This window comes from Cornus florida, unplaced genomic scaffold (genome assembly GCF_030987335.1).
Source record: "Cornus florida cultivar Cherokee Brave unplaced genomic scaffold, ASM3098733v1 CherokeeBrave_3.0.0_Hap2_Chr10, whole genome shotgun sequence".
NCBI lineage: Eukaryota > Viridiplantae > Streptophyta > Magnoliopsida > Cornales > Cornaceae > Cornus > Cornus florida.
This window is the reverse complement of record NW_026775580.1, coordinates 6,504,441-6,576,529: the sequence shown is the minus strand read 5'-3', so window position 1 is coordinate 6,576,529 and position 72,089 is coordinate 6,504,441.

Here is a 72,089-nt window from a genome sequence, read left to right as displayed (position 1 = left end):
AATGCGCACCTAGATTGAGGTATTTTCATTGAAAGATGTAATATTTTACTCATTAAAACACTCATCGTGACGTCAAAGGGAACTCGAATAGGTTTAACTCAAAACTTTCATTTTCTTTGAAAAATTTAATCTGTATACATTAAAATGGTCTAGTGACATAATAGGTACCTTTATTAAGTTAATTTCATTCAAAGATTCGATCTTACTCATTAGCATACTCTTCGAGACGTCAAAGGGAACTCGAATAAGTTGAACTCAAAACTCTTATTTTCTTTCAAAGATTTAATCTTTATACCTTAAAAAGGCCAACTGACACAATCGGTACCTTTATTGAGGAGATTTCACTCGAAGATTGTATCGTTACAACTTAAAACACTCTTCGTGATGTCAAAGATAACTCGAATTAGTTTAACTTAAAACTCTCATTTTATTTGAAAGTTTAATCTTTATACGTTAAAAAGGCCTAGTGAAATAATTCATTCCAGGATTGACGTATTTTCATTCAAAGATTCAATCTTTATCCATTAAAACACGCTACGCGACTTCGTAGGGAACTCGAATAAGTTAAACTCAAAACTCTCATTTTCTTTAAAAGACTCAATCTTTATACATTAAAAAGGTCAAGTGACTTAATAGGTACCTGGATTGAGGTAATTTCATTCCAAAATTCAATCTTTACTTATTAAAACACTCTTCGTGACGTCAAAGGGAACTCGTATAAGTTTAACTCAAAACGCTCATTTTCTTTCAGAGATTTGATCTTTATACATTAAAATGGTCTTGTGCCCTAATCGGTACTTTGATTGAGGTATTTTCGTTCAAAGATTCAATCTTTAGTCATTAAAATACTCTTCACGACTGCATAGGGAACTCAAATAAGTTAAATACAAAACTCATATTTTCTTTCAAAGATGCAATCTTTATAAATTAAAAAAGGCCAAGGGACATAATAGGTATCTTGATACAGGTAACTTCTTTTAAAGATTCAATCTTTACTCAATAAAGTATTCATCGTGACGTCAAAGGAAACACGAATCAGTTTAACGCAAAACTCTTATTTTCTTTCAAAGATTCAATATTTATACATTTAAAACGTCTACTGATGTAATGGGTACCTTGATTGAGGTATTTTCATTAAAAGATTCAATCTTTAGTTATTAAAACACTCATCGGGACTTCAGAGAGAACTGGCATAAGTTAAACTCAACACACTCATTTTCTTTCGTAGATTCAGACTTTAAACATTAAAAAGGTCTAGTGATATAATAGGTACCGTCAATGAGGTAATTTCATTCAAAGATTCGTCTTTACTCATTAAAACACTCTTCGTGAAGTCAAAGAGAACTCGAATAAGTTGAACCCAAAACACTAATTTTCTTCCAAAGATTCAATCTTTATACTTTAAAAAAGGTCTAGTGACATAATGCGCACCTAGATTGAGGTATTTTCATTCAAAGATGCAATATTTTACTCATTAAAACACTCATCGTGACGTCAAAGGGAACTCGAATAGGTTTAACTCAAAACTCTCATTTTCTTTCAAAAATTTAATCTGTATACATTAAAATGGTCTAGTGACATAATAGGTACCTTTATTAAGTTAATTTCATTTAAAGATTCGATCTTACTCATTAGCATACTCTTCGAGACGTCAAAGGGAACTCGAATAAGTTTAACTCAAAACTCTTATTTTCTTTCAAAGATTTAATCTTTATACCTTAAAAAGGCCAACTGACACAATCGGTACCTTTATTGAGGAGATTTCACTCAAAGATTGTATCTTTACTCCTTAAAACACTCTTCGTGATGTCAAAGATAACTCGAATTAGTTTAACTTAAAACTCTCATTTTATTTGAAAGATTTAATCTTTATACGTTAAAAAGGCCTAGTGAAATAATACATTCCAGGATTGAGGTATTTTCATTCAAAGATTCAATCTTTATCCATTAAAACACGCTACGCGACTTCGTAGGGAACTCGAATAAGTAAAACTCAAAACTCTCATTTTCTTTAAAAGACTCAATCTTTATACATTAAAAAGGTCAAGTGACTTAATAGGTACCTGGATTGAGGTAATTTCTTTCCAAAATTCAATCTTTACTTATTAAAACACTCTTCGTGACGTCAAAGGGAACTCGAATAAGTTTAACTCAAAACTCTCATTTTCTTTCAGAGATTTGATCTTTATGCATTAAAATGGTCTTGTGACCTAATCGGTACTTTGATTGAGGTATTTTCGTTCAAAGATTCAATCTTTAGTCATTAAAATACTCTTCGCGACTGCATAGGGAACTCAAATAAGTTAAATACAAAACTCATATTTTCTTTCAAAGATGCAATTTTATAAATTAAAAAAGGCCAAGTGACATAATAGGTATCTTGATTCAGGTAATTTCTTTCAAAGATTCAATCTTTACTCATTAAAGTATTCATCGTGACGTCAAAGGAAACACGAATCAGTTTAACGCAAAACTCTTATTTTCTTTCAAAGATTCAATATTTATACATTTAAAACGTCTACTGATGTAATGGGTACCTTGATTGAGGTATTTTCATTCAAAGATTCAATCTTTAGTCATTAAAACACTCTTCGGGACTTCAGAGGGAACTGGCATAAGTTAAACTCAAAACACTCATTTTCTATTGTAGGTTCAGACTTTAAACATTAAAAAGGTCTAGTGACATAATAGGTACCGTAAATGAGGAAATTTCATTCAAAGATTCGTCTTTACTCATTAAAACACTCTTCGTGATGTCAAAGGGAACTCGAATAAGTTGAATCCAAAACACTAATTTTCTTTCAAAGATTCAATCTTTATACATTAAAAAAGGTCTAGTGACATAATGCGCACCTAGATTGAGGTATTTTCATTCAAAGATACAATATTTTACTCATTAAAACACTCATCGTGACGTCAAAGGGAACTCGAATAGGTTTAACTCAAAACTTTCATTTTCTTTGAAAAATTTAATCTGTATACATTAAAATGGTCTTGTGACATAATAGGTACCTTTATTAAGTTAATTTCATTCAAAGATTCGATCTTACTCATTAGCATACTCTTCGAGACGTCAAAGGGAACTCGAATAAGTTGAACTCAAAACTCTTATTTTCTTTCAAAGATTTAATCTTTATACCTTAAAAAGGCCAACTGACACAATCGGGACCTTTATTGAGGAGATTTCACTCAAAGATTGTATCTTTACTCCTTAAAACACTCTTCGTGATGTCAAAGATAACTCGAATTAGTTTAACTTAAAATCTCATTTTATTTGAAAGATTTAATCTTTATACGTTAAAAAGGTCTAGTGAAATAATACGTACCATGATTGAGGTATTTTCATTCAAAGATTCAATCTTTATCCCTTAAAACACGCTACGCGACTTCGTAGGGAACTCGAATAAGTTAAACTCAAAACTCTCATTTTATTTAAAAGACTCAATCTTTATACATTAAAAAGGTCAAGTGACTTAATAGGTACCTGGATTGAGGTAATTTCATACCAAAATTCAATCTTTACTTATTAAAACACTCTTCGTGACGTCAAAGGGAACTCGAATAAGTTTAACTCAAAACTCTCATTTTCTTTCAGAGATTTGATCTTTATACATTAAAATGGTCTTGTGACCTAATCGGTACTTTGATTGAGGTATTTTCGTTCAAAGATTCAATCTTTAGTCATTAAAATACTCTTCGCGACTGCATAGGGAACTCTAATAAGTTAAATACAAAACTCATATTTTCTTTCAAAGATGCAATCTTTATAAATTAAAAAAGGCCAAGTGACATAATAGGTATCTTGATTCAGGTAATTTCTTTCAAAGATTCAATCTTTACTCATTAAAGTATTCATCGTGACGTCAAAGGAAACACGAATCAGTTTAACGCAAAACTCTTATTTTCTTTCAAACATTCAATATTTATACATTTAAAACGTCTACTGATGTAATGGGTACCTTGATTGAGGTATTTTCATTCAAAGATTCAATCTTTAGTCATTAAAACACTCTTCGGGACTTCAGAGGGAACTGGCATAAGTTAAACTCAAAACACTCATTTTCTATCGTAGGTTCAGACTTTAAACATTAAAAAGGTCTAGTGACATAATAGGTACCGTGAATGAGGTAATTTCATTCAAAGATTCGTCTTTACTCATTAAAACATTCTTCGTGATGTCAAAGGGAACTCGAATAAGTTGAATCCAAAACACTAATTTTCTTCCAAAGATTCAATCTTTATACCTTAAAAAAGGTCTAGTGACATAATGCGCACCTAGATTGAGGTATTTTCATTCAAAGATGCAATATTTTACTCATTAAAACACTCATCGTGACGTCAAAGGGAACTCGAATAGGTTAAACTCAAAACTTTCATTTTCATTGAAAGATTTAATCTGTATACATTAAAATGGTCTAGTGACATAATAGGTACCTTTATTAAGTTAATTTCATTCAAAGATTCGATCTTACTTATTAGCATACTGTTCGAGACGTCAAAGGGAACTCGAATAAGTTGAACTCAAAACTCTTATTTTCTTTCAAAGATTTAATCTTTATACCTTAAAAAGGCCAACTGACAGAATCGGTACCTTTATTGAGGAGATTTCACTCAAAGATTGTATCTTTACTCCTTAAAACACTCTTCGTGATGTCAAAGATAACTCGAATTAGTTTAACTTAAAACTCTCATTTTATTTGAAAGATTTAATCTTTATACGTTAAAAAGGCCTATTGAAATAATACATTCCTGGATTGAGGTATTTTCATTCAAAGATTCAATCTTTATCCATTAAAACACGTTACGCGACTTCATAGGGAACTCGAATAAGTTAAACTCAAAACTCTCATTTTCTTTAAAAGACTCAATCTTTATACATTAAAAAGGTCAAGTGACTTAATAGGTACCTGGATTGAGGTAATTTCATTCCAAAATTCAATTTTTACTTATTAAAACACTCTTCGTGACGTCAAAGGGAACTCGAATAAGTTTAACTCAAAACTCTCATTTTCTTACAGAGATTTGATCTTTATACATTAAAATGGTCTTGTGACCTAATCGGTACTTTGATTGAGGTATTTTCATTCAAAGATTCAATCTTTAGTCATTAAAATACTCTTCGCGACTGCATAGGGAACTCAAATAAGTTAAATACAAAACTCATATTTTCTTTCAAAGATGCAATCTTTATAAATTAAAAAAGGCCAAGTGACATAATAGGTATCTTGATTCAGGTAACTTCTTTCAAAGATTCAATCTTTACTCATTAAAGTATTCATCGTGACGTCAAAGGAAACACGAATCAGTTTAACGCAAAACTCTAATTTTCTTTCAAAGATTCAATATTTATGCATTACAAACGTCTACTGATGTAATGGGTACCTTGATTGAGGTATTTTCATTCAAAGATTCAATCTTTAGTTATTAAAACACTCTTCGGGTCATCTTAGGAAACTTGAATAAGTTAAACTCAATACCATCATTTTCTTTCGTAGATTAAATCTTTATACATTAAAAAGTTCAAGGGAGATAATAGGTACCGTGAATGAGGTAATCTCTTTCAAAGATTCATCTTTACTCTTTAAAACACTCTTCGTGAAGTCAAAGAGAACTCGAATAAGTTGAACCCAAAACACTAATTTTCCTCCAAAGATTCAATCTTTATACATTAAAAAAGGTCTAGTGACATAATGCGTACCTAGATTGAGGTATTTTCATTCAAAGATGCAATATTTTACTCATTAAAACACTCATCGTGACGTCAAAGGGAACTCGAATAGGTTTAACTCAAAACTCTCATTTTCTTTCAAAAATTTAATCTTTAAACATTAAAATGGTCTAGTGACATAATATGTACCTTTATTAAGTTAATTTCATTCAAAGATTCAATCTTACTCATTAGCATACTTTTCGGGACGTCAAAGGGAACTCGAATATGTTGAACTCAAAACTCTTATTTTCTTTCAAAGATTTAATCTTTATACATTAAAAAGGCCAACTGACACAATCGGTACCTTTATTGAGGAGATTTCACTCAAAGATTGTATCTTTACTCCTTAAAACACTCTTCGTGATGTCAAAGATAACTCGAATTAGTTTAACTTAAAACTCTCATTTTATTTGAAAGATTTAATCTTTATACGTTAAAAAGGTCTAGTGAAATAATACATACCATGATTGAGGTATTTTCATTCAAAGATTCAATCTTTATCCATTAAAACACGCTACGCGACTTCGTAGGGAACTCGAATAAGTTAAATTCAAAACTCTCATTTTCTTTAAAAGACTCAATCTTTATACATTAAAAAGGTCAAGTGACTTAATAGGTACCTGGATTGAGGTAATTTCTTTCCAAAATTCAATCTTTACTTATTAAAACACTCTTCGTGACGTCAAAGGGAACTCGAATAAGTTTAACTCAAAACTCTCATTTTCTTTCAGAGATTTGATCTTTAAACATTAAAATGGTCTTGTGACCTAATCGGTACTTTGATTGAGGTATTTTCGTTCAAAGATTCAATCTTTAGTCATTAAAATACTCTTCGCGACTGCATAGGGAACTCAAATAAGTTAAATACAAAACTCATATTTTCTTTCAAAGATGCAATCTTTATAAATTAAAAAAGGCCAAGTGACATAATAGGTATCTTGATTCAGGTAATTTCTTTCAAAGATACAATCTTTACTCATTAAAGTATTCATCGTGACGTCAAAGGAAACACGAATCAGTTTAACGCAAAACTCTTATTTTCTATCAAAGATTCAATATTTATACATTTAAAACGTCTACTGATGTAATGGGTACCTTGATTGAGGTATTTTTATTCAAAGATTCAATCTTTAGTCATTAAAACACTCTTCGGGACTTCAGAGGGAACTGGGATAAGTTAAACTCAAAACACTCATTTTCTTTCGTAGATTTTGACTTTACACATTAAAAAGGTGTAGTGACATAATAGGTACCGTGAATGAGGTAATTTCATTTAAAGATTCGTCTTTACTCATTAAAACACTCTTCGTGACGTCAAAGGGAACTCGAATAAGTTGAATCCAATACACTAATTTTCTTCCAAAGATTCAATCTTTATACCTTAAAAAAGGTCTAGTGACATAATGCGCACCTAGATTGAGGTATTTTCATTCAAAGATGCAATATTTTACTCATTAAAACACTCAGCATGACGTCAAAGGGAACTGGAATAAGTTTAACTCAAAACTTTCATTTTCTTTGAAAAATTTAATATATATACATTAAAATGGTCTAGTGACATAATAGGTACCTTTATTAAGTTAATTTCATTCAAAGATTCGATCTTACTCATTAGCATACTCTTAGAGACGTCAAAGGGAACTCGAATAAGTTGAACTCAAAACTCTTATTTTCTTTCACAGATTTAATCATTATACCTTAAAAAGGCCAACTGACACAATCGGTATCTTTATTGAGGAGATTTCACTCAAAGATTGTATCTTTACTCCTTAAAACACTCTTCGTGATATCAAAGATAACTCGAATTAGTTTAACTTAAAACTCTCATTTTATTTGAAAGATTTAATCTTTCTACGTTAAAAAGGCCTAGTGAAATAATACATTCCAGGATTGAGGTATTTTCATTCAAAGATTCAATCTTTATCCATTAAAACACGCTACGCGACTTCGTAGGGAACTCGAATAAGTTAAACCCAAAACTCTCATTTTCTTTAAAAGTCTCAATCTTTATACATTAAAAAGGTCAAGTGACTTAATAGGTACCTGGATTGGGGTAATTTCATTCCAAAATTCAATCTTTACTTATTAAAACACTCTTCGTGACGTCAAAGGGAACTCGAATAAGTTTAACTCAAAACTCTCATTTTCTTGCAGAGATTTGATCTTTATACATTAAAATGGTCTTGTGACCTAATCGGTACTTTGATTGCGGTATTTTCATTCAAAGATTCAATCTTTACTCATTAAAATACTCTTCGCGACTGCATAGGGAACTCAAATAAGTTAAATACAAAACTCATATTTTCTTTCAAAGATGCAATCTTTATAAATTAAAAAAGGCCAAGTGACATAATAGGTATCTTGATTCAGGTAACTTCTATCAAAGATTCAATCTTTACTTATTAAAGTATTCATCGTGACGTCAAAGGAAACACGAATCAGTTTAACGCAAAACTCTTTTTTTCTTTCAAAGATTCAATATTTATGCATTACAAACGTCTACTGATGTAATGGGTACCTTAATTGAGGTATTTTCATTCAAAGATTCAATCTTTAGTTATTAAAACACTCTTCGGGTCATCTTAGGGAACTCGAATAAGTTAAACTCAATACCATCATTTTCTTTCATAGATTAAATCTTTATACATTAAAAAGTTCAAGGGAGATAATAGGTACCGTAAATGAGGTAATCTCTTTCAAAGATTCATCTTTACTCTTTAAAACACTCTTCGTGAAGTCAAAGAGAACTCGAATAAGTTGAACCCAAAACACTAATTTTCCTCCAAAGATTCAATCTTTATACATTAAAAAAGGTCTAGTGACATAATGCGTTCCTAGATTGAGGTATATTCAATCAAAGATGTAATATTTTACTCATTAAAGCACTCATCGTGACGTCAAAGGGAACTCGAATAGGTTTAACTCAAAACTCTCATTTTCTTTCAAAAAATTAATCTTTATACATTAAAATGGTCTAGTGACATAATATGTACCTTTATTAAGTTAATTTCATTCAAAGATTCAATCTTACTCATTAGCATACTCTTCGGGACGTCAAAGGGAACTCGAAAAAGTTGAACTCAAAACTCTTATTTTCTTTCAAAGATTTAATCTTTATACATTAAAAAGGCCAACTGACACAATCGGTACCTTTATTGAGGAGATTTCACTCAAAGATTGTATCTTTACTCCTTAAAACACTCTTCGTGATGTCAAAGATAACTCGAATTAGTTTAACTTAAAACTCTCATTTTATTTGAAAGATTTAATCTTTATACGTTAAAAAGGTCTAGTGAAATAATACATACCATGATTGAGGTATTTTCATTCAAAGATTCAATCTTTATCCATTAAAACACGCTACGCGACTTCGTAGGGAACTCGAATAAGTTAAACTCAAAACTCTCATTTTCTTTCAGACATTTGATCTTTATACATTAAAATGGTCTTGTGACCTAATCGGTACTTTGATTGAGGTATTTTCGTTCAAAGATTCAATCTTTAGTCATTAAAATACTCTTCGCGACTACATAGGGAACTCAAATAAGTTAAATACAAAACTCATATTTTCTTTCAAAGATGCAATCTTTATAAATTAAAAAAGGCCAAGTGACATAATAGGTATCTTGATTCAGGTAATTTCTTTCAAAGATTCAATCTTTACTCATTAAAGTATTCATCGTGACGTCAAAGGAAACACGAATCAGTTTAACGCAAAACTCTTATTTTCTTTCAAAGATTCAATATTTATACATTTAAAACGTCTACTGATGTAATGGGTACCTTGATTGAGGTATTTTCATTCAAAGATTCAATCTTTAGTCATTAAAACACTCTTCAGGACTTCAGAGGGAACTGGCATAAGTTAAACTCAAAACACTCATTTTCTTTCGTAGATTCAGACTTTAAACATTAAAAAGGTCTAGTGACATAATAGGTACCGTGAATGAGGTAATTTCATTCAAAGATTCGTCTTTACTCATTAAAACACTCTTCGTGATGTCAAAGGGAACTCGAACAAGTTGAATCCAATACAGTAATTTTCTTCCAAAGATTCAATCTTTATACCTTAAAAAAGGTCTAGTGACATAATGCGCACCTAGATTGAGGTATTTTCATTCAAAGATGCAATATTTTACTCATTAAAACACTCATCGTGACGTCAAAGGCACTCGAATAAGTTTAACTCAAAACTTTCATTTTCTTCAAAAAATTTAATCTGTATACATTAAAATGGTCTAGTGACATAATAGGTACCTTTATTAAGTTAATTTCATTCAAAGATTCGATCTTACTCATTAGCATACTCTTCGAGACGTCAAAGGGAACTCAAATAAGTGGAACTCTAAACTCTTATTTTCTTTCAAAGATTTAATCTTTATACCTTAAAAATGCCAACTGACACAATCGGTACCTTTATTGAGGAGATTTCACTCAAAGATTGTATCTTTACTCCTTAAAACACTCTTCGTGATGTCAAAGATAACTCGAATTAGTTTAACTTAAAACTCTCATTTTATTTGAAAGATTTAATCTTTATACGTTAAAAAGGCCTAGTGAAATAATACATTCCAGGATTGAGGTATTTTCATTCAAAGATTCAATCTTTATCCATTAAAACACGCTACGCGACTTCGTAGGGAACTCGAATAAGTTAAACTCAAAACTCTCATTTTCTTTAAAAGACTCGATCTTTATACATTAAAAAGGTCAAGTGACTTAATAGGTACCTGGATTGAGGTAATTTCATTCCAAAATTCAATATTTACTTATTAAAACACTCTTCGTGACGTCAAAGGGAACTCGAATAAGTTTAACTCAAAACTCTCATTTTCTTGCAGAGATTTGATCTTTATACATTAAAATGGTCTTGTGACCTAATCGGTACTTTGATTGAGGTATTTTCATTCAAAGATTCAATCTTTACTCATTAAAATACTCTTCGCGACTGCATAGGGAACTCAAATAAGTTAAATACAAAACTCATATTTTCTTTCAAAGATGCAATCTTTATAAATTAAAAAAGGCCAAGTGACATAATAGGTATCTTGATTCAGGTAACTTCTTTCAAAGATTCAATCTTTACTCATTAAAGTATTCATTGTGACGTCAAAGGAAACACGAATCAGTTTAACGCAAAACTCTTATTTTCTTTGAAAGATTCAATATTTATGCATTACAAACGTCTACTGATGTAATGGGTACCTTGATTGAGGTATTTTCATTCAAAGATTCAATCTTTAGTTATTAAAACACTCTTCGGGTCATCTTAGGGAACTCGAATAAGTTAAACTCAATACCATCATTTTCTTTCGTAGATTAAATCTTTATACATTAAAATGTTCAGGGGAGATAATAGGTACCGTGAATGAGGTAATCTCTTTCAAAGATTCATCTTTACACTTTAAAACACTCTTCGTGAAGTCAAAGAGAACTCGAATAAGTTGAACCCAAAACACTAATTTTCCTCCAAAGATTCAATCTTTATACATTGAAAAAGGTCTAGTGACATAATGCGTACCTAGATTGAGGTATTTTCATTCAAAGATGTAATATTTTACTCATTAAAACACTCATCGTGACGTCAAAGGGAACTCGAATTGGTTTCACTCAAAACTCTCGTTTTCTTTCAAAAATTTAATCTTTATACATTAAAATGGTCTAGTGACACAATAGGTACCTTTATTAAGTTAATTTCATTCTAAGATTCAATCTTACTCATTAGCAAACTCTTCGGGACGTCAAAGGGAACTCGAATAAGTTGAACTCAAAACTCTTATTTTCTTTCAAAGATTTAATCTTTATACATTAAAAAGGACAACTGACACAATCGGTACCTTAATTGAGGAGATTTCACTCACAGATTGTATCTTTACTCCTTAAAACACTCTTCGTGATGTCAAAGATAACTCGAATTAGTTTAACTTAAAACTCTCATTTTATTTGAAAGATTTAATCTTTATACGTTAAAAAGGTCTAGTGAAATAATACATACCATGATTGAGGTATTTTCATTCAAAGATTCAATCTTTATCCATTAAAACACGCTACGTGACTTCGTAGGGAACTCGAATAAGTTAAACTCAAAACTCTCATTTTCTTTAAAAGACTCAATCTTTATACATTAAAAAGGTCAAGTGACTTAATAGGTACGTGGATTGAGGTAATTTCATTCCAAAATTCAATCTTTACTTATTAAAACACTCTTCGTGACGTCAAAGGAAACTCGAATAAGTTTAACTCAAAACTCTCATTTTCTTTCAGAGATTTGATCTTTATACATTAAAATAGTCTTGTGACCTAATCGGTACTTTGATTGAGGTATTTTCGTTCAAAGATTCAATCTTTAGTCATTAAAATACTCTTCGTGACTGCATAGGGAACTCAAATAAGTTAAATACAAAACTCATATTTTCTTTCGAAGATGCAATCTTTATAAATTAGAAAAGGCCAAGTGACATAATAGGTATCTTGATTCAGGTAATTTCTTTCAAAGATTCAATCTTTACTCATTAAAGTATTCATCGTGACGTCAAAGGAAACACGAATCAGTTTAACGCAAAACTCTTATTTTCTTTCAAAGATTCAATATTTATACATTTAAAATGTCTACTGATGTAATGGGTACCTTGATTGAGGTATTTTCATTCAAAGATTCAATCTTTAGTCATCAAAACACTCTTCGGGACTTCAGAGGGAACTGGCATAAGTTAAACTCAAAACACTCATTTTCTTTTGTAGATTCAGACTTTAAACATTAAAAAGGTCTAGTGACATAATAGGTACCGTGAATGAGGTAATTTCATTCAAAGATTCGTCTTTACTCATTAAAACACTCTTCGTGATGTCAAAGGGAACTCGAATAAGTTGAATCCAAAACACTAATTTTCTTCCAAAGATTCAATCTTTATACCTTAAAAAAGGTCTAGTGACATAATGCGCACCTAGATTGAGGTATTTTCATTCAAAGATGCAATATTTTACTCATTAAAACACTCATCGTGACGTCAAAGGGAACTCGAATAGGTTTAACTCAAAACTTTCATTTTCTTTGAAAAATTTAATCTGTATATATTAAAATGGTCTAGTGACATAATAGGTACCTTTATTAAGTTAATTTCATTCAAAGATTCGATCTTACTCATTAGCATACTCTTCGAGACGTCAAAGGGAACTCGAATAAGTTGAACTCAAAACTCTTATTTTCTTTCAAAGATTTAATCTTTATACCTTAAAAAGGCCAACTGACACAATCGGTACCTTTATTGCGAAGATTTCACTCAAAGATTGTATCTTTACTCCTGAAAACACTCTTCGTGATGTCAAAGATAACTCAAATTAGTTTAACTTAAAACTCTCATTTTATTTGAAAGATTTAATCTTTATACATTAAAAAGGCCTAGTGAAATAATACATTCCAGGATTGAGGTATTTTCATTCAGAGATTCAATCTTTATCCATTAAAACACGCTACGCGACTTCGTAGGGAACTCGAATAAGTTAAACTCAAAACTCTCATTTTCTTTAAAAGACTCAATCTTTATACATTAAAAAGGTCAAGTGACTTAATAGGTACCTGGATTGAGGTAATTTCATTCCAAAATTCAATCTTTACTTATTAAAACTCTCTTCGTGACGTCAAAGGGAACTCGAATAAGTTTAACTCAAAACTCTCATTTTCTTTCAGAGATTTGATCTTTATACATTAAAATGGTCTTGTGACCTAATCGGTACTTTGATTGAGGTATTTTCATTCAAAGATTCAATCTTTAGTCATTAAAATACTCTTCGCGACTGCATAGGGAACTCAAATAAGTTAAATACAAAACTCATATTTTCTTTCAAAGATGCAATCTTTATAAATTAAAAAAGGCCAACTGACATAATAGGTATCTTGATTCAGGTAACTTCTTTCAAAGATTCAATCTTTACTCATTAAAGTATTCATCGTGACGTCAAAGGAAACACGAATCAGTTTAACGCAAAACTCTTATTTTCTTTCAAAGATTCAATATTTATACATTTAAAACGTCTACTGATGTAATGGGTACCTTGATTGAGGTATATTCATTCAAAGATTCAATCTTTAGTCATCAAAACACTCTTCGGGACTTCAGAGGGAACTGGCATAAGTTAAACTCAAAACACTCATTTTCTTTTGTAGATTCAGACTTTAAACATTAAAAATGTCTAGTGACATAATAGGTACCGTGAATGAGGTAATTTCATTCAAAGATTCGTCTTTACTCATTAAAACACTCTTCGTGATGTCAAAGGGAACTCGAATAAGTTGAATCCAAAACACTAATTTTCTTCCAAAGATTCAATCTTTATACCTTAAAAAAGGTCTAGTGACATAATGCGCACCTAGATTGAGGTATTTTCATTCAAAGATGCAATATTTTACTCATTAAAACACTCATCGTGACGTCAACGGGAACTCGAATAGGTTTAACTCAAAACTTTCATTTTCTTTGAAAAATTTAATCTGTATACATTAAAATGGTCTAGTGACATAATAGGTACCTTTATTAAGTTAATTTTATTCAAAGATTCGATCTTACTCATTAGCATACTCTTCGAGACGTCAAAGGGAACTCGAATAAGTTGAACTCAAAACTTTTATTTTCTTTCAAAGAATTAATCTTTATACCTTAAAAAGGCCAACTGACACAATCGGTACCTTTATTGAGGAGATTTCACTCAAAGATTGTATCTTTACTCCTTAAAACACTCTTCGTGATGTCAAAGATAACTCGAATTAGTTTAACTTAAAACTCTCATTTTATTTGAAACATTTAATCTTTATACGTTAAAAAGGCCTAGTGAAATAATACATTCCAGGTTTGAGGTATTTTCATTCAAAGATTCAATCTTTATCCATTAAAACACGCTACGCGACTTTTTAGGGAACTCGAATAAGTTAAACTCAAAACTCTCATTTTCTTTAAAAGACTCAATCTTTATACATTAAAAAGGTCAAGTGACTTAATAGGTACCTGGATTGAGGTAATTTCATTCCAAAATTCAATCTTTACTTATTTAAACACTCTTCGTGACGTCAAAGGGAACTCGAATAAGTTTAACTCAAAACTCTCATTTTCTTTCAGAGATTTGATCTTTATACATTAAAATGGTCTTGTGACCTAATCGGTACTTTGATTGAGGTATTTTCATTCAAAGATTCAGTCTTTAGTCATTAAAATACTCTTCGCGACTGCATAGGGAACTCAAATAAGTTAAATACAAAACTCATATTTTCTTTCAGGGATGCAATCTTTATAAATTAAAAAAGGCCAAGTGACATAATAGGTATCTTGATTCAGGTAACTTCTTTCAAAGGTTCAATCTTTACTCATTAAAGTATTCGTCGTGACGTCAAAAGAAACAGGAATCAGTTTAACGCAAAACTCTTATTTTCGTTCAAAGATTCAATATTTATACATTACAAACGTCTACTGATGTAATAGGTACCTTGATTGAGGTATTTCCATTCAAAGATTCAATCTTTAGTTATTAAAACACTCTTCGGGTCATCTTAGGGAACTCGAATAAGTTAAACTCAACACCATCATTTTCTTTCGTAGATTAAATCTTTATACATTAAAAAGTTCAAGGGAGATAATAGGTACCGTGAATGAGGTAATCTCTTTCAAAGATTCATCTTTACTCTTTAAAACACTCTTCGTGAAGTCAAAGAGAACTCGAATAAGTTGAACCCAAAACACTAATTTTCCTCCAAAGATACAATCTTTATACATTAAAAATGGTCTAGTGACATAATGCGTACCTAGATTGAGGTATTCTCATTCAAAGATGCAATATTTTACTCATTAAAACACTCATCGTGACGTCAAAGGGAACTCGAATAGGTTTAACTCAAAACTCTCATTTTCTTTCAAAAATTTAATCTTTATATATTAAAATGGTCTTGTGACATAATATGTACCTTTATTAATTTAATTTCATTCAAAGATTCAATATTACTCATTAGCATACTCTTCGGGACGTCAAAGGTAACTCGAATAAGTTGAACTCAAAACTCTTATTTTCTTTCAAAGATTTAATCTTTATACATTAAAAAGGCCAACTGACACAATCGGTACCTTTATTGAGGAGATTTCACTCAAAGATTGTATCTTTACTCCTTAAAACACTCTTCGTGAAGTCAAAGATAACTCGAATTAGTTTAACTTAAAACTCTCATTTTATTTGAAAGATTTAATCTTTATACGTTAAAAAGATCTTGTGAAATAATACATACCATGATTGAGGTATTTTCATTCAAAGATTCAATCTTTATCCATTAAAACACGCTACGCAACTTCGTAGGGAACTCGAATAAGTTAAACTCAAAACTCTCATTTTCTTTAAAAGACTCAATCTTTATACATTAAAAAGGTCAAGTGACTTAATAGGTACCTGGATTGAGGTAATTTCATTCCAAAATTCAATCTTTACTTATTATAACACTCTTCGTGACGTCAAAGGGAACTCGAATAAGTTTAACTCAAAACTCTCATTTTCTTTCAGAGATTTGGTCTTTATACATTAAAATGGTCTTGTGACCTAATCGGTACTTTGATTGAGGTATTTTCAGTCAAAGATTCAATCTTTAGTCATTAAAATACTCTTCGCGACTGCATAGGGAACTCAAATAAGTTAAATACAAAACTCATATTTTCTTTCAAAGATTCAATCTTTATAAATTAAAAAAGGCCAAGTGACATAATAGGTATCTTGATTCAGGTAATTTCTTTCAAAGATTCAATCTTTACTCATTAAAGTATTCATCGTGACGTCAAAGGAAACACGAATCAGTTTAACGCAAAACTCTTATTTTCTTTCAAAGATTCAATATTTATACATTTAAAACGTCTACTGATGTAATGGGTACCTTGATTGAGGTATTTTCATTCAAAGATTCAATCTTTAGTCATTAAAACACTCTTCAGGACTTCAGAGGGAACTGGCATAAGTTAAACTCAAAACACTCATTTTCATTCGTAGATTCAAACTTTAAACATTAAAAAGGTCTAGTGACATAATAGGTACCGTGAATGAGGTAATTTCATTCAAAGATTCATCTTTACTCATTTGAACACTCTTCGTGATGTCAAAGGGAACTCGAATAAGTTGAATCCAAAACACTAATTTTCCTCCAGAGATTCAATCTTTATACCTTAAAAAAGGTCTAGTGACATAATGCGCACCTAGATTGAGGTATTTTTATTCAAAGATGCAATATTTTACTCATTAAAACACTCATCGTGACGTCAAAGGGAACTCGAATAGGTTTAACTCAAAACTTTCATTTTCTTTGAAAAATTTAATCTGTATACATTAAAATGGTCTAGTCACATAATAGGTACCTTTATTAAGTTAATTTCGTTCAAAGATTCGATCTTACTCATTAGCATACCCTTCGAGACGTCAAAGGGAACACGAATAAGTTGAACTCAAAACTCTTATTTTCTTTCAAAGATTTAATCTTTATACCTTAAAAAGGCCAACTGACACAATCGGTACCTTTATTGAGGAGATTTCACTCAAAGATTGTATCTTTACTCCTTAAAACACTCTTCGTGATGTCAAAGATAACTCGAATTAGTTTAACTTAAAACTCACATTTTATTTGAAAGATTTAATCTTTATACGTTAAAAAGGCCTAGTGAAATAATACATTCCAGGATTGAGGTATTTTCATTCAAAGATTCAATCTTTATCCATTAAAACACGCTACGCGACTTCGTAGGGAACTCGAATAAGTTAAACTCAAAACTCTCATTTTCTTTAAAAGACTCAATCTTTATACTTTAAAAAGGTCAAGTGACTTAATAGGTACCTGGATTGAGGTAATTTCATTCCAAAATTCAATCTTTACTTATTAAAACACTCTTCGTGATGTCAAAGGGAACTCGAATAAGTTTAACTCAAAACTCTCATTTTCTTTCAGAGATTTGATCTTTATACATTAAGATGGTCTTGTGACCTAATCGGTACTTTGATTGAGGTATTTTCGTTCAAAGATTCAATCTTTAGTCATTAAAATACTCTTTCCGACTGCATAGGGAACTCAAATAAGTTAAATACAAAACTCATATTTTCTTTCAAAAATGCAATCTTTATAAATTAAAAAAGGCCAAGTGACATAATAGGTATCTTGATTCAGGTAATTTCTTTCAAAGATTCAATCTTTACTCATTAAAGTATTCATCGTGACGTCAAAGGAAACATGAATCAGTTTAGCACAAAACACTTATTTTCTTTCAAAGATTCAATATTTAAACATTAAAAACGTCTACTGATGTAATGGGTACCATGGTTGAGGTATTTTCATTCAAAGATTCAATCTTTAGTCATTAAAATACTCTTCGCGACTGCATAGGGAACTCAAATAAGTTAAATACAAAACTCATATTTTCTTTCAAAGATGCAATCTTTATAAATTAAAAAAGTCCAAGTGACATAATAGGTATCTTGATTCAGGTAATTTCTTTCAAAGATTCAATCTTTACTCATTAAAGTATTCATCGTGACGTCAAAGGAAACCCGAATCAGTTTAACGCAAAACTCTTATTTTCTTTCAAAGATTCAATATTTATACATTTAAAACGTCTACTGATGTAATGGGTACCTTGATTGAGGTATTTTCATTCAAAGATTCAATCTTTAGTCATTAAAACACTCTTCAGGACTTCAGAGGGAACTGGCATAAGTTAAACTCAAAACACTCATTTTCATTCGTAGATTCAGACTTTAAACATTAAAAAGGTCTAGTGACATAATAGGTACCGTGAATGAGGTAATTTCATTCAAAGATTCATCTTTACTCATTTGAACACTCTTCGTGATGTCAAAGGGAACTCGAATAAGTTGAATCCAAAACACTAATTTTCCTCCAGAGATTCAATCTTTATACCTTAAAAAAGGTCTAGTGACATAATGCGCACCTAGATTGAGGTATTTTCATTCAAAGATGCAATATTTTACTCATTAAAACACTCATCGTGACGTCAAAGGGAACTCGAATAGGTTTAACTCAAAACTTTCATTTTCTTTGAAAAATTTAATCTGTATACATTAAAATGGTCTAGTCACATAACAGGTACCTTTATTAAGTTAATTTCGTTCAAAGATTCGATCTTACTCATTAGCATACCCTTCGAGACGTCAAAGGGAACACGAATAAGTTGAACTCAAAACTCTTATTTTCTTTCAAAGATTTAATCTTTATACCTTAAAAAGGCCAACTGACACAATCGGTACCTTTATTGAGGAGATTTCACTCAAAGATTGTATCTTTACTCCTTAAAACACTCTTCGTGATGTCAAAGATAACTCGAATTAGTTTAACTTAAAACTCACATTTTATTTGAAAGATTTAATCTTTATACGTTAAAAAGGCCTAGTGAAATAATACATTCCAGGATTGAGGTATTTTCATTCAAAGATTCAATCTTTATCCATTAAAACACGCTACGCGACTTCGTAGGGAACTCGAATAAGTTAAACTCAAAACTCTCATTTTCTTTAAAAGACTCAATCTTTATACTTTAAAAAGGTCAAGTGACTTAATAGGTACCTGGATTGAGGTAATTTCATTCCAAAATTCAATCTTTACTTATTAAAACACTCTTCGTGATGTCAAAGGGAACTCGAATAAGTTTAACTCAAAACTCTCATTTTCTTTCAGAGATTTGATCTTTATACATTAAGATGGTCTTGTGACCTAATCGGTACTTTGATTGAGGTATTTTCGTTCAAAGATTCAATCTTTAGTCATTAAAATACTCTTTCCGACTGCATAGGGAACTCAAATAAGTTAAATACAAAACTCATATTTTCTTTCAAAAATGCAATCTTTATAAATTAAAAAAGGCCAAGTGACATAATAGGTATCTTGATTCAGGTAATTTCTTTCAAAGATTCAATCTTTACTCATTAAAGTATTCATCGTGACGTGAAAGGAAACATGAATCAGTTTAGCGCAAAACGCTTATTTTCTTTCAAAGATTCAATATTTAAACATTAAAAACGTCTACTGATGTAATGGGTACCATGGTTGAGGTATTTTCATTCAAAGATTCAATCTTTTGTCATTAAAATACTCTTCGCGACTGCATAGGGAACTCAAATAAGTTAAATACAAAACTCATATTTTCTTTCAAAGATGCAATCTTTATAAATTAAAAAAGGCCAAGTGACATAATAGGTATCTTGATTCAGGTAATTTCTTTCAAAGATTCAATCTTTACTCATTAAAGTATTCATCGTGACGTTAAAGGAAACCCGAATCAGTTTAACGCAAAACTCTTATTTTCTTTCAAAGATTCAATATTTATACATTTAAAACGTCTACTGATGTAATGGGTACCTTGATTGAGGTATTTTCATTCAAAGATTCAATCTTTAGTCATTAAAACACTCTTCAGGACTTCAGAGGGAACTGGCATAAGTTAAACTCAAAACACTCATTTTCATTCGTAGATTCAGACTTTAAACATTAAAAAGGTCTAGTGACATAATAGGTACCGTGAATGAGGTAATTTCATTCAAAGATTCATCTTTACTCATTTGAACACTCTTCGTGATGTCAAAGGGAACTCGAATAAGTTGAATCCAAAACACTAATTTTCCTCCAGAGATTCAATCTTTATACCTTAAAAAAGGTCTAGTGACATAATGCGCACCTAGATTGAGGTATTTTCATTCAAAGATGCAATATTTTACTCATTAAAACACTCATCGTGACGTCAAAGGGAACTCGAATAGGTTTAACTCAAAACTTTCATTTTCTTTGAAAAATTTAATCTGTATACATTAAAATGGTCTAGTCACATAACAGGTACCTTTATTAAGTTAATTTCGTTCAAAGATTCGATCTTACTCATTAGCATACCCTTCGAGACGTCAAAGGGAACACGAATAAGTTGAACTCAAAACTCTTATTTTCTTTCAAAGATTTAATCTTTATACCTTAAAAAGGCCAACTGACACAATCGGTACCTTTATTGAGGAGATTTCACTCAAAGATTGTATCTTTACTCCTTAAAACACTCTTCGTGATGTCAAAGATAACTCGAATTAGTTTAACTTAAAACTCTCATTTTATTTGAAAGATTTAATCTTTATACGTTAAAAAGGCCTAGTGAAATAATACATTCCAGGATTGAGGTATTTTCATTCAAAGATTCAATCTTTATCCATTAAAACACGCTACGCGACTTCGTAGGGAACTCGAATAAGTTAAACTCAAAACTCTCATTTTCTTTAAAAGACTCAATCTTTATACTTTAAAAAGGTCAAGTGACTTAATAGGTACCTGGATTGAGGTAATTTCATTCCAAAATTCAATCTTTACTTATTAAAACACTCTTCGTGACGTCAAAGGGAACTCGAATAAGTTTAACTCAAAACTCTCATTTTCTTTCAGAGATTTGATCTTTATACATTAAGATGGTCTTGTGACCTAATCGGTACTTTGATTGAGGTATTTTCGTTCAAAAATTCAATCTTTAGTCATTAAAATACTCTTTCCGACTGCATAGGGAACTCAAATAAGTTAAATACAAAACTCATATTTTCTTTCAAAAATGCAATCTTTATAAATTAAAAAAGGCCAAGTGACATAGTAGGTATCTTGATTCAAGTAATTTCTTTCAAAGATTCAATCTTTACTCATTAAAGTATTCATCGTGACGTCAAAGGAAACACGAATCAGTTTAGCGCAAAACTCTTATTTTCTTTCAAAGATTCAATATTTAAACATTAAAAACGTCTACTGATGTAATGGGTACCATGGTTGAGGTATTTTCATTCAAAGATTCAATCTTTAGTCATTAAAACACTCTTCGGGACTTCATAGGGAACTGGCATAAGTTAAACTAAAAACACTCATTTACTTTGGTAGATTCAGACTTTAAACATTAAAAATGTCTAGTGACATAATAGGTACCGTGAATGAGGTAATTTCATTCAAAGATTCATCTTTACTCATTAAAACACTCTTCGTGATGTCAAAGTAAACTCGAATAAGTTGAACCCAAAACACTAATTTTCCTCCAAAGATTCAATCTTTATACATTAAAAAAGGTCCAGTGACATAATGCGTACCTAGATTGAGGTATTTTCATTCAAAGATGCAATATTTTACTCATTAAAACACTCATCGTGACGTCAAAGGAAACTCGAATTGGTTTAACTCAAAACTCGCGTTTTCTTTCAAAAATTTAATCTTTATACATTAAAATGGTATAGTGACATAATAGGTACCTTTATTAAGTTAATTTCATTCTGAGATTCAATCTTACTCATTAGCATACTCTTCGGGACGTCAAAGGGAACTCGAATAAGTTGAACTCAAAACTCTTATTTTCTTTCAAAGATTTAATCTTTATACATTAAAAAGGCCAACTGACACAATCGGTACCTTTATTGAGGAGATTTCACTCAAATATTGTATCTTTACTCCTTAAAACACTCTTCGTGATGTCAATGATAACTCGAATTAGTTTAACTTAACACTCTCATTTTATTTGAAAGATTTAATTTTTATACGTTAAAAAGGTTTAGTGAAATAATACATACCATGATTGAGGTATTTTCATTCAAAGATTCAATCTTTATCCATTAAAACACGCTACGCGACTTCGTAGGGAACTCGAATAAGTTAAACTCAAAACTCTCATTTTCTTTAAAAGACTCAATCTTTATACATTAAAAAGGTCAAGTGACTTAATAGGTACCTGGATTGAGGTAATTTCATTCCAATATTCAATCTTTACTTATTAAAACACTCTTCGTGACGTCAAAGGGAACTCGAATAAGTTTAACTCAAAACGCTCATTTTCTTTCAGAGATTTGATCTTTATACATTAAAATGGTCTTGTTCCCTAATCGGTACTTTGATTGAGGTTTTTTCGTTCAAAGATTCAATCTTTAGTCATTAAAATACTCTTCGCGACTACATAGGGAACTCAAATAAGTTAAATACAAAACTCATATTTTCTTTCAAAGATGCAATCTTTATAAATTAAAAAAGGCCAAGGGACATAATAGGTATCTTGATACAGGTAACTTCTTTCAAAGATTCAATCTTAACTCATTAAAGTATTCATCGTGACGTCAAAGGAAACACGAATCAGTTTAACGCAAACTCTTATTTTCTTTCAAAGATTCAATATTTATACATTACAAACGTCTACTGATGTAATGGGTACCTTGATTGAGGTATTTTCATTCAAAGATTCAATCTTTAGTTATTAAAACACTCTTCGGGTCATCTTAGGGAACTCGAATAAGTTGAACTCAATACCATCATTTTCTTTCGTAGATTAAATCTTTATACATTAAAAAGTTCAAGGGAGATAATAGGTACCGTGAATGAGGTAATCTCTTTCAATGATTCATCTTTACTCTTTAAAACACTCTTCGTGAAGTCAAAGAGAACTCGAATAAGTTGAACCCAAAACACTAATTTTCCTCCAAAGATTCAATCTTTATACATTAAAAAAGGTCTAGTGACATAATGCGTACCAAGATTGAGGTATTTTCATTCAAAGATGCAGTATTTTACTTATTAAAACACTCATCTTGACGTCAAAGGGAACTCGAATAGGTTTAACTCAAAACTCTCATTTTCTTTCAAAAATTTAATCTTTATACATTAAAATGGTCTAGTGACATAATATGTACCTTTATTAAGTTAATTTCATTCAAAGATTCAATCTTACTCATTAGCATACTCTTCGGGACGTCAAAGGGAACTCGAATAAGTTTAACTCAAAACTCTCATTTTCTTTCAGAGATTTGATCTTTATACATTAAAATGGTCTTGTGACCTAATCGGTACTTTGATTGAGGTATTTTCGTTCAAAGTTTCAATCTTTAGTCATTAAAATACTCTTCGCGACTGTATAGGGAACTCAAATAAGTTAAATACAAAACTCATATTTTCTTGCAAAGATGCAATCTTTATAAATTAAAAAAGGCCAAGTGACATAATAGGTATCTTGATTCAGGTAATTTCTTTCAAAGATTCATTCTCTACTCATTAAAGTATTCATCGTGACGTCAAAGGAAAAACGAATCAGTTTAACGCAAAACTCTTATTTTCTTTCAAAGATTCAATATTTATACATTAAAAATGTCTACTGAGGTAATGGGTACCTTGATTGAGGTATTTTCATTCAAAGAATCAATCTTTAGTCATTAAAACACTCTTCGGGACTTCATAGGGAACTGGAATAAGTTAAACTCAAAACACTCATTTTCTTTCGTAGATTCAGACTTTAAACATTAAAAAGGTCTAGTGACATAATAGGTACCGTGAATGAGGTAATTTCATTCAAAGATTCATCTTTACTCATTATAACACTCTTCGCGATGTCAAAGGGAACTCGGATAAGTTGAACCCAAAACACTAATATTTCTCCAAAGATTCAATCTTTATACATTAAAAAAGGCTTAGCGACATAATGCGTACCTAGATTGAGGTATTTTCATTCAAAGATGCAATATTTTACTCATTAAAACACTCATCGTGACGTCAAAAGGAACTCGAATAGGTTTAACTCAAAACTCTCATTTTCTTTCAGAAATTTAATCTTTATACATTAAAATAGTCTAGTGACATAATAGGTAACTTTATTAAGTTAATTTCATTCAAAGATTTAATCTTACTCATTATCATACTCTTAGGGACGTCAAAGGGAACTCGAATAAGTTGAACTCAAAACTTTTATTTTCTTTCAAAGATTTAATCTTTATACATTTAAAAGCCCAACTAACACAATCGGTACCTTTATTGAGGAGATTTCACTCAAAGATTGTATCTTTACTCCTTAAAACACTCTTCGTAATGTCAAAGATAACTCGAATTAGTTTAACTTAAAACTCTCATTATATTTGAAAGATTTAATCTTTATACGTTAAAAAGGTCTAGTGAAATAATACATACCGTGATTGAGGTATTTTCATTCAAAGATTCAATCTTTATCCATTAAAACACGTTACGCGACTTCGTAGGGAACTCGAATAAGTTAAACTCAAAACTCTCATTTTCTTTAAAAGACTCAATCTTTATACATTAAAAAGGTCAAGTGACTTAATAGGTACCTGGATTGAGGTAATTCCATTCCAAAATTCAATCTTTACTTATTAAAACACTCTTCGTGACGTCAAAGGAAACTCGAATAAGTTTAACTCAAAACTCTCATTTTCTTTAAGAGATTTGATCTTTATACATTAAAATGGTCTTGTGACCTAATCGGTACTTTGATTGAGGTATTTTCGTTCAAAGATTCAATCTTTAGTCATTAACATACTCTTCGCGACTGCATGGGGAACTCAAATAAGTTAAATACAAAACTCATATTTTCTTTCAAAGATGCAATCTTTATAAATTAAAAAAAGCCAAGTGACATAATAGGTATCTTGATACAGGTAACTTCTTTCAAAGATTCAATCTTTACTCATTAAAGTATTCATCGTGACGTCAAAGGAAACACGAATCAGTTTAACGCAGAACTCTTATTTTCATTCAAAGATTCAATATTTATACATTACAAACGTCTACTGATGTAATGGGTACCTTGATTGAGGTATTTTCATTCAAAGATTCAATCTTTAGTCATTACAACACTCTTCAGGTCATCATAAGGAACTCGAATAAGTTAAACTCAATACCATAATTTTCTCTCGTATATTAAATCTTTATATATTAAAAAGTTCAAGGGAGATAATAGGTAACGTGAATGAGGTAATCTCTTTCAAAGATTCATATTAAATCTTTAAAACACTCTTCGTGATGTCAAAGAGAACTCGAATAAGTTGAACCCAAACCACTAATTTTCCTCCAAAGATTCAATCTTTATACATTAAAAAAGGTCTAGTGAAATAATGCGTACCTAGATTGAGGTATTTTCATTCAAAGATGCAATATTTTACTCATTAAAACACTAATCGTGACGTCAATGGGAATTCGAATAGGTTTAACTCAAAACTCTCATTTTCGTTCAAAAATTTAATCTTAATACATTAAAATGGTCTACTGACATAATACGTACCTTTATTAAGTTAATTTCATTCAAAGATTCAATCTTACTCATTAGCATACTCTTCGGGACGTCAAAGGGAACTCGAATAAGTTGAACTCAAAACTCTTATTTTCTTTCAAAGATTTAATCTTTACTCATTAAAATGGCCAAGTGACATAATAGGTATCTTGATTCAGGTAATTTCTTTCAAAGATTCAATCTTTACTCATTAAAGTATTCATCGTGACGTCAAAGGAAACACGAATCAGTTTAACGCGAAACTCTTATTTTCTTTCAAAGATTCAATATCTATACATTAAAAACGTCTACTGATGTAATGGGTACCGTAATTGAGTTATTTTCATTCAAAGATTCAATCTTTAGTCATTAAAACACTCTTCGGGACTTCATAGGGAACTGGCATAAGTTAAACTCAAAACACTCATTTTCTTTCGTAGATTCAGACTTTAAACATTAAAAAGCTCTAGTGACATAATAGGTACCGTGAATGAGGTAATTTCATTCAAAGATTCAACTTTACTCATTAAAACACTCTTCGTGATGTCAAAGGGAACTCGAATAAGTTGAATCCAAAACACTAATTTTCCTCCAAAGATTCAGTCTTTATTCCTTAAAAAAGGTCTAATGACATAATGCGTACCTAGATTGAGGTCTTTTCAATCAAAGATGCAATATTTTACTCATTAAAACACTCATCGTGACGTCAAAGGGAACTCGAATAGGTTTAACTCAGAACTCACATTTTCTTTCAAAAATTTTATCTTTATACATTAAAATGGTCTAGTGACATAATAGGTACTTTTATTAAGTTAATTTCATTCAAAGATTCAATCTTGCTCATTAGCATACTCTTCGGGACGTCAAAGGGAACTCGAATAAGTTGAACTCAAAACTCTTATTTTCTTTCAAAGATTTAATCTTTATACATTAAAAAGGCCAACTGACACAATCGGTACCTTTACTGAGGAGATTTCACTCAAAGATTGTATCTTTACTCCTTAAAACACTCTTCGTAATGTCAAAGATAACTCGAATTAGTTTAACTTAAAACTCTCATTTTATTTGAAAGATTTAATCTTTATACGTTAAAAAGGTCTAGTGAAATAATACATACCATGATTGAGGTATTTTCATTCAAAGATTCAATCTTTATCCATTAAAACACGCTACGCGACTTCGTAGGGAACTCGAATAAGTTAAACTCAAAACTCTCATTTTCTTTAAAAGACTCAATCTTTATACATTAAAAAGGTCAAGTGACTTAATAGGTACCTGGATTGAGGTAATTTCATTCCAAAATTCAATCTTTACTTATTAAAACACTCTTCGTGACGTCAAAGGGAACTCGAATAAGTTTAACTCAAAACTCACATTTTCTTTCAAAGATTTGATCTTTATACATTAGAATGGTCTTGTGACCTAATCGGTACTTTGATTGAGGTATTTTCGTTCAAAGATTCAATCTTTAGTCATTAAAATACTCTTCGCGACTGCATAGGGAACTCAAATAAGTTAAATACAAAACTCATATTTTCTTTCAAAGATGCAATCTTTATAAATTAAAAAAGGCCAAGTGACAAAATAGGTTTCTTGATTCAGGTAATTTCTTTCAAAGATTCAATCTTTACTCATTAAAGTATTGATCGTGACGTCAAAGGAAACACGAATCAGTTTAACGCAAAACTCTTATTTTCTTTCAAAGATACAATATTTATACATTAAAAACGTCTACTGATGTAATGGGTACCATGGTTGAGGTATTTTCATTCAAAGATTCAATCTTTAGTCATTAAAACACTCTTCGGGACTTCATAGGGAACTGGCATAAGTTAAACTCAAAACACTCATTTTCTTTCGTAGATTCAAACTTTGAACATTAAAACGGTCTAGTGACATAATAGGTATCGTGAATGAGGTAATTTCATTCAAAGATTCATCTTTACTCATTAAAACACTCTTCGTGATGTCAAAGTGAACTCGAATAAGTTGAATCCAAAACACAAATTTTCCTCCAAAAGATTCAGTTTTTATACCTTAAAAAAGGTCTAGTGACATAATGTGTACCTAGATTGAGGTCTTTTCATTCAAAGATGCAATATTTTACTCATAAAAACACTCATCGTGACGTCAAAGGGAACTCGAATATGTTTAACTCAAAACTCTCATTTTCTTTCAAAAATTTAATCTTTATACATTAAAATGTTCTACTGACATAATAGGTACCTTTATTAAGTTAATTTCATTCAAAGATTCAATCTTACTCATTAGCATACTCTTCGGGACGTCAAAGGGAACTCGAATAAGTTGAACTCAAAACTCTTATTTTCTTTCAAAGATTTAATCTTTATACATTAAAAAGGCCAACTGACACAATCGGTACCTTTATTGAGGAGATTTCACTCAAAGATTGTATCTTTATTCCTTAAAATACTCTTCGTAATGTCAAAGATAACTCGAATTAGTTTAACTTAAAACTCTCATTTTATTTGAAAAGACTCAATCTTTATACATTAAAAAGGTCAAGTGACTTAATAGGTACCTAGATTGATGTAATTTCATTCCAAAATTCAATCTTTACTTATTAAAACACTCTTTGTGACGTCAAAGTGAACTCGAATAAGTTTAACTCAAAACTCTCATTTTCTTTCAGAGATTTGATCTTTATACATTAAAATGGTCTTGTGACCTAATCGGTACTTTGATTGAGGTATTTTCGTTCAAAGATTCAATCTTTAGTCATTAAAATACTCTTCGCGACTGCATAGGGAACTCAAATAAGTTAAATACAAAACTCATATTTTCATTTGAAGATGCAATCTTCATAAATTAAAAAAGGCCAAGTGACATAATAGGTATCTTGATTCAGGTAATTTCTTTAGAAGATTCAATCTTTACTCACTAAAGTATTCATCGTGACGTCAAAGGAAACATGAATCAGTTTAACGCAAAACTCTTATTTTCTTTCAAAGATTCAATATTTATACGTTAAAAACGTCTACTGATGTAATGGGTACCTTGATTGAGGTATTTTCATTCAAAGATTCAATCTTTAGTCATTAAAACACTCTTCGGGACTTCATAGGGAACTGGCATAAGTTAAACTCAAAACACTCATTTTCTTTCGTAGATTCAAACTTTAAACATTAAAAAGGTCTAGTGACATAATAGGTACCGTGAATGAAGTAATTTCATTCAAATATTCATCTTTAATCATTAAAACACTCTTCGTGAGGTCAAAGGGAACTCGAATAAGTTGAACCCAAAACACTAATTTTACTCCAAAGATTCAATCTTTATACATTAAAAAAGGTCTAGTGACATAATGCTTACCTAGATTGAGGTATTTTCATTCAAAGAAGCAATATTTTACTCATTATTACACTCATTGTGACGTCAAAGGGAACTCGAATAGGTTTAACTCAAAACTCTCATTTTCTTTCAAAAATTTAATCTTTATACGTTAAAATGGTCTAGTGACATAATAATTACCTTTATTAAGTTAATTTCATTCAAAGATTCAATCTTACTCATTAGCATACTCTTCGGGACGTCAAAGGAAATGGAATAAGTTGAACTCAAAACTATTATTTTCTTTCAAAGATTTAATCTTTATACATTAAAAAGGCCAACTGACACAATCAGTACCTTTATTGAGGAGATTTCACTCAAAAACTGTATCTTTACTCCTTAAAACACTCTTCGTTATGTCAAAGATAACTCGAATTAGTTTAACTTAAAACTCTCATTTTCTTTGAAAGATTTAATCTTTATACGTTAAAAAGTTCTAGTAAAATAATACAACCATGATTGAGGTATTTTCATTCAAAGATTTAATCTTTATCCATTAAAACACGCGGCGCGACTTCGTAGGGAACTCGAATAAGTTAAACTCAAAACTCTCATTTTCTTTAAAAGACTCAATCTTTATACATTAAAAAGGTCAAGTGACATAATAGGTACCTGGATTGAGGAAATTTCATTCCAAAATTCAATCTTTACTTATTAAAACACTCTTCGTGACGTCAAAGGGAACTCGAATAAGTTTAACTCAAAACTCTCATTTTCTTTCAAAGCTTTGATCTTTATACATTAAAATGGTCTTGTGACCTAATCGGTACTTTGATTGAGGTATTTTCGTTCAAAGATTCAATCTTTAGTCATTAAAATACTCTTCGCGACTGCATAGGGAACTCAAATAAGTTAAATACAAAACTCTTATTTTCTTTCAAAGATGCAATCTTTATAAATTAAAAAAGGCCAAGTGACATAATAGATATCTTGATTCAGGTAATTTCTTTCAAAGATTCAATCTTTACTCATTAAAGTATTCATCATGACGTCAAAGGAAACACGAATCAGTTTAACGCGAAACTCTTATTTTCTTTCAAAGATTCAATATCTATACATTAAAAACGTCTACTGATGTAATGGGTACCGTGATTGAGTTATTTTCATTCAAAGATTCAATCTTTAGTCATTAAAACACTCTTCGGGACTTCATTGAGAACTGGCATAAGTTAAACTCAAAACACTCATTTTCTTTCGTAGATTCAGACTTTAAACATTAAAAAGTTCTAGTGACATAATAGGTACCGTGAATGAGGTAATTTCATTCAAAGATTCATCTTTACTCATTAAAACACTCTTCGTGATATCGAAGGAAACTCGAATAAGTTGAATCCAAAACAATAATTTTCCTCCAAAGATTCAGTCTTTATACCTTGAAAAAGTTCTAATGACATAATGCGTACCTAGATTGAGGTCTTTTCATTCAAAGATGCAATATTTTACTCATTAAAACACTCATCGTGATGTCAAAGGGAACTCGAATAGGTTTAACTCAAAACTCTCATTTTCTTTCAAAATTTAATCTAAATAAATTAAAATGGTCTAGTGACATAATACGTACCTTTATTAAGTTAATTTCATTCAAAGATTCAATCTTACTCATTAGCATACTCTTCGGGACGTCAAAGGGAACTCGAATAAGTTGAACTCAAAACTCTTATTTTCTTTCAAAGATTTAATCTTTATACATTAAAAAGGCCAACTGACACAATCGGTACCTTTACTGAGGAGATTTCACTCAAAGAGTGTATCTTTACTCCTTAAAACACTCTTCGTAATGTCAATGATAACTCGAATTAGTTTAACTTAAAACTCTCATTTTATTTGAAAGATTTAATCTTTATACGTTAAAAAGGTCTAGTGAAATAATACATACCATGATTGAGGTATTTTCATTCAAAGATTCAATCTTTATCCATTAAAACACGCTACGCGACTTTGTAGGGAACTCAAATCAGTTAAACTCAAAACTCTCATTTTCTTTAAAAGACTCAATCTTTATACATTAAAAAGGTCAAGTGACTTAATAGGTACCTGGATTGAGGTAATTTCATTCCAAAATTCAATCTTTACTTATTAAAACACTCTTCGTGACGTCAAAGGGAACTCGAATAGGTTTAACTCAAAACTCTCATTTTCTTTCAAAAATTTAATCTTTATACGTTAAAATGGGCTAGTGACATAATAAGTACCTTTATTAAGTTAATTTCATTCAAAGATTCAATCTTACTCAATAGCATACTCTTCGGGACGTCAAAAGAAATGGAATAAGTTGAACTCAAAACTATTATTTTCTTTCAAAGATTTAATCTTTATACTTTAAAAAGGCCAACTGACAGAATCAGTACCTTTATTGAGGAGATTTCTCTCAAAGATTGTATCTTTATTCCTTAAAATACTCTTCGTGATGTCAAAGATAACTCGAATTAGTTTAACTTAAAACTCTCATTTTATTTGAAAGATTTAATCTTTATACGTTAAAAACGTCCAGTGAAATAATACATACCATGATTGAGGTATTTTCATTCAAAGATTCAATCTTTATCCATTAAAACACGCGACGCGACTTCGTAGGGAACTCGAATAAGTTAAAGTCAAAACTCTCATTTTACTTAAAAGACTCAATCTTTATACATTAAAAAGGTCAAGTGACATAGTAGGTACCTGGATTGAGGTAATTTCATTCTAAAATTCAATCTTTACTTATTAAAACACTCCTTGGGACGTCAAAGGGAACTCGAATAAGTTTAACTCAAAACTCTCATTTTCTTTCAGAGATTTGATCTTTATACATTAAAATGGTCTTGTGACCTAATCGGTACTTTGATTGAGGTATTTTCGTTCAAAGATTCAATCTTTAGTCATTAAAATACTCTTCGTGACTGCATAGGGAACTCAAATAAGTTAAATACAAAACTCATATTTTCTTTCAAAGATGCAATCTTTATAAATTAAAAAAGGCCAAGTGAAATAATAGGTATCTTCATTCAGGTAATTTCTTTCAAAGATTCAATCTTTACTCATTAAAGTATTCATCGTGACGTCAAAGGAAACACGAAGCAGTTTAGAGCAAAACTCTTATTTTCTTTCAAAGATTCAATATTTATACATTAAAAACGTCTACTGATGTAATGGGTACCAAGGTTGAGGTATTTTCATTCAAAGATTCAATCTTTAGTCATTAAAACACTCTTCGGGACTTCATAGGGAACTGGCATAAGTTAAACTCAAAACACTCATTTTCTTTCGTAGATTCTAACTTTAAACATTAAAAAGGTCTAGTGACATAATAGGTACCGTGAATGAGGTAATTTCATTCAATGATTCATCTTTACTCATTAAAACACTCTTCGTGATGTCAAAGGGAACTCGAATAAGTGTAACCCAAAACACTAATTTTCCTCCAAAGATTCAATCTTTATACATTAAAAAAGGTCTAGTGACATAATGCTTACCTAGATTGAGGTATTTTCATTCAAAGATGCAATATTTTACTCATTAAAACATTCATCGTGATGTCAAAGGGAACACGAATAGGTTTAACTCAAAACTCTCATTTTCTTTCAAAAACTTAACATTTATACGTTAAAATGGTCTAATGACATAATAATTACCTTTATTAAGTTAATTTCATTCAAAGATTCAGTCTTACTCAATAGCATACTCTTCGGGACGTCAAAGGAAATGGAATAAGTTGAACTCAAAACTATTATTTTCTTTCAAAGATTTAATCTTTATACATTAAAAAGGCCAACTGACACAATCAGTACCTTTATTGTGGAGATTTCACTCAAAGATTGTATCTTTACTCCTTAAAACACTCTTCGTGATGTCAAAGATAACTCGAATTAGTTTACCTTAAAACTCTCATTTTATTTGAAAGATTTAATCTTTATACGTTAAAAAGGTCTAGTGAAATAATACATACCATTATTAAGGTATTTTCATTCAAATATTTAATCTTTATCCATTAAAACACGCGAAGCGACTTCGTAGGGAACTCGAATAAGTTAAACTCAAAACTCTCATTTTCTTTAAAAGATTCAATCTTTATACATTAAAAAGGTCAAGTGACATAATAGGTACCTGGATTGAGGTAATTTCATTCCAAAATTCGATCTTTACTTATTAAAACACTCTTCGTGACGTCAAAGGGAACTCGAATAAGTTTAACTCAAAACACTCATTTTCTTACAGAGATTTGATCTTTATATATTAAAATGGTCTTGTGACCTAATCGGTACTTTGATTGAGGTATTTTCGTTCAAAGATTCAATCTTTAGTCATTAAAATACTCTTCGCGACTGCATAGGGAACTCAAATAAGTTAAATACAAAACTCATATTTTCTTTCAAAGATGCAATCTTTATAAATTAAAAAAAGCCAAGTGACATAATAGGTATCTTAATTCAGGTAATTTCTTTCAAAGATTCAATCTTTACTCATTAAAGTATTCATCATGACGTCAAAGGAAACACGAATCAGTTTAACGCGAAACTCTTATTTTCTTTCAAAGATTCAATATTTATACATTAAAAACGTCTACTGATGTAATAGGTAACGTGATTGAGTTATTTTCATTCAAAGATTCAATCTTTAGTCATTAAAACACCCTTCGGGACATCATAGAGAACTGGCATAAGTTAAACTCAAAACACTCATTTTCTTTCGTAGATTCAAACTTTAAACATTAAAAAGGTCTAGTGACACAATAGGTACCGTGAATGAGGTAATTTCATTCAAAGATTCATCTTTACTCATTAAAACACTCTTCGTGATGTCTAAGGGAACTCGAATAAGTTGAACCCAAAACACTAATTTTCCTCCAAAGATTTAATCTTTATACATTAAAAAAGGTCTAGTGACATAATGCTTACCTAGATTGAGGTATTTTCATTCAAAGATGCAATATTTTACTCATTAAAACACTCATCGTGATGTCAAAGGGAACTCGAATAGGTTTAACTCAAAACTCTCATTTTCTTTCAAAAACTTAATATTTATACGTTAAAATGGTCTTATGACATAATAATTACCTTTATTAAGTTAATTTCATTCAAAGATTCAATCTTACTCATTAGCATACTCTTCGGGACGTCAAAGGAAATGGAATAAGTTGAACTCAAAACTATTATTTTCTTTCAAAGATTTAATCTTTATACATTAAAAAGGCCAACTGACAAAATCTGTACCTTTATTATGGAGATTTCACTCAAAGATTGTATCTTTACTCCTTAAAACACTCTTCGTGATGTCAAAGATAACTCGAATTAGTTTAACTTAAAACTCTCATTTTATTTGAAAGATTTAATCTTTATACGTTAAAAACGTCTAGTGAAATAATACATACCATTATTGAGGTATTTTCATTCAAAGATTTAATCTTTATCTATTAAAACACGCGAAGCGACTTCGTAGGGAACTCGAATAAGTTGAACTCAAAACTCCCATTATCTTTAAAATATTCCATCTTTATACATTGAAAAGGTCAAGTGACATAATAGGTACCTGGATTGAGGTAATTTCATTCCAAAATTCAATCTTTACTTATTAAAACATTCTTCGTGACGTCAAAGGGAATTCGAATAAGTTTAACTCAAAACTCTCATTTTCTTACAGAGATTTGATCTTTATATATTAAAATGGTCTTGTGACCTAATCGGTACTTTGATTGAGGTATTTTCGTTCAAAGATTCAATCTTTAGTCATTAAAATACTCTTCGGGACTGCATAGGGAACTCAAATAAGTTAAATACAAAACTCATATTTTCTTTCAAAGATGCAATCTTTATAAATTAAAAAAAGCCAAGTGACATAATTGGTATCTTGATTCAGGTAATTTCTTTCAAAGATTCAATCTTTACTCATTAAAGTATTCATCAGGACGTCAAAGGAAACACGAATCAGTTTAACGCGAAACTCTTATTTTCTTTCAAAGATTCAATATTTATACATTAAAAACATCTACTGATGTAATGGGTACCGTGATTGAGTTATTTTCATTCAAAGATTCAATCTTTAGTCATTAAAACACCCTTCGGGACTTCATAGGGAACTGGCATAAGTTAAACTCAAAACACTCATTTTCTTTCGTAGATTCAGACTTTAAACATTAAAAAGGTCTAGTGACATAATAGGTACCATGAATGAGGTAATTTCATTCAAAGATTCATCTTTACTCATTAAAACACTCTTCGTGATGTCAAAGGGAACTTGAATAAGTTGAATCCAAAACACTAATTTTCCTCCAAAGATTCTGTCTTTATACCTTAAAAAAGGTCTAGTGACATAATGCGTACCTAGATTGAGGTCTTTTCATTCAAAGATGCAATATTTTACTCATTAAAACACTCATCGTGACGTCAAAGGGAACTCGAATAGGTTTAACTCAAAACTCTCATTTTTTTTCAAAAATTTAATCTTTATACATTAAAATGGTCTAGTGACATAATAGGTGCCCTTATTAAGTTAATTTCATTCAAAGATTCAATCTTACTCATTAGCATACTCTTCGGGACGTCAAAGGTAACTCGAATAAGTTGAACTCAAAACTATTATTTTCATTCAAAGATTTAATCTTTATACATTAAAAAGGCCAACTGACACAATCGGTACCTTTACTGAGGAGATTTCACTCAAAGATTGTATCTTTACTCCTTAAAACACTCTTCGTAATATCAAGGATAACTCGAATTTGTTTAACTTAAAACTCCCATTTTACTTGAAAGATTTAATCTTTATACGTTAAAAAGGTCTAGTGAAATAATACATACCATGATCGAGGTATTTTCATTCAAAGATTCAATCTTTATCCATTAAAACACGCTACGCCACTTCGTAGGGAACTCGAATAAGTTAAACTCAAAACTCTCATTTTCTTTAAAAGACTCAATCTTTATACATTAAAAAGGTCAAGTGACTTAATAGGTACCTGGATTGAGGTAATTTCATTCCAAAATTCAATCCTTACTTATTAAAACACTCTTCGTGACGTCAAAGGAAACTCGAATAAGTTTAACTCAAAACTCTCATTTTCTTTCAGAGATTTGATCTTTATACATTAAAATAGTGTTGTGACCTCATCGGTACTTTGATTGAGGTATTTTCGTTCAAAGATTCAATCTTTAGTCATTAAAATACTCTTCGCAACTGCATAGGGAACTCAAATAAGTTAAATACAAAACTCATATTTTCTTTCAAAGATGCAATCTTTATAAATTAAAAAAGGCCAAGTGACCTAATAGGTATCTTGATTCCGGTAATTTCTTTCAAAGATTCAATCTTTACTCATTAAAGTATTCATCGTGACGTCAAAGGAAACACGAATCAGTTTAGCGCAGAACTCTTATTTTCTTTCAAAGATTGAATATTTATACATTAAAAACGTCTACTGATGTAATGGGTACCGTGATTGAGTTATTTTCATTCAAAGATTCAATCTTTAGTCATTAAAACACTCTTCGGGACATCATAGGGAACTGGCATAAGTTACACTCAAAACACTCATTTTCTTTCGTAGATTCAGACTTTAAATATTAAAAAGGTTTAGTGACATAATAGGTACCGTGAATGAGGTAATTTTGTTCAAAGATTCATCTTTACTCATTAAAACACTCTTCGTGATGTCAAAGGGAACTCGAATAAGTTGAATCCAAAACACTAATTTTCCTCCAAAGATTCAGTCTTTATACCTTAAAAAAGGCCTAATGACATAATGCGTACCTAGATTGAGGTCTTTTCATTCAAAGATGCAATATTTTACTCATTAAAACACTCATCGTGACGTCAAAAGGAACTCGAATAGGTTTAACTCAAAACTCTCATTTTCTTTCAAAAATTTAATCTTTATACATTAAAATGGTCTAGTGACATAATAGGTACCTTTATTAAGTTAATTTGATTCAAAAATTCAATCTTACTCATTGGCATACTCTTCGGTACGTCAAAGGGAACTCGGATAAGTTGAACTCAAAACTCTTATTTTCTTTCAAAGATTTAATCTTTATACATTAAAAAGGCCAACTGACACAATCGATACCTTTACTGAGGAGATTTCACTCAAAGATTGTATCTTTACTCCTTAAAACACATTTCGTAATGTCAAAGATAACTCGAATTAGTTTAACTTAAAACTCTCATTTTATTTGAAAGATTTAATCTTTATACGTTAAAAAGGTTCAGTGAAATAATACATACCATGATTGAGGTATTTTGATTCAAAGATTCAATCTTTATCCATTAAAACACGCTACGCGACTTTGTAGGGAACTCGAATAAGTTAAACTCAAAACTCTCATTTTCTTTAAAAGACTCAATCTTTATACATTAAAAAGGTCAAGTGACTTAATAGGTACCTGGATTGAGCTAATTTCGTTCCAAAATTCAATCTTTACTTATTAAAACACTCTTCGTGACGTCAAAGGGAACTCGAATAAGTTTAACTCAAAACTCTCATTTTCTTTCAAAGATTTGATCTTTATACATTAAACTGGTCTTGTGACCTAATCGGTACTTTGATTGAGGTATTTTCGTTCAAAGATTCAATCTTTAGTCATTAAAATACTCTTCGCGACTGCATAGGGAACTCAAATAAGTTAAATACAAAACTCATATTTTCTTTCAAAGATACAATCTTTATAAATTAAAAAAGGCCAAGTGACATAATCGGTATCTTGATTCAGGTAATTTCTTTCAAAGATTCAATCTTCACTCATTAAAGTATTCTTCGTGACGTCAAAGGAAACACGAATCAGTTTAACGCAAAACTCTTATTTTCTTTCAAAGATTCAATATTTATACATTAAAAACGTCTACGGATGTAATGGGTACCTTGATTAAGGTATTTTCATTCAAAGATTCAATCTTTAGTCATTAAAACACTCTTCGGAACTTCATAGGTAACTGGCATAAGTTAAACTCAAAACACTTATTTTCTTTCGTAGATTAAGACTTTGAACATTAAAATGGTCTTGTGACATAATAGGTGCCGTGAATGAGGTAATTTCATTCAAAGATTCATCTTTACTCATTAAAATAGTCTTCGTGATGTCAAAGGGAACTCGAATAAGTTGAATCCAAAACACTAATTTTCCTCCAAAGATTCAGTCTTTATACCTTAAAAAAGGTCTAATGACATAATGCGTACCTAGATTGAGGTCTTTTCATTCTAAGATGCAATATTTTACTCATTAAAACACTCATCGTGACGTCAAAAGGAACTCGAATAGGTTTAACTCAAAACTCTCATTTTCTTTCAAAAATTTAATCTTTATACATTAAAATGGTCTAGTGACATAATAGGTACCTTTATTAAGTTAATTTGATTCAAAGATTCAATCTTACTCATTGGCATACTCCTCGGGACGTCAAAGGGAACTCGAATAAGTTGAACTCAAAACTCTTATTTTCTTTCAAAGATTTAATCTTTATACATTAAAAAGGCCAACTGACACAATCGGTACCTTTACTGAGGAGATTTCACACAAAGATTGTATCTTTACTCCTTAAAACACTCTTCGTAATGTCAAAGATAACTCGAATTAGTTTAACTTAAAACTCTCATTTTATTTGAAAGATTTAATCTTTATACGTTAAAAAGGTCTAGTGAAATAATACATACCATGATTGAGGTATTTTCATTCAAATATTCAATCTTTATCCATTAAAACTCGCTACGCGACTTCGTAGGGAACTCGAATAAGTTAAACTCAAAACTCTCGTTTTCTTTAAAAGACTCAATCTTTATACATTAAAAAGGTCAAGTGACTTAGTAGGTACCTGGATTGAGGTAATTTCGTTCCAAAATTCAATCTTTACTTATTAAAACACTCTTCGTGACGTCAAAGGGAACTCGAATAAGTTTAACTCAAAACTCTCATTTTCTTTCAAAGATTTGATCTTTATACATTAAAATGGTCTTGTGACCTAATCGGTATTTTGATTGAGGTATTTTCGTTCAAAGATTCAATCTTTAGTCATTAAAATACTCTTCGCGACTGCATAGGGAACTCAAAAAAGTTAAATACAAAACTCATATTTTATTTCAAAGATGCAATCTTTATAAATTAAAAAAGGCCAAGTGACGTAATAGGTATCTTGATTCAGGTAATTTCTTTCAAAGATTCAGTGTTTACTCATTAAAGTATTCATCGTGACGATAAAGGAAACACGAATCAGTTTAGCACAAAACTCCTATTTTTTTTTTCAAAGATTCAATATTTATACATTAAAAACGTCTACTGATGTAATGGGTACCTTGATGGAGGTATTTTCATTCAAAGATTCAATCTTTTGTCACTAAAACACTCTTCGGGACTTCATAGGGAACTGGCATAAGTTAAACTCAAAACACTCATTTTCTCTCGTAGATTCAGACTTTAAACATTGAAAAGGTCAAGTGACATAATAGGTACCGTGAATGAGGTAATTTCATTCAAAGATTCATCTTTACTCATTAAAACACTCTTCGTGATGTCAAAGGGAACTCGAATAAGTTGAATCCAAAACACTAATTTTCCTCCAAAAATTCAGTCTTTATACCTTAAAAAAGGTCTAGTGACATAATGCGTACCTAGATTGAGGTCTTTTCATTCAAAGATGCAATATTTTACTCATTAAAACACTCATCGTGATGTCAAAGGGAACTCGAATAGGTTTAGCTCAAAACTCTAATTTTCTTTCAAAAATTTAATCTTTATACATTAAAATGGTCCAGTGACATAATAGGTACCTTTATTAAGTTAATTTCATTCAAATATTCAATCTTACTTATTAGCATACTCTTCGGGACGTCAAAGGGAACTCGAATTAGTTGAACTCAAAACTCTTATTTTCTTTCGAAGATTTAATCTTTATACATTAAAAAGGCCAACTGACACAATCGGTACCTTTATTGAGGAGATTTCACTCAAAGATTGTATCTTTATTCCTTAAAACACTCTTCGTAATGTCAAAGATAACTCGAATTAGTTTAACTTAAAACTCTCATTTTATTTGAAAGATTTAATCTTTATACGTTAAAAAGGTCTAGTGAAATAATACATACCATGATTGAGGTATTTTCATTCAAAGATTCAATCTTTATCCATTAAAACACGCGACGCGAGTTCGTAGGGAACTCGAACAAGTTAAACTCAAAACTCTCATTTTCTTTAAAAGACTCAATCTTTATACATTAAAAAGGTCAAATGACTTAATAGGTACCTGGACTGAGATAATTTCATTCCAAAATTCAATCTTTACTTATTAAAACACTCTTCGTGACGTCAAAGTGAACTCGAATAAGTTTAACTCAAAACTCTCATTTTCTTTCATAGATTTGATCTTTATACATTAAAATGGTCTTGTGACCTAATCGGTACTTTGATTGAGGTATTTTCGTTCAAAGATTCAATCTTTAGTCATTAAAATACTCTTCGCGACTGCATAGGGAACTCAAATAAGTTAAATGCAAAACTCATATTTTCTTTTAAAGATGCAATCTTTATAAATTAAAAAAGGCCAAGTGACATAATAGGTATCTTGATTCAGGTAATTTCTTTCAAAGATTCAATCTTTACTCATTAAAGTATTCATCGTGACATCAAAGGAAACACGAATCAGTTTAATGCAAAACTCTTATTTTCTTTCAAAGATTCAATATTTATACATTAAAAACGTCTACTGATGTAATGGGTACCTTGATTGAGGTATTTTCATTCAAAGATTCAATCTTTAGTCATTAAAACACTCTTCAGGACTTCATAGGGAACTGGCATAAGTTAAACTCAAAACACTCATTTTCTTTCGTAGATTCAAACTTTAAACATTAAAAAGGTCTAGTGACATAATAGGTACCGTGAATCAGGTAATTTCATTCAAAGATTCATCTTTACTCATTAAAACACTCTTCGTGATGTCAAAGGGAACTCGAATAAGTTGAACGCAAAACACTAATTTTCCTCCAAAGATTCAATCTTTATACATTAAAAAGGGTCTAGTGACATAATGTTTACCTAAATTGAGGTATTTTCATTCAAAGATGCAATATTTTACTCATTAAAACACTCATCGTGACGTCAAAGGGAACTCGAATAGGTTTAACTCAAAACTCTCATTTTCTTTCAAAAATTTGATCTTTATACGTTAAAACGGTCTAGTGACATAATAAGTACCTTTATTAAGTTAATTTCATTCAAAGATTCAATCTTACTCATTAGCATACTCTTCGGGACGTCAAAGGAAATGGAATAAGTTGAACTCAAAACTATTATTTTCTTTCAAAGATTTAGTCTTTATACATTTAAAAGGCCAACTGACACAATCAGTACCTTTATTGAGGAGATTTCACTCAAACATTGTATCTTTACTCCTTAAAACACTCTTCGTGATGTCAAAGATAACTCGAATTAGTCTAACTTAAAACTCTCATTTTATTTGAAAGATTTAATCTTTATACATTAAAAAGGTCTAGTGAAATAATACATACCATGATTGAGGTATTTTCATTCAAAGATTTAATCTTTATCCATTAAAACACGCGACGCGACTTCGTAGGGAACTCAAATAAGTTAAACTCAAAACTCTCATTTTCTTTAAAAGACTCAATCTTTATACATTAAAAAGGTCAAGTGACATAATAGGTACCTGGATTGAGGTTATTTCATTCCAAAATTCAATCTTTACTTATTAAAACACTCTTCATGACGTCAAAGGGAACTCGAATAAGTTTAACTCAAAACTCTCATTTTCTTTCAGAGATTTGATCTTTATACATTAAAATGGTCTTGTGACCTAATCGGTACTTTGATTGAGGTATTTTCTTTCAAAGATTCAATCTTTAGTCATTAAAATACTCTTCGCGACTGCATAGGGAACTCAAATAAGTTAAATACAAAACTCATATTTTCTTTCAAAGATGCAATCTTTATAAATTAAAAAAGGCCAAGTGACATAATAGGTATCTTGATTCAGGTTATTTCTTTCAAAGATTCAATCTTTACTCATTAAAGTATTCATTATGACGTCAATGGAAACACGAATCAGTTTAGCGCAGAACTCTTATTTTCTTTCAAAGATTGAATATTTATACATTAAAAACGTCTACTGATGTAATGGGTACCGTGATTGAATTATTTTCATTCAAAGATTCAATCTTTAGTCATTAAAACACTCTTCGGGACTTCATAGGGAACTGGCATAAGTAACACTCAAAACACACATTTTCTTTCGTAGATTCAGACTTTAAACATTAAAAAGGTCTAGTGACATAATAGGTACCGTGAATGAGGTAATTTCATTCAAAGATTCATCTTTACTCATTAAAACACTCTTCGTGATGTCAAAGGGAACTTGAATAAGTTGAATCCAAAACACTAATTTTCCACCAAAGATTCAGTCTTTATACCTTAAAAAAGGTCTAATGACATACTGCGTACCTAGATTGAGGTCTTTTCATTCAAAGATGCAATATTTTACTCATTAAAACACTCATCGTGACGTCAAAAGGAACTCGAATAGGTTTAACTCAAAACACTCATTTTCTTTCAAAAATTTAATCTTTATACATTAAAATGGTCTAGTGACATAATAGGTACCTTTATTAAGTTAATTTGATTCAAATATTCAATCTTACTCATTGAAATACTCTTCGGGACGTCAAAGGGAACTCGAATAAGTTGAACTCAAAACTCTTATTTTCTTTCAAAGATTTAATCTTTATACATTAAAAAGGCCAACTGACACAATCGGTACCTTTACTGAGGAGATTTCACTCAAAGATTATATCTTTACTCCTTAAAACACTCTTCGTAATGTCAAAGATAACTCGAATTTGTTTAACTTAAAACTCTCATTTTATTCGAAAGATTTAATTTTTATACGTTAAAAAGGTTTAGTGAAATAATACATACCATGATTGAGGTATTTTCTTTCAAAGATTCAATCTTTCTCCATTAAAACACGCTACGCGACTTTGTAAGGAACTCGAATAAGTTAAACTCAAAACTCTCATTTTCTTTAAAAGACTCAATCTTTATACATTAAAATGGTCAGGTGACTTAATAGGTACCTGGATTGAGCTAATTTCATTCCAAAATTCAATCTTTACTTATTAAAACACTCTTCGTGATGTCAAAGGGAACTCGAATAAGTTTAACTCAAAACTCTCATTTTTTTTCAAAGATTTGATCTTTATACATTAAAATGGTCTTGTGACCTAATCGGTACTTTGATTGAGGTATTTTCGTTCAAAGATTCAATCTTTAGTCATTAAAATACTCTTCGCGACTGCATAGGGAACACAAATAAGTTAAATACAAAACTCATATTTTCTTTCAAAGATGCAATCTTTATAAATTAAAAAAGGCCAAGTGACATAATAGGTATTCTGATTTAGGTAATTTCTTTCAAAGATTCAATCTTTACTCATTAAAGTATTCATCGTGACGTCAAAGGAAACACGAATCCATTTAACGCAAAACTCTTATTTTCTTTCAAAGATTCAATATTTATACCTTAAAAACGTCTACTGATGTAATGGGTACGTTGATTAAGGTATTTTCATTCAAAGATTCAATCTTTTGTCATTAAAACACTCTTCGGGACTTCATAGGGAACTGGCATAAGTTAAACTCAAAACACTCATTTTCTTTCGTAGATTCAGACTTTAAACATTAAAAAGGTCTAGTGACATAATAGGTACCGTGAATGAGGTAATTTCATTCAAAGATTCATCTTTACTCATTAAAACACTCTTCGTGATGTCAAAGGGAACTCGAATAAGTTGAATCCAAAACACTAATTTTCCACCAAAGATTCAGTCTTTATACCTTAAAAAAGGTCTAATGACATACTGCGTACCTAGATTGAGGTCTTTTCATTCAAAGATGCAATATTTTACTCATTAAAACACTCATCGTGACGTCAAAAGGAACTCGAATAGGTTTAACTCAAAACACTCATTTTCTTTCAAAAATTTAATCTTTATACATTAAAATGGTCTAGTGACATAATAGGTACCTTTATTAAGTTAATTTGATTCAAATATTCAATCTTACTCATTGAAATACTCTTCGGGACGTCAAAGGGAACTCGAATAAGTTGAACTCAAAACTCTTATTTTCTTTCAAAGATTTAATCTTTATACATTAAAAAGGCCAACTGACACAATCGGTACCTTTACTGAGGAGATTTCACTCAAAGATTATATCTTTACTCCTTAAAACACTCTTCGTAATGTCAAAGATAACTCGAATTTGTTTAACTTAAAACTCTCATTTTATTCGAAAGATTTAATTTTTATACGTTAAAAAGGTTTAGTGAAATAATACATACCATGATTGAGGTATTTTCTTTCAAAGATTCAATCTTTCTCCATTAAAACACGCTACGCGACTTTGTAAGGAACTCGAATAAGTTAAACTCAAAACTCTCATTTTCTTTAAAAGACTCAATCTTTATACATTAAAAAGGTCAAGTGACATAATAGGTACCTGGATTGAGGTAATTTCATTCCAAAATTCAATCTTTACCATTAAAACACTCTTCGTGACGTCAAAGGGAACTCGAATAAGTTTATCTCAAAACTCTCATTTTCTTTCAGAGATTTGATCTTTATACATTAAAATGGTCTTGTGACCAAATCGGTACTTTGATTGAGGTATGTTCGTTCAAAGATTGAATCTTTAGTCATTAAAATACTCTTCACGACTGCATAGGGAACTCAAATAAGTTAAATACAAAACTCATATTTTCTTTCAAAGATGCAATCTTTATAAATTAAAAAACGCCAAGTGACATAATAGGTATCTTGATTCAGGTAATTTCTTTCAAGGATTTAATCTTTACTCATTAAAGTATTCATCGTGACGTCAAAGGAAACACGAATCAGTTTAACGCAAAACTCTTATTTTCTTTCAAAGATTCAATATTCATACATTAAAAACATCTACTGATGTAATGGGTACCTTGATTGAGGTATTTTCATTCATAGATTCAATCTTTAGTCATTAAAACAATCTTCGGGACTTCATAGGGAACTGGCAAAAGTTAAACTAAAAACACTCATTTTCTTTCGTAGATTCAAACTTTAAACATTAAAAAGGTCTAGTGACATAATAGGTACCGTGAATGAGGTAATTTCATTCAAAGATTCATCCTTACTCATTAAAACACTCTTCGTGGGGAAACTCGAATAAGTTGAACCCAAAACACTAATTTTCCTCCAAAGATTCAATCTTTATACATTAAAAATGGTCTAGTGACATAATACTTACCTAGATTGAGGTATCTTTAATCAAAGATGCAATATTTTACGCATTCAAACACTCATCGTGACGTCAAAGGGAACTCGAATAGGTTTAACTCAAAACTCTCATTTTCTTTCAAAAATTTAATCTTTATACATTAAAATGGTCTAGTGACATAATAGGTCCCTTTATTAAGTTAATTTCATTCAAAGATTCAATCTTACTCTTTAGCATACTCTTCGGGACGTCAATGAGAACTCGAATAAGTTGAAGTCAAAACTCTTATTTTCTTTCAAAGATTTAATCTTTATACATTAAAAAGGCCAACTCACACAATCGGTACCTTTATTGAGGAGATTTCACTCAAAGACTGTATCTTTACTCCTTAAAATGCTCTTCGTAATGTCAAAGATAACTCGAATTAGTTTAACTCAAAACTCTCATTTTACTTGAAAGATTTAATCTTTATACGTTAAAAAGGTCTAGTGAAATAATACATACCATGATTGAGGTATTTTCATTCAAAGATTCAATCTTTATCCATTAAAACACGCTACGCGACTTCGTAGGGAACTCGAATAAGTTAAACTCAAAACTCTCATTTTCTTTAAAAGACTCAATCTTTACACATTAAAAAGGTCAAGTGACTTAATAGGTACCTGGATTGAGGTAATTTCATTCCAAAAGTCATTCTTTACTTATTAAAACACTCTTCGTGACGTCAAAGGGAACTCGAATAAGTTTAACTCAAAACTCTCATTTTCTTTCAGTGATTTGATCTTTATACATTAAAATGGTCTCGTGACCTAATCGGTACTTTGATTGAGGTATTTTCGTTCAAAGATTCAATCTTTAGTCATTAAATTACTCTTCGCGACTGCATAGGGAACTCAAATAAGTGAAATACAAAACTCATATTTTCTTTCACAGATACAATCTTTATAAATTAAAAAAGGCCAAGTGACATAATAGGTATCTTGATTCAGGTAATTTCTTTTAAAGATTCAATCTTTACTCATTAAAGTATTCATCGTGATGTCAAAGGAAACATGAATCAGTTTAACGCAAAACTCTTATTTTCTTTCAAAGATTCAATATTTATACATTAAAAACTTCTACTGATGTAATGGGTTCCATGATTGAGGTATTTTCATTCAAAGATTCAATCTTTAGTCATTAAAACACTATTCGGGACTTCATTGGGAACTGGCATAAGTTAAACTTAAAACACTCATTTTCTTTCGTAGATTCAGACTTTAAACATTAAAAAGGTCTAGTGACATAATAGGTACCGTGAATAAGGAAATTTCATTCAAAGATTCATCTTTACTCATTAAAACACTCTTCGTGATGTCAAAGGGAACTCGAATAAGTTGAACCCAAAACACAAATTTTCCTCCAAAGATTCAATCTTTATACATTAAAAAAGGTCTAGTGACATAATGCTTACCTAGAATGAGGTATTTTCGTTCAAAGATGCAATATTTTACTCATTAAAACACTCATCGTGACGTCAAAGGGAACTCGAATAGGTTTCACTCAAAACTCTCATTTTCTTTCAAAAATTTAATCTTTATACGTTAAAATGGTCTAGTGACATAATAAGTACCTTTATTAAGTTAATTGCATTCAAAGATTCAATCTTACTCATTAGCAATCTCTTCGGGACGTCAAAGGAAATGGAATAAGTTGAACTCAAAACAATTATTTTCTTTCAAAGATTTAATCAACAATCAGTATCTTTGCTACTTAAAACACTCTTCGTGATGTCAAAGACAACTCAAATTAGTTTAACTTAAAACTCTCATTTTATTTGAAAGATTTAATCTTTATACGTTAAAAAGGTCTAGTGAAATAATACATACCATGATTGAGGTATTTTCATTCAAAGATTCAATCTTTATCCATTGAAACACACGACGCGACTTCGTAGGGAGCTCGAATAAGTTAAACTCAAAACTCTCATTTTCTTTGAAAGACTCAATCTTTATACATTAAAAAGGTCAAGTGACATAATAGGTACCTGGATTGAGGTAATTTCATTCCAAAATTCAATCTTTACTTATTAAAACACTCTTCATGACGTCAAAGGGAACTCGAATAAGTTTTACTCAAAACTCTCATTTTCTTTCAGAGATTTGATCTTTATACATTAAAATGGTCTTGTGACCTAATCGGTACTTTGATTGAGGTATTTTCGTTCAAAGATTCAATCTTTAGTCGTTAAAATACTCTTCGCGACTGCATAGGAAACTCGAATAAGTTAAATACAAAACTCATATTTTCTTTCAAAGATGCAATCTTTATAAATTAAAAAAGGCCAAGTGACATAATAGGTATCTTGATTCAGGTAATTTCTTTCAAAGATTCAATCTTTACTCATTAAAGTATTCATCGTGACGTCAAAGGAAACACGAATCAGTTTAACGCAAAACTCTTATTTTCTTTCAAAGATTCAATATTTATACATTAAAAATGTCTACTGATGTAATGGGTACTGTGATTGAGTTATTTTCACTCAAAGATTCAATCTTTAGTCATTAAAACACTCTTCGGGACTTCATAGGGAACTGGCATAAGTTAAACTCAAAACACTCATTTTCTTTCGTAGATTCAGACTTTAAACATTAAAAAGGTCTAGTGACATAATAGGTACCGTGAATGAGGTAATTTCATTCAAAGATTCATCTTTACTCATTAAAACACTCTTTCTGATATCAAAGGGAACTCGAATAAGTTGAATCCAAAACACTAATTTTCCTCCAAAGATTCTGTCTTTATACCTTAAAAAAGGTCTAGTGACATAATGCGTACCTAGATTGAGGTCTTTTCATTCAAAGATGCAATATTTTACTCATTAAAACACTCATCGTGACGTCAAAGGGAACTCGAATAGGTTTAACTCAAAACTCTCATTTTCTTTCAAAAATTTAATCTTTATACGTTAAAATGGTCTAGTGACAAAATAAGTACCTTTATTAAGTTAATTTCGTTCAAAGATTCAATCTTACACATTAGCATACTCTTCGGAACGTCAAAGGAAATGGAATAAGTTGAACTCAAAACTATTATTTTCTTTCAAAGATTTAATCTTTATACATTTAAAAGGCCAACCGACACAATCAGTACCTTTATTGAGGAGATTTCACTCAAAGATTGTATCTTTACTCCTTAAAACACTCTTCGTGATGTCAAAGATAACTCGAATTAGTCTAACTTAAAACTCTCATTTTATTTGAAAGATTTAATCTTTATACATTAAAAAGGTCTAGTGAAATAATACATACCATGATTGAGGTATTTTCATTCAAAGATTTAATCTTTATCCATTAAAACACGCGACGCGACTTCGAAGGGAACTCGAATAAGTTAAACTCAAAACTCTCATTTTCTTTAAAAGACTCAATCTTTATACATTAAAAAGGTCAAGTGACATAATAGGTACCTGGATTGAGGTAATTTCATTCAAAAATTCAATCTTTACTTATTAAAACACTCTTCGTGACGTCAAAGGGAACCGGAATAAGTTTAACTCAAAACTCTCATTTTCTTTTAGAGATTTGATCTTTATACATTAAAATGGTCTTGTGACCTAATCGGTACTTTGATTGAGGTCTTTTCGTTCAAAGATTCAATTTTAGTCATTAAAATACTCTTCACGACTACATAGGGAACTCAAATAAGTTAAATACAAAACTCATATTTTCTTTCTAAGATGCAATCTTTATAAATTAAAAATGGCCAAGTGACATAATAGGTATCTTGATTCAGGTAATTTGTTTCAAAGATTCAATCTTTACTCATTAAAGTATTCATCGTGACGTTAAAGGAAACACGAATCAGTTTAACGCAAAACTCTTATTTTCTTTCAAAGATTCAATATTTATACAATAAAAACGTCTACTGATGTAATGGGTACCGTGATTGAGTTATTTTCATTCAAAGATTCAATCTTTAGTCATTAAAATACTCTTCGGGACTTCATAGGGAACTTGCATAAGTTAAACTCAAAACACTCATTTTCTTTCGTAGATTCAGACTTTAAACATTAAAAAGGTCTAGTGACATAATAGGTACCGTGAATGAGGTAATTTCATTCATAGATTCATCTTTACTCATTAAAACACTCTTCGTGATATCAAAGGGAACTCGAATAAGTTGAATCCAAAACACTAATTTTCCTCCAAAGATTCAGTCTTTATACCTTAAAAAAGGTCTAGTGACATAATGCGTACCTAGATTGAGGTCTTTTCATTCAAAGATGCAATATTTTATTCATTAAAACACTCATCGTGACGTCGAAGGGAACTTGAATAAGTTTAACACAAAACTCTCATTTTCTTTCAAAAATTTAATCTTTATACGTTAAAATGGTCTAGTGACAAAATAAGTACCTTTATTAAGTTAATTTCGTTCAAAGATTTAATCTTACACATTAGCATACTCTTCGGGACGTCAAAGGAAAAGGAATAAGTTGAACTCAAAACTATTATTTTCTTTCAAATATTTAATCTTTATACATTAAAAAGGCCAACCGACACAATCAGTACCTTTATTGAGGAGATTTCACTCAAAGATTGTATCTTTACTGCTTAAAATACTCTTCGTGATGTCAAAGATTACTCGAATTAGTTTAACTTAAAACTCTCATTTTATTTGAAAGATTTAATCTTTATACGTTAAAAAGGTCTAGTGAAATAATACATACCATGATTGCGGAATTTTCATTCAAAGATTCAATCTTTATCCATTAAAACACGCGACGCGACTTCGTAGGGAACTCGAATAAGTTAAACTCAAAACTCTCATTTTCTTTAAAAGACTCAATCTTTATACATTAAAAAGGTCAAGTGACATAATAGGTACCTGGATTGAGGTAATTTCATTCCAAAATTCAATCTTTACTTATTAAAATACTCTTCGTGACGTCAAAGGGAACTCGAATAAGTTTAACTCAAAACTCTCATTTTCTTTCAGAGATTTGATCTTTATACATTAAAATGGTCTTGTGGCCTAATCGGTACTTTGATTGAGGTCTTTTCGTTCAAAGATTCAATCTTTAGTCATTAAAATACTCTTCACGACTACATAGGGAACTCAAATAAGTTAAATACAAAACTCATATTTTCTTTCAAAGATGCAATCTTTCTAAATTAAAAATGGCCAAGTGACATAATAGGTATGTTGATTCAGGTAATTTCTTTCAAAGATTCAATCTTTACTCATTAAAGTATTCATCGTGACGTCAAAGGAAACACGAATCAGTTTAACGCAATACTCTTATTTTCTTTCAAAGATTCAATATTTATACAATAAAAACGTCTACTGATGTAATGGGTACCGTGATTGAGTTATTTTCATTCAAAGATTCAATCTTTAGTCATTAAAACACTCTTCGTGACTTCATAGGGAACTTGCATAAGTTAAACTCAAAACACTCATTTTCTTTCGTAGATTCAGACTTTAAACATTAAAAAGGTCTAGTGACATAATAGGTACCGTGAATGAGGTAATTTCATTCAAAGATTCATCTTTACTCTTTAAAACACTCTTCGTGATATCAAAGGGAACTAGAATAAGTTGAATCCAAAACACTAATTTTCCTCCAAAGATTCAGTCTTTATACCTTAAAAAAGGTCTAGTGACATAATGCGTACCTAGATTGAGGTCTTTTCATTCAAAGATGCAATATTTTACTCATTAAAACACACATCGTGACGTCAAAGGGAACTCGAATAGGTTTAACTCAAAACTCTCATTTTCTTTCAAAAATTTAATCTTTATACGTTAAAATGGTCTAGTGACAAAATAAGTACCATTATTAAGTTAATTTCGTTCAAAGATTCAATCTTACACATTAGCATACTCTTCGGGACGTCAAAGGAAATGGAATAAGTTGAACTCAAAACTATTATTTTCTTTCAAAGATTTAATCTTTATACATTAAAAAGGCCAACCGACACAATCAGTACCTTTATTGAGGAGATTTCACTCAAAGATTGTATCTTTACTCCTTAAAATACTCTTCGTAATGTCAAAGATAACTCGAATTAGTTTAACTTAAAACTACCATTTTATTTTAAAGATTTAATCTTTATACGTTAAAAAGGTCTAGTGAAATAATACATACCATGATTGAGGTATTTTCATTCAAAGATTTAATCTTTATCCATTAAAACACGCGACGCGACTTCGTAGGGAACTCGAATAAGTTAAACTCAAAACTCTCATTTTCTTTAAGAGACTCAATCTTTATACATTAAAAAGGTCAAGTGACATAATAGGTACCTGGATTGAGGTAATTTCATTCCAAAATTCAATCTTTACTTATTAAAACACTCTTCGTGACGTCAAAGGGAACTCGAATAAGTTTAACTCAAAACTCTTATTTTCTTTCAGAGATTTGATCTTTATACATTAAAATGGTCTTGTGACCTAATCGGTACTTTAATTGAGGTATTTTCGTTCAAAGATTCAATCTTTAGTCATTAAAATACTCTTCGCGACTGCATAGGGAACTCAAATAAGTTAAATACAAAACTCATATTTTCTTTCAAAGATGCAATCTTTATAAATTAAAAAAGGCCAAGTGACATAATAGGTATCTTGATTCAGGTAATTTCTTTCAAAGATTCAATCTTTAATCATTAAAGTATTAATCGAGACGTCAAAGGAAACACGAATCAGTTTAACGCAAAACTCTTATTTTCTTTCAAAGATTCAATATTTATACATTAAAAACGTCTACTGATGTAATGGGTACCTTGATTGAGTTATTTTCATTCAAAGATTCAATCTTTAGTCATTAAAACACTCTTCGGGACTTCATAGGGAACTGGCATAAGGTAAACTCAAAACACTCATTTTCTTTCGTAGATTCAGACTTTAAACATTAAAAAGGTCTAGTGACATAATAGGTACCGTGAATGAGATAATTTCATTCAAAGATTCATCTTTACTCATTAAAACACTCTTCGTGATGTTAAAGGGAACTCGAATAAGTTGAATCCAAAACACTAATTTTCCTCCAAAGGTTCAGTCTTTATACCTTAAAAAAGGTCTTGGGTATAATGCGTACCTAGATTGAGGTCTTTTCATTCAAAGATGCAATATTTTACTCATTAAAACACTCATCGTGACGTCAAAGGGAACTCGAATAGGTTTAACTCAAAACTCTTATTTTCTTTCAAAAATTTAATCTTTATACGTTAAAAAGGTCTAGTGACATAATAAGTACCTTTATTAAGTTAATTTCATTCGAAGATTCAATCTTACTCATTAGCATACTCTTCGGGACGTCAAAGGGAACTCGAATAAGTTGAAGTCAAAACTCTTATTTTCTTTCAAAGATTTAATCTTTATACATTAAAAAGGCCAACTGACACAATCGGTACCTTTATTGAAGAGATTTCACTCAAAGATTGTATCTTTACTCCTTAAAACACTCTTCGTAATGTCAAAGATAACTCGAATTAGTTTAACTTAAAACTCTCATTTTATTTGAAAGATTTAATCTTTATACGTTAAAAAGGTCTAGTTAAATAATACATGCCATGATTGAGGTATTTTCATTCAAAGATTCAATCTTTATCCGTTAAAACACGCTACGCGACTTCGTAGCGAACTCGAATAAGTTAAACTCAAAACTCTCATTTTCTTTAAAAGACTCAATCTTTATACGTTAAAAAGGTCAAGTGACTTAATAGGTACCTGGATTGAGGTAATTTCATTCCAAAATTTAATATTTACTTATTAAAACACTCTTCGTGACGTCAAAGGGAACTCGAATAAGTTTATCTCAAAACTATCATTTTCTTTCAGAGATTTGATCTTTATACATTAAAATGGTCTTGTGACCTAATCGGTACTTTGATTGAGGTATTTTCGTTCAAAGATTCATTCTTTAGTCATTAAAATACTCTTCGCGACTTCAAAGGGAACTCAAATAAGTTAAATACAAAACTCATATTTTCTTTCAAAGATGCAATCATTATAAATTAAAAAAGGCCAAGTGACATAATAGGTATCATGATTCAAGTAATTTCTTTCAAAGATTCAATCTTTACTCATTAAAGTATTCATCGTGACGTCAAAGGAAACACGAATCCGTTTAACGCAAAACTCTTATTTTCTTTCAATGATTAAATATTTATACATTAAAAACGTCTACTGATGTAATGGGTAACTTGATTGAGATTTTTTCGTTCAAAGATTCAATCTTTAGTCATTAAAAAACTCTTCGGGACTTCATAGGGACCTGGCATAAGTTAAACTCAAAACACTCATTTTCTTTCGTAGATTCAAACTTTAAACAACAAATAGGTCTAGTGACATAATAGGTACCGTGAATGAGGTAATTTCATTCAAAGATTCATCTTCACTCATTAAAACACTCTTCGTGATGCCAAAGGGAACTTGAATAAGTTGAATCCAAAACACTAATTTTCCTCCAAAGATTCAATCTTTATACCTTAAAAAAGGTCTAGTGACATAATGCGTACCTAGATTGAGGTCTTTTCATTCAAAGATGCAATATTTTACTCATTAAAACACTCATCGTGACGTCAAAGGGAACTCGAATAGGTTTAACTCAAAACTCTCATTTTCTTTCAAAAATTTAATCTTTATACATTAAAATGGTCTAGTGACATAATAGGTACCTTTATTAAGTTAATTTCATTCAAAGATTCAATCTTACTCATTAGCATACTCTTCGGGACGTCAAAAGGAACTCGAATAAGTTGAACTCAAAACTATTATTTTCTTTCAAAAATTTAATCTTTATACATTAAAAAGGCCAACTGACATAATCGGTACCTTTATTGAGGAGATTTCACTCAAAGATTGTATCTTTACTCCCTAAAACACTCTTCGTAATGTCAAAGATAACTCGAATTAGTTTAACTTAAAACTCTCATTTTATTTGAAAGATTTAATCTTTATACGTTAAAAAAGTCTAGTGAAATAATACATACCATGATTGAGGTATTTTCATTCAAAGATTCAATTTTTATCCACTAAAACACGCGACGCGACTTCGTAGGGAACTCGAATAAGTTAAACTCAAAACTCTCATTTTCTTTAAAAGACTCAATCTTTATACATTAAAAAGGTCAAGTGACTTAATAGGTACTTGGATTGAGGTAATTTCATTCCAAAATTCAATCTTTACTTTTTAAAACACTCTTCGTGACGTCAAAGGGAACTCGAATAAGTTTAACTCAAAACTCTCATTTTCTTTCAGAGATTTGATCTTTATATATTAAAATGGTCTTGTGACCTAATCGGTACTTTGATTGAGGTATTTTCGTTCAAAGATTCAATCTTTAGTCATTAAAATACTCTTCGCGACTGCATAGGGAACTCAAACAAGTTAAATACAAAACTCATATTTTCTTTCAAAGATGCAATCTTTATAAATTAAAAGAGGCCAAGTGACATAATAGGTATTTTGATTCAGGTAATTTCTTTCAAAGATTCAATCTTAACTCATTAAAGTATTCATCGTGACGTCAAAGGAAACACGAATCAGTTCAACGCAAAACTCTTATTTTCTTTCAAGGATTCAATATTTATACATTGAAAACGTCTACTGATGTAATGGGTACCTTGATTGAGGTATTTTCATTCAAAGATTCAATCTTTAGTCATTAAAACACTCTTCGGGACTTCATAGGGAACTGGCATAAGTTAAACTCAAAACACCCATTTTCTTTCGTAGATTCAAACTTTAAACATTACAAATGTCTAGTGACATAATAGGTACCGTGAATGAGGAAATTTCATTCAAAGATTCATCTTTACTCATTAAAACACTCTTCGTGATGTCAAAGGGAACTCGACTAAGTTGAACCCAAAACACTAATTTTCCTCCAAAGATTCAATCTTTATACATTAAAAAAGGTCTAGTGACATAATGCTTACCTAGATTGAGGTATTTTCATTCAAAGATGCAATATTTTACTCATTAAAACACTCATCGTGACGACAAAGGGAACTCGAATAAGTTTAACTGAAAACTCTCATTTTCCTTCAAAAATTTAATCTTTATACGTTAAAATGGTCTAGTGACATAATAACTACCTTTATTAAGTTAATTTCATTCAAAGATTCAATCTTACTCATTAGCATACTCTTCGGGACGTCAAAGGAAATGGAATAAGTTGAACTCAAAACAATTATTTTCTTTCAAAGATTTAATCTTTATACATTAAAAAAGCCAACTGACACAATCGGTACCTTTATTTAGGAGATTTCACTCAAAGATTGTATCTTTACTCCTTAAAACACTCTTCGTGATGTCAAAGATAACTCGAATTAGTTTAACTTAAAACTCTCATTTTATTTGAAAGATTTAATCTTTATACGTTAAAAAGGTCTAGTGAAAAAATACATACCATGATTGAGGTATTTTCATTCAAAGATTCAATCTTTATCTATTAAAACATGCGACGCGACTTCGTAGGGAACTCGAATAAGTTAAACTCAAAACTTTCATTTTCTTTAAAAGACTCAATCTTTATACATTAAAAAGGTCAAGTGACATAATAGGTACTTGGATTGAGGTAATTTCATTCCAAAATTCAATCTTTAGTTATTAAAACACTCTTCGTGACGTCAAAGGGAACTCGAATAAGTTTAACTCAAAACTCTCATTTTCTTTCAGAGATTTGATCTTTATACATTAAAATGGTCTTGTGACTTAATCGGTACTTTGATTGAGGTATTTTCGTTCAAAGATTCAATCTTTAGTCATTAAAATACTCTTCGCGACTGCACAGGGAACTCAAATAAGTTAAATACAAAACTCATATTTCCTTTCAAAGATGCAATCTTTATAGATTAAAAAAGGCCAAGTGACATAATAGGTATCTTGATTCAGGTAATTTCTTTCAAAGATTCAATCTTTACTCATTAAAGTATTCATCGTGACGTCAAAGGAAACACGAATCAGTTTAACGCGAAACTCTTATTTTCTTTCAAAGATTCAATATTTGTACATTAAAAACGTCTACTGATGTAATGGGTACCGTGATTGAGTTATTTTCATTCAAAGATTCAATCTTTAGTCTTTAAAACACTCTTCGGGACTTCATAGGGAACTGGCATAAGTTAAACTCAAAACACTCATTTTCTTTCGTAGATTCAGACTTTAAACATTAAAAAGGTCTAGTGACATAATAGGTACCGTGAATGAGGTAATTTCATTCAAAGATTCATTTTTACTCATTAAAACACTCTTCGTGATGTCAAAGGGAACTCGAATAAGTTGAATCCAAAACACTAATTTTCATCCAAAGATTTTGTCTTTATACCTTAAAAAAGGTATAGTGACATAATGCGTACCTAGATTGAGGTCTTTTTATTCAAAGATGCAATATTTTACTCGTTAAAACACTCATCGTGACGTCAAAGGGAACTCGAATAGATTTAACTCAAAACTCTCATTTTCTTTCAAAAATTTAATCTTTATACATTAAAATGGTCTAGTGACATAATAGGTACCTTTATTAAGTTAATTTCATTCAAAGATTCAATCTTACTCCTTAGCATACTCTTCGGGACGTCAAAGGACACTCGAATAAGTTGAACTCAAAACTCTTATTTTCTTTCAAAGATTTAATCTTTATACATTAAAATGGCCAACTGACATAATCGGTACCTTTATTGAGGAGATTTCACTCAAAGATTGTATATTTACTCCCTAAAACACTCTTCGTAATGTTAAAGATAACTCGAATTAGTTTAACTTACACTCATTTTATTTGAAAGTTTTAGTCTTTATACGTTAAAAAGGTCTAGTGAAATAATACATACCATGATTGAGGTATTTTCATTCAAAGATTCAATCTTTATCCATTAAAACACGCGACGCGACTTCGTAGGAAACTCGAATAAGTTAAACTCAAAACTCTCATTTTCTTGAAAAGACTCAATCTTTATACATTAAAAAAGTCAAGTGACTAAATAGGTACCTGGATTGAGGTAATTTCATTCCAAAATTCAATCTTTACTTATTAAAACACTCTTCGTGACGTCAAAGGGAACTCGAATAAGTTTAACTCAAAACTCTCATTTTCTTTCAGAGATTTGATCTTTATACATTAAAATGGTCTTGTTACCTAATCGGTACTTTGATTGAGGTATTTTCGTTCAAAGATTCAATCTTTAGTCATTAAAATACTCTTCGCGACTGCATAGGGAACTCAAATAAGTTAAATACAAAACTCGTATTTTCTTTCAAAGATGCAATCTTTATAAATTAAAAAAGGCCAAGTGACATAATAGGTATCTTGATTCAGGTAATTTCTTTCAAAGATTCAATCTTTACTCATTAAAGTATTCATCGTGACGTCAAAGGATAGACGAATCAGTTTAACGTAAAACTCTTATTTTCTTTCAAAGATTCAATATTTATACATTAAAAATGTCTACTGATGTAATGGGTACCGTGATTGAGTTATTTTCATTCAAAGATTCAATCTTTAGTCATCAAAGCACTCTTCGGGACTTTATAGGGAACTGGCATAAGTTAAACTCAAAACACTCATTTTCTTTCGTAGATTCAGACTTTAAACATTAAAAAGGTCTAGTGACATAATAGGTACCGTGAATGAGGCAATTTCATTCAAAGATTCATCTTTACTCATTAAAACACTCTTCGTGATGTCAAAGGGAACTCGAATAAGTTGAATCCAAAACACTAATTTTCCTCCAAAGATTCTGTCTTTATACCTTAAAAAAGGTCTAGTGACATAATGCGTACCTAGATTGAGGTTTTTTCATTCAAAGATGCAATATTTTACTCATTAAAACACTCATCGTGACGTCAAAGGGAACTCGAATAGGTTTAACTCAAAACTCTCATTTTCTTTCAAAAATTTAATCTTTATACATTAAAATGGTCTAGTGACATAATAGGTACCTTTATTAAGTTAATTTCATTCAAAGATTCAATCTTACTCATTAGCATACTCTTCGGGACGTCAAAGGGAACTCGAATAAGTTGAACTCAAAACACTTATTTTCTTTCAAAGATTTAATCTTTATACATTAAAAAGGTCAACTGACACAATCGGTACCTTTATTGAGGAGATTTCACTCAAAGATTGCATCTTTACTCCTTAAAACACTCTTCGTAATGTCAAAGATAACTCGAATTAGTTTAACTTAAAACTCTCATTTTATTTGAAAGATTTAATCTTTATGCGTTAAAAAGGTCTAGTGAAATAATACATACCATAATTGAGGTATTTTCATTCAAAGACTCAATCTTTATCCATTAAAACACGCGACGTGACTTCGTAGGGAACTCGAATAAGTTAAACTCAAAACTCTCATTTTCTTTAAAAGACTCAATCTTTATACATTAAAAATGTCAAGTGACTTAATAGGTACCTGTATTGAGGTAATTTCATTCCAAAATTCAATCTTTACTTATTAAAACACTCTTCGTGACGTCAAAGGGAACTCCAATAAGTTTAACTCAAAACTCTCATTTTCTTTCAGAGATTTGATCTTTATACATTAAAATGGTCTTGTGACCTAATCGGTACTTTGATTGAGGTATTTTCGTTCAAAGATTCAATCTGTAGTCATTAAAATACTCTTCGCGACTGCAAAGGGAACTCAAATAAGTTAAATACAAAACTCATATTTTCTTTCAAAGATGTAATCTTTTTAAATTAAAAAAGGCCAAGTGATATAATAGGTATCTTGATTCAGGTAATTTCTTTTAAAGATTCAATCTTTACTCATTAAAGTATTCATCGTGACGTCAAAGGAAACACGAACCAGTTTAGCGCAAAACTCTTATTTTCTTTCAAGGATTCAATATTTATACATTAAAAACGTCTACTGATGTAATGGGTACCTTGATTGAGGTATTTTCATTCAAAGATTTAATCTTTAGTCATTAAAACACTCTTCGGGACTTCATAGGGAATTGGCATAAGTTAAACTCAAAACACTCATTTTCTTTCGTAGATTCAAACTTTAAACATTAAAAAGGTCTAGTGACATAATAGGTACCGTGAATGAGGTAATTTCATTCAAAGATTCATCTTTACTCATTAAAACACTGTTCGTGATGTCAAAGGGAAGTCGAATAAGTTGAACCCAAAACACTAATTTTCCTTCAAAGATTCAGTCTTTATACCTTTAAAAAGGTCTAGTGACATAATGCGTACCTAGATTGAGGTATTTTCATTCAAAGATGCAATATTTTACTCATTAAAATACTCATTGTGACGTCAAAGGGAACTCGAATAGATTTAACTCAAAACTCGTATTTTCTTTCAAAGATTTAATCTTTATACATGAAAATGGTCTAGTGACATAATAGGTACCTTGATTGATGTATTTTCATTCAAAGATTCAATATTTTACTCTTTAAAACATTCATAGTGATGTCAAATGGTACTCGAATTGGTTTAACTCAAAACTCTCATTTTCTTTCAAAGATTAATCTTTATGCGTGAAAATGGTCTAGTGACATAATGGGCACCTTTATTGAGGTATTGTTATTCAAATTTTCAATCGTTACTCTTTAAAACACTCTTCGTAACGTCAAAGGGAACTCAAATAAGTTTAACTAAAACTTTTAAAAAGATCTACTGACATAATAGATACCTTTATTGTGCTAATTTCATTCAAAGATTCAATCTTTACTCCTTAGAACACTCTTTGTTACTTTAAAGTGAATTCGAATAAGTTTAACTCAAGACTCTCATTATCTTTCAAAGATTTAATCTATATACATTACCTTGATTGAGGTATTTTCATTCAAAGATTCAATCTTTAGTCATTAAAACACTCTACGCGACTTCATAGGGAACTCAAATAGGTTAAACTCAAAACTATCATTTTCTTTCAAAGATTTAATCTTTATATATTAAAACGGTCTAGTAACATAGTAGGTACCTTTATTGAGATAATTTCATTCAAAGATTCAATTTTACTAACTGAAACACTCTTCGTGACATCAATGGGAACTCGAATAAGTTTAACTCAAAATTCTCAATTTCTATCAAAGATTTAATCTTTTTACAGTAAAATGCTCTAGTGACAAAATAGGTACCTTAATTGAGACATTTTCATCCAATGATTCAATCTTTACTCATTAAAACACCCTTCGGGTTGTCAAATGGAACTTGAATAAGTTTAAGTCGAAACTCTCATTTTATTTCAAAGATTCAATCTTTATACATTAAAAACGTATAGTGACATAATGGGTACCTTGATTGAAGTATTTTCATTCAAAGATTCAATCCTTAGTCATTAAAACACACTTCGACACTTCATTAGGAACTCGAATAAGTTAAACTTAAAACTTTTATTTTCTTCCAAAGATTCAATCTTTTTACATTAAAAAGGTTTTTTAACATAATAGGTACCTTGATTGAGGTAATTTCATTCAAAGATTCAATCTTTACTCATTAGAACACTCATCGTGATGTTTAAGGGAACTCGAATAAGTTTAACTCAAAACACTCATTTTATTTCAAAGATTTAATCTTTATACATTAAAATGGTCTAGTGACACAATAGGTACCTTTATTGAGTTAATTTCATTCAAAGATTCAATCTTACTCATTAACATACTCTTCGGGACGTCAAAGGGAACTCGAATAAGTTTAACTCAAAACTCTCATTTTCTTTCAAAGATTCAATCTTTATACATTAAAAAGGTCTAGTGACACATTCGATACCTTTATTGAGGAGATTTTATTCAAGGATTCTATCTTTACTCCTTAAAACACTCTTCGTGATGTGAAAGGTAACTCGAATAAGTTTAACTCAAAACTCTCATTTTATTTTAAAGCTTAAATCTTTATATGTTTAAAAGGTCTAGTGACATAATAGATATCATGATTGAGGTATTTTCATTCAAAGATTCAATATGTACAAAAATCATATTTTCTTTCAAAGATGCAATATGTATAAATGAAAAAAAGCCAAGTGACATAATAGGTATCTTGATTCATGTAATTTCTTTCAAAGATTCAATCTTTACTCATTAAAGTATTCATCGTGACGTCAAAGGAAACACGAATCAGTTTAACGCAAAACTCTTATTTTCTTTCAAAGATTCAATATTTATACATTAAAAACGTCTACTAATGTAATGGGTGCCGTGTTTGAGTTATTCTCATTCAAAAATTCAATTTTTAGTCATTAAAAGACTCTTCGGGACATCATAGGGAACTGGCATAAGTTAAACTCAAAACACTCATTTTCTTTCGTAGATTCAGACTTTAAACATTAAAAAGGTCTAGTGACATAATAGGTACCGTGAATGAGGTAATTTCATTCAAAGATTTATCTTTACTCATTAAAACACTCTTCGTGATGTCAAAGGGAACTCGAATAAATTGAATCCAAAACACTAATTTTCCTCCAAAGATTTTGTCTTTATACCTTAAAAAAGGTCCAGTGACATAATGCGTACCTAGATTGAGGTCTTTTCATTCAAAGATGTAATATTTTACTCATTAAAACACTCATCGTAACGTCAAAGGGAACTCGAATAGGTTTAACTCAAAACTCTCATTTTCTTTCAAAAATTTAATCTTTATACATTAAAATGGTCTAGTGACATAATAGGTACCTTTATTAAGTTAATTTCATTCAAAGATTCAATCTTACTCATTAGCATACTCTTCGGGACGCCAAAGGGAACTCGAATAAGTTGAACTCAACACTCTTATTTTCTTTCAAAGATTTAATCTTTATACATTAAAAAGGCCAACTGACACAATCGGTACCTTTATTGAGGAGATTTCACTCAAAGATTGTATTTTTACTCCCTAAAACACTCTTCGTAATGTCAAAGATAACTCGAATGAGTTTAACTTAAAACTCTCATTTTATTTGAAAGATTTAATCTTTATACGTTAAAAAGGTCTAGTGAAATAATACATACCATGATTGAGGTACTTTCATTCAAAGATTCAATCTTTATCCATTAAAACACGCGACGCGACTTCATAGGGAACTCAGATAAGTTAAACTCAAAACTTTCATTTTCTTTAAAAGATTCAATCTTGATACATTAAAAAGGTCAAGTGACTTAATAGGTACTTGGATTGAGGTAATTTCATTCCAAAATTCAATCTTTACTTATTAAAACACTCTTCGTGACGTCAAAGGGAACTCCAATAAGTTTAACTCAAAACTTTCATTTTCTTTCAGAGATTTGATCTTTATATATTAAAATGGTCTTGTGACCTAATCGGTACTTTGATTGAGGTATTTTCGTTCAAAGATTCAATCTTTAGTAATTAAAATACCCTTCGCGACTGCATAGGGAACTCAAATAAGTTAAATACAAAACTCATATTTTCTTTCAAAGATGCAATCTTTAAATTAAAAAAGGCCAAGTGACATAATAGGTATCTTGATTCAGGTAATTTCTTTCAAAGATTCAATCTTTACTCATTAAAGTATTCATCGTGACGTCAAAGGAAACACGAATCAGTTTAACGCAAAACTCTTATTTTCTTTCAAAGATTCAATATTTATACATTAAAAACGTCTACTGATGTAATGGGTACCTTGATTGAGTTATTTTCATTCAAAGATTCAATCTTTAGTCATTAAAGCACTCTTCGGGACTTCATAGGGAACTGGCATAAGTTAAACTCAAAACACGCATTTTCTTTCGTAGATTCAGACTTTAAACATTAAAAAGGTCTAGTGACATAATAGGTACCGTGAATGAGGCAATTTCATTCAAAGATTCATCTTTACTCATTAAAACACTCTTCGTGATGTCAAAGGGAACTCGAATAAGTTGAATCCAAAACACTAATTTTCCTCCAAAGATTCTGTCTTTATACCTTAAAAAAGGTCTAGTGACATAATGCGTACCTAGATTGAGGTTTTTTCATTCAAAGATGCAATATTTTACTCAATAAAACACTCATCGTGACGTCAAAGGGAACTCGAATAGGTTTAACTCAAAACTCTCATTTTCTTTCAAAAATTTAATCTTTATACATTAAAATGGTCTAGTGACATAATAGGTACCTTTATTAAGTTAATTTCATTCAAAGATTCAATCTTACTCATTAGCATACTCTTCGGGACGTCAAAGGGAACTCGAATAAGTTGAACTCAAAACTCTTATTTTCTTTCAAAGATTTAATCTTTATACATTAAAAAGGTCAACTGACACAATCGGTACCTTTATTGAGGAGATTTCACTCAAAGATTGCATCTTTACTCCTTAAAACACTCTTTGTAATGTCAAAGATAACTCGAATTAGTTTAACTTAAAACTCTCATTTTATTTGAAAGATTTAATCTTTATGCGTTAAAAAGGTCTAGTGAAATAATACATACCATGATTGAGGTATTTTCATTCAAAGACTCAATCTTTATCCATTAAAACACGCGACGTGACTTCGTAGGTAACTCGAATAAGTTAAACTCAAAACTCTCATTTTCTTTAAAAGACTCAATCTTTATACATTAAAAATGTCAAGTGACTTAATAGGTACCTGTATTGAGGTAATTTCATTCCAAAATTCAATCTTTACTTATTAAAACACTCTTCGTGACGTCAAAGGGAACTCCAATAAGTTTAACTCAAAACTCTCATTTTCTTTCAGAGATTTGATCTTTATACATTAAAATGGTCTTGTGACCTAATCGGTACTTTGATTGAGGTATTTTCGTTCAAAGATTCAATCTTTAGTCATTAAAATACCCTTCGCGACTGCAAAGGGAACTCAAATAAGTTAAATACAAAACTCATATTTTCTTTCAAAGATGTAATCTTTATAAATTAAAAAGGCCAAGTGATATAATAGGTATCTTGATTCAGGTAATTTCTTTTAAAGATTCAATCTTTACTCATTAAAGTATTCATCGTGACGTCAAAGGAAACACGAATCAGTTTAACGCAAAACTCGTATTTTCTTTCAAAGATTCAATATTTATACATTAAAAACGTCTACTGATGTAATGGGTACCTTGATTGAGGTATTTTCATTCAAAGATTCAATCTTTAGTCATTAAAACACTCTTCGGGACTTCATAGGGAACTGGCATAAGTTAAACTCAAAACACGCATTTTCTTTCTTAGATTCAAACTTTAAACATTAAAAATGTCTAGTGACATAATAGGTACCGTGAATGAGGTAATTTCATTCAAAGATTCATCTTTACTCATTAAAACACTCTTCGTGATGTCAAAGGGAACTCGAATAAGTTGAACCCAAAACACTAATTTTCCTCCAAAGATTCAATCTTTATACATTAAAAAAGGTCTAGTGACATAATGCTTACCTAGATTGAGGTACTTTCATTCAAAGATGCAATATTTTACTCATTAAAACACTCATCGTGACGTCAAAATGGTCTAGTGACATAATAAGTACCTTTATTAAGTTAATTTCATTCAAAGATTCAATCTTACTCATTAGCATACTCTTCGGGACGTCAAAGGAAATGGAATAAGTTGAACTCAAAACAATTATTTTCTTTCAAAGATTTAATCATTATACATTAAAAAGGCCAACTGACACAATCAGTACCTTTATTGAGGAGATTTCACTCAAAGATTGTATCTTTACTCCTTAAAACACTCTTCGTGATGTTAAAGATAACTCGAATTAGTTTAACTTAAAACTCTCATTTTATTTGAAAAATTTAATCTTTGTACGTTAAAAAGGTCTAGTGAAATAATACATACCATGATTGAGGTATTTTCATTCAAAGATTCAATCTTTATCCATTAAAACACGCGACGCGACTTCGTAGGGAACTCGAATAAGTTAAACTCAAAACTCTCATTTTCTTTAAAAGACTCAATCCTAATACATTAAAAAGGTCAAGTGACGTAATAGGTACCTGGATTAGGGTAATTTCATTCCAAAATTCAATCTTTACTTATTAAAACACTCTTCGTGACGTCAAAGGGAACTCCAATAAGTTTAACTCAAAACTCTTATTTTCTTTCAGAGATTTGATCTTTATACATTAAAATGGTCTTGTGACCTAATCGGTACTTTGATTGAGGTATTTTCGTTCAAAGATTCAATCTTTAGTCATTAAAATACTCTTCGCGACTGCATAGGGAACTCAAATAAGTTAAATACAAAACTCATATTTTCTTTCAAAGATGCAATCTTTATAGATTAAAAAAGGCCAAGTGACATAATAGGTATCTTGATTCAGGTAATTTCTTTCAAAGATTCAATCTTTACTCATTAAAGTATTCATCATGACGTCAAAGGATAGACGAATCAGTTTAACGTAAAACTCTTATTTTCTTTCAAAGATTCAATATTTATACATTAAAAATGTCTACTGATGTAATGGGTACCGTGATTGAGTTATTTTCATTCAAAGATTCAATCTTTAGTCATCAAAGCACTCTTCGGGACTTTATAGGGAACTGGCATAAGTTAAACTCAAAACACTCATTTTCTTTCGTAGATTCAGACTTTAAACATTAAAAAGGTCTAGTGACATAATAGGTACCGTGAATGAGGCAATTTCATTCAAAGATTCATCTTTACTCATTAAAACACTCTTCGTGATGTCAAAGGGAACTCGAATAAGTTGAATCCAAAACACTAATTTTCCTCCAAAGATTCTGTCTTTATACCTTAAAAAAGGTCTAGTGACATAATGCGTACCTAGATTGAGGTTTTTTCATTCAAAGATGCAATATTTTACTCATTAAAACACTCATCGTGACGTCAAAGGGAACTCGAATAGGTTTAACTCAAAACTCTCATTTTCTTTCAAAAATTTAATCTTTATACATTAAAATGGTCTAGTGACATAATAGGTACCTTTATTAAGTTAATTTCATTCAAAGATTCAATCTTACTCATTAGCATACTCTTCGGGACGTCAAAGGGAACTCGAATAAGTTGAACTCAAAACACTTATTTTCTTTCAAAGATTTAATCTTTATACATTAAAAAGGTCAACTGACACAATCGGTACCTTTATTGAGGAGATTTCACTCAAAGATTGCATCTTTACTCCTTAAAACACTCTTCGTAATGTCAAAGATAACTCGAATTAGTTTAACTTAAAACTCTCATTTTATTTGAAAGATTTAATCTTTATGCGTTAAAAAGGTCTAGTGAAATAATACATACCATAATTGAGGTATTTTCATTCAAAGACTCAATCTTTATCCATTAAAACACGCGACGTGACTTCGTAGGGAACTCGAATAAGTTAAACTCAAAACTCTCATTTTCTTTAAAAGACTCAATCTTTATACATTAAAAATGTCAAGTGACTTAATAGGTACCTGTATTGAGGTAATTTCATTCCAAAATTCAATCTTTACTTATTAAAACACTCTTCGTGACGTCAAAGGGAACTCCAATAAGTTTAACTCAAAACTCTCATTTTCTTTCAGAGATTTGATCTTTATACATTAAAATGGTCTTGTGACCTAATCGGTACTTTGATTGAGGTATTTTCGTTCAAAGATTCAATCTGTAGTCATTAAAATACTCTTCGCGACTGCAAAGGGAACTCAAATAAGTTATATACAAAACTCATATTTTCTTTCAAAGATGTAATCTTTTTAAATTAAAAAAGGCCAAGTGATATAATAGGTATCTTGATTCAGGTAATTTCTTTTAAAGATTCAATCTTTACTCATTAAAGTATTCATCGTGACGTCAAAGGAAACACGAACCAGTTTAGCGCAAAACTCTTATTTTCTTTCAAGGATTCAATATTTATACATTAAAAACGTCTACTGATGTAATGGGTACCTTGATTGAGGTATTTTCATTCAAAGATTTAATCTTTAGTCATTAAAACACTCTTCGGGACTTCATAGGGAATTGGCATAAGTTAAACTCAAAACACTCATTTTCTTTCGTAGATTCAAACTTTAAACATTAAAAAGGTCTAGTGACATAATAGGTACCGTGAATGAGGTAATTTCATTCAAAGATTCATCTTTACTCATTAAAACACTGTTCGTGATGTCAAAGGGAAGTCGAATAAGTTGAACCCAAAACACTAATTTTCCTTCAAAGATTCAGTCTTTATACCTTTAAAAAGGTCTAGTGACATAATGCGTACCTAGATTGAGGTATTTTCATTCAAAGATGCAATATTTTACTCATTAAAATACTCATTGTGACGTCAAAGGGAACTCGAATAGATTTAACTCAAAACTCGTATTTTCTTTCAAAGATTTAATCTTTATACATGAAAATGGTCTAGTGACATAATAGGTACCTTGATTGATGTATTTTCATTCAAAGATTCAATATTTTACTCTTTAAAACATTCATAGTGATGTCAAATGGTACTCGAATTGGTTTAACTCAAAACTCTCATTTTCTTTCAAAGATTAATCTTTATGCGTGAAAATGGTCTAGTGACATAATGGGCACCTTTATTGAGGTATTGTTATTCAAATTTTCAATCGTTACTCTTTAAAACACTCTTCGTAACGTCAAAGGGAACTCAAATAAGTTTAACTAAAACTTTTAAAAAGATCTACTGACATAATAGATACCTTTATTGTGCTAATTTCATTCAAAGATTCAATCTTTACTCCTTAGAACACTCTTTGTTACTTTAAAGTGAATTCGAATAAGTTTAACTCAAGACTCTCATTATCTTTCAAAGATTTAATCTATATACATTACCTTGATTGAGGTATTTTCATTCAAAGATTCAATCTTTAGTCATTAAAACACTCTACGCGACTTCATAGGGAACTCGAATAGGTTAAACTCAAAACTATCATTTTCTTTCAAAGATTTAATCTTTATATATTAAAACGGTCTAGTAACATAGTAGGTACCTTTATTGAGATAATTTCATTCAAAGATTCAATTTTACTCATTGAAACGCTCCCCGTGACGTCAGGGCGAACTCGAATAAGTTTAACTAAAAACTCTCATTTTCTATCAAAGATTTAATCTTTATACATTAAAATGCTCTAGTGACAAAATAGGTACCTTAATTGAGGCATTTTCATCCAAGGATTCAATCTTTACTCATTAAAACACCCTTCGGGACGTCAAAGGGAACTTGAATAAGTATAAGTCGAAACTCTCATTTTATTTCAAAGATTCAATCTTTATACATTAAAAACGTCTAGTGACATAATGGGTAACTTGATTGAAGTATTTTCATTCAAAAATTCAATCTTTAGTTGTGAAAGCACTCTTCGGCACTTCATTGGGAACTCGAATAAATTAAACTCAAAAACTCTCATTTTCTTTCAAAGATTCAATCTTTATAGATTAAAAAGGTCAATTAACATAATATGTACATTGATTGAGATAATTTCATTCAAAGATTCAATCTTTACTCATTAAAACACTCATCGTGATGTTCAAGGGAACTCGAATAAGTTTAACTCAAAACACTCATTTTCTTTCAAAGATTTAATCTTTATACATTAAAATGGTCTAGTGACATAATAGGTACCCTTATTAAGTTAATTTCATTCAAAGATTCTATCTTACTCATTAATATACTCTTCGGGACGTCAAAGGGAACTCTAATAAGTTTACCTAAAAACTCTCATATTCTTTCAAAGATTCAATCCTTAGTCATTAAAACACTCTTCGACACTTCATTGGGAAGTCGGATAAGTTAAACTTAAAACTCACATTTTCTTTCAAAGATTCAATCTTTAAACTTTAGAAAAGTCTATTGACATACAATAGGTACCTTGATTGAGGTAATTTCATTCAAAGATTCAATCTTTACTCATTAAAACACTCGTCGTGATGTCCAATGGAACTCGAATAAGTTTAACTCAAAACGCTCATTTTCTTTCAAAGATTTAATCTTTATACATTAAAATGGTCAAGTGACATAATAGGTACCTTTATTAAGTTAATTTCATTCAAATATTCAATCTTTAGTCATTAAAACACTCTACGCGACTTCATAGGGAATTCGAATAGGTTAAACTTAAAACTATCATTTTCTTTCAAAGATTTAATCTTTATATATTAAAACGGTCTACTGACATAGTAGGTACCTTGATTAAGATAATTTCATTCAAAGATTCAATTTTACTAACTGAAACACTCTTCGTGACATCAATGGGAACTCGAATAAGTTTAACTCAAAATTCTCAATTTCTATCAAAGATTTAATCTTTTTACAGTAAAATGCTCTAGTGACAAAATAGGTACCTTAATTGAGACATTTTCATCCAATGATTCAATCTTTACTCATTAAAACACCCTTCGGGTTGTCAAATGGAACTTGAATAAGTTTAAGTCGAAACTCTCATTTTATTTCAAAGATTCAATCTTTATACATAAAAAACGTATAGTGACATAATGGGTACCTTGATTGAAGTATTTTCATTCAAAGATTCAATCCTTAGTCATTAAAACACACTTCGACACTTCATTAGGAACTCGAATAAGTTAAACTTAAAACTCTTATTTTCTTCCAAAGATTCAATCTTTTTACATTAAAAAGGTTTTTTAACATAATAGGTACATTGATTGAGGTAATTTCATTCAAAGATTCAATCTTTACTCATTAGAACACTCATCGTGATGTTTAAGGGAACTCGAATAAGTTTAACTCAAAACACTCATTTTATTTCAAAGATTTAATCTTTATACATTAAAATGGTCTAGTGACACAATAGGTACCTTTATTGAGTTAATTTCATTCAAAGATTCAATCTTACTCATTAACATACTCTTCGGGACGTCAAAGGGAACTCGAATAAGTTTAACTCAAAACTCTCATTTTCTTTCAAAGATTCAATCTTTATACATTAAAAAGGTCTAGTGACACATTCGATACCTTTATTGAGGAGATTTTATTCAAGGATTCTATCTTTACTCCTTAAAACACTCTTCGTGATGTGAAAGGTAACTCGAATAAGTTTAACTCAAAACTCTCATTTTATTTTAAAGCTTAAATCTTTATATGTTTAAAAGGTCTAGTGACATAATAGATATCATGATTGAGGTATTTTCATTCAAAGATTCAATATGTACAAAAATCATATTTTCTTTCAAAGATGCAATATGTATAAATGAAAAAAAGCCAAATGACATAATAGGTATCTTGATTCATGTAATTTCTTTCAAAGATTCAATCTTTACTCATTAAAGTATTCATCGTGACGTCAAAGGAAACACGAATCAGTTTAACGCAAAACTCTTATTTTCTTTCAAAGATTCAATATTTATACATTAAAAACGTCTACTAATGTAATGGGTGCCGTGTTTGAGTTATTCTCATTCAAAAATTCAATTTTTAGTCATTAAAAGACTCTTCGGGACATCATAGGGAACTGGCATAAGTTAAACTCAAAACACTCATTTTCTTTCGTAGATTCAGACTTTAAACATTAAAAAGGTCTAGTGACATAATAGGTACCGTGAATGAGGTAATTTCATTCAAAGATTTATCTTTACTCATTAAAACACTCTTCGTGATGTCAAAGGGAACTCGAATAAATTGAATCCAAAACACTAATTTTCCTCCAAAGATTTTGTCTTTATACCTTAAAAAAGGTCTAGTGACATAATGCGTACCTAGATTGAGGTCTTTTCATTCAAAGATGTAATATTTTACTCATTAAAACACTCATCGTAACGTCAAAGGGAACTCGAATAGGTTTAACTCAAAACGCTCATTTTCTTTCAAAAATTTAATCTTTATACATTAAAATGGTCTAGTGACATAATAGGTACCTTTATTAAGTTAATTTCATTCAAAGATTCAATCTTACTCATTAGCATACTCTTCGGGACGCCAAAGGGAACTCGAATAAGTTGAACTCAACACTCTTATTTTCTTTCAAAGATTTAATCTTTATACATTAAAAAGGCCAACTGACACAATCGGTACCTTTATTGAGGAGATTTCACTCAAAGATTGTATTTTTACTCCCTAAAACACTCTTCGTAATGTCAAAGACAACTCGAATGAGTTTAACTTAAAACTCTCATTTTATTTGAAAGATTTAATCTTTATACGTTAAAAAGGTCTAGTGAAATAATACATACCATGATTGAGGTACTTTCATTCAAAGATTCAATCTTTATCCATTAAAACACGCGACGCGACTTCATAGGGAACTCGAATAAGTTAAACTCAAAACTTTCATTTTCTTTAAAAGATTCAATCTTGATACATTAAAAAGGTCAAGTGACTTAATAGGTACTTGGATTGAGGTAATTTCATTCCAAAATTCAATCTTTACTTATTAAAACACTCTTCGTGACGTCAAAGGGAACTCCAATAAGTTTAACTCAAAACTTTCATTTTCTTTTAGAGATTTGATCTTTATATATTAAAATGGTCTTGTGACCTAATCGGTACTTTGATTGAGGTATTTTCGTTCAAAGATTCAATCTTTAGTAATTAAAATACCCTTCGCGACTGCATAGGGAACTCAAATAAGTTAAATACAAAACTCATATTTTCTTTCAAAGATGCAATCTTTAAATTAAAAAAGGCCAAGTGACATAATAGGTATCTTGATTCAGGTAATTTCTTTCAAAGATTCAATCTTTACTCATTAAAGTATTCATCGTGACGTCAAAGGAAACACGAATCAGTTTAACGCAAAACTCTTATTTTCTTTCAAAGATTCAATATTTATACATTAAAAACGTCTACTGATGTAATGGGTACCTTGATTGAGTTATTTTCATTCAAAGATTCAATCTTTAGTCATTAAAGCACTCTTCGGGACTTCATAGGGAACTGGCATAAGTTAAACTCAAAACACGCATTTTCTTTCGTAGA